General features: G+C 45.5%; 4 protein-coding genes across 4 annotated transcripts; 3 read left to right on the plus strand and 1 right to left on the minus strand.

The window, feature by feature from the left end:
* Window positions 1-8,514: 8,514 nt before the first annotated feature.
* Window positions 8,515-9,031, plus strand: LOC120662418. Its single transcript, XM_039941567.1, has 2 exons — window positions 8,515-8,693; window positions 8,740-9,031. Exons 1-2 carry the CDS (start codon window positions 8,515-8,517, stop codon window positions 9,029-9,031), a joined length of 471 nt encoding a protein of 156 aa, XP_039797501.1.
* Window positions 9,032-14,205: 5,174 nt separating this feature from the next.
* LOC120658731 (senescence-specific cysteine protease SAG39-like) lies at window positions 14,206-15,337 on the plus strand. Its single transcript, XM_039936949.1, has 2 exons — window positions 14,206-14,641; window positions 14,751-15,337. Exons 1-2 carry the CDS (start codon window positions 14,302-14,304, stop codon window positions 15,335-15,337), a joined length of 927 nt encoding a protein of 308 aa, XP_039792883.1. The 5' UTR covers window positions 14,206-14,301.
* A 14,032-nt stretch (window positions 15,338-29,369) lies between these two features.
* Window positions 29,370-33,698, minus strand: LOC120662420 (probable BOI-related E3 ubiquitin-protein ligase 3). Its single transcript, XM_039941568.1, has 3 exons — window positions 33,576-33,698; window positions 29,949-30,098; window positions 29,370-29,840 (listed from the first exon to the last, which is right to left on the minus strand). The coding sequence occupies exons 1-3, from the start codon at window positions 33,696-33,698 to the stop codon at window positions 29,370-29,372; spliced, it is 744 nt and encodes a 247-aa protein (XP_039797502.1).
* Window positions 33,699-55,289: 21,591 nt separating this feature from the next.
* Window positions 55,290-56,420, plus strand: LOC120658732 (senescence-specific cysteine protease SAG39-like). Its single transcript, XM_039936950.1, has 2 exons — window positions 55,290-55,725; window positions 55,834-56,420. Exons 1-2 carry the CDS (start codon window positions 55,386-55,388, stop codon window positions 56,418-56,420), a joined length of 927 nt encoding a protein of 308 aa, XP_039792884.1. The 5' UTR covers window positions 55,290-55,385.
* Window positions 56,421-72,089: the final 15,669 nt, after the last annotated feature.

Raw genomic sequence — 72,089 nt, forward strand, 5'->3', positions numbered from 1 at the left:
TAAAGCCTGCTATGGCCCACTCTGCTGTGGGCTGGGTTACTGGTACGGTCTGGACTGTGGCCTACTCTGCTAACGGGCTGTGTTGTGGCCCACTCTCATGCGGGATGGGCTGCAGCTGCTGCTGTGTGGGCTGTGGCCCACTTACTGCTAGGTGTTGGCTCCTACTACGGGTTGGACTGTGATCCACGCACTATTGGGCTCTGGCTCGTGCTGTGGGCTGTGCTTCTACCATTACGGGGTTAGGGTGAAACGGAAACACACAATAAGCCAACCAGCCAGTAGTACTATTCTCTCATACTAAATCAGCACCAGCCACCAGCTACCAGTCAGTCAACAGTACTATTTTCTCATAACAAATCAGCACCAGCCACCAAGCACAACCAAGCGAACACAGCGAATGGGTTGGAGGGAGAGAAAAATATATCTATAACTAATCAACATTGTTATAATCATATGGCATTTACTGGCTAGCCTTTATGACGAATCAACTTGCGTCACGATATAGCGACTAGTTTTACAAAGATTTCTAATTGGTCTCAACGATGAACATCTTATTAGTTGTTGAAATATTAGACAATTGCATTTTTAAATTCTGGAATAAATAAATTATGAACATAACTAGATCTAGCATGAACAACTGTATCATACTAGTGGCAAGGCACAACAGGATGATTAACTCTGAGAACATGATTAAGAACTAGATGGAAAAACAGATTATGTACTGAGCCTTGGCTTTTGGGAAGATGAATGGAGATGATCGGACGAAGATGGTCCTGTTGACGGAGTGCAGCAGCCGATGTCACAGACGACGGTTTGCCGCGGCGCCTGACTTGGACGGAGGACGAGCCGTGATGAAGATCTTGAAGCAGTCGCGCCGGGCGCTTCCCAAAAAATTGTTCGTCCTCTCCCGGTGCAGGATCTCGAGGATGGAGGTTATGGAGACTTGCTCTCCTGATTGTCGGTGCACGCCGACGCTCGGGATGAAATAGGCTATGATGGCAGCACAGCAGTAAGAAAGAGGCAAAAATCTAGCTTTTATAACCCTAGCTCGGTTTTGTAATCTTAGCTTGAGTTGATATATTCTCTGGTGGCAGCCTATGGGTTAGATATATAGGAGATCCATAGGACCTCCTCAACTTCCCCTAGCATGGTGGGATTAAAGGTTTGCATCACTCCACCACTTCCTCATGTCCACATGGGCCTTTGAGATTTATTTGGAATAGCTGAAATATTTAATGGGCCAAGCCCAAATTCCTACAACCCCCCACCAGATCTCAAATACCCATTTAGAGATTTGCCTGTTTCTCACTACTGTTCAATATACCAATGTTTCGACGAGGACTGTTAAGTCGAACTCTCATCTAGAACTTCAAGCTACACTTATCCACAACTTGAACAATGAACTATGCCTTGAATTGCAAGTTTGGTGCAGACAAGTTTCACTCAAAGTCATAACCGGTACACGGCTGCCAGTAGCTTACTGCGCAGTTGGAGCATATACGTCATACCCCCTGGTCTCTTCATGAGCTTGTTAGAGATTACCCAAATCTCATATACTGCGATGTTTAACAGTCGAACTCATATAGGTGTGCTTCTTTCAAGAATGCTCTGTAGGACAACATCTTTACTTATCAAAGCAAATAGAAACACATTAAGGCGTATAGCCATCCTACCTTACAGCATTTGAGAGTATTGCATCTTTACTTAGAGAGGGTTTAGAAGGAATTACTCTCCTCAGTTCACCAATAGCTTGTTTTTCCCGGGTCCTAATTCACGAGATCTCCGATCACATAGGTTGGGTTACTACTATGACAACTTACACGAGTCTCATACCCATCTCCCTTGATGCACCTTCTATCACATTCTGTGATAGACCTTTTATAAAGGGATCTACTAGGTTCTTCTCTGTTGAAATATAAGTCACACTTATCACTCCGGAGTTTCCCAACTTTCTGACAGACTTCAGTCGTCTCTTGACATGTCTTGATGACTTCGCATTATCCATAGCACTGTTAACTTTGACTATCTCTGTTTGATTGTCGCAGTTTATAAGGATAGCCGGCACTGGTTATTCAACTACAGGCAAGTCCATCAAGAGCTCACGTAGCCACTCTGCCTCAACAGTGGCTGTGTCCAAAGCAGTGAGTTCTGCTTCCATGGTTGACCACGTCAAAATGGTCTGTTTGCAAGAACTCCATGATATCACACCACCTCCAAGGGTAAATACATACCTACTCATGGCATAAAGCTCACATCGGATATCCAATTTGAATCACTATATCCTTCAAGCACAGCGGGGTGCCCAGAATAGTGAATCCCATAACTCATAGTACCAACTAGATAGCGCATAACCCTCTCAAGTGCATGCCAATGATGAGTACCCGGGTTGGACATGAACCTTCTCAATTTGCTAACTGCAAATGATATATCGGGGTATCTTAGCTGATTTTTAGCAATTTTTTTGTTCTTTCGGAGTATCACACTGGGATCATAAGGAGTCAGAGAAAGCTTGCTATTCACATAGCCAAAGCGGCTCAATATCTTCTCCACATAATGAGATTGTGAAAGAGTAATCCCATTCTCATTCTTGATCAGCTTGATGTTCAGAATCACATCAGTTTCACCCAGATCTTTCATATCAAAACTGTTTGATAGAAAAAACTTGACATCATTGATCACTTCAATGTTCATACCAAAAATCAGTATGTCATCCACATACAAATATAATATGACTCCTGCACCCCCACCATAGCGATAGTACACACATTTATCAGCCTCGTTTATGACAAAACCCGCAGAAGTTAAAGTTCTGTCAAACTTCTCATGCCATTGCTTAGGCGCTTGTTTCAGACCATACAAAGACTTTAACAATTTGCACACCTTGCTCTCTGGATCCTTCACTACAAACCCATCAGGCTGATCCATATAGATCTCCTCATCCAACTCTCCATTCAGGAAAGCTGTCTTAACATCCATCTGATGAACGATAAGACCATATGATGCAGCTAGTGTAAGGAGTGCTCGAATAGTAGTCAATCTAGCAACAGGTGCATATGTGTCAAAGAAGTCTTTGCCTTCCTTTTGTGTGTAACCTTTGGCCACAAGCCTAGCCTTGTACTTCTCAATAGTACCATCAGGCCTAAGCTTTTTTTTGAACACCCATTTACAACCCACAGGATTCCAACCATAGGGTCGTTCAGTGAGTTCCCACGTACCATTGGATAGAATCAAGTCCATCTCACTTTAGACAGCTTCTTTCCAATCATCTGCATCTGGAGATGCATATGTCTCAGCAATAGTAGTAGGTGTGTCATCCACAAGATACACAGTGAAGTCATCACCAAAAGATTTTGCAACCCTTTGTCTCTTGCTCCTTCGAGGAGCTTCACTATCATCCATCTCAAGGATTTCCTCACGCTCAACTGGTTGTTCAGAAGTCTCGGTAACAATAGGAGCAACAGATTCAGGAGTTATCTCAGAAGAAAATCTAGACGTGCTATGCATATCTTTCATAGGAAAAATATTCTCAAAAATTATTGCATCACGAGATTCCATAATACTATCAACATGCACATCAGGTATCTCAGATTTAACTACTAAAATCAGTAAGCTATACTCCTCTGAGCATATCCTAAAAAGGCACAATCCACTGTTTTAGGTCCCAACTTGCGCTTCTTGTTGATTGGGACATTGACTTTCGCCAAGCATCCCCATGTACGCAAGTAAGAAAGCGATGATTTTCTCCCTATCCATATTTCATATGGGGTCTGAGCTTTATTTCTTTTTGGAACTCTATTCAAGACATGGCTCGCAGTCAATAAAGCCTCCCCCCACCATGCTTTAGATAAATCAGCAGTGTCTAACATGGCATTAACCAAGTCAGTCAACGTGCGGTTCTTTCTCTCAGCAACCCCGTTTGACTCGGGTGAGTAGAGAGGTGTCGTCTCATGAATAATATTATGTTCTTCACAAAATTCATCAAAGATTTTGGGAAAATATTCACCACCACTATCCGACCTTAAACGTTTGATCTTTCTCTCTAGTTGATTTTCAACTTCGGTCTTATAGATTTTAAAGTAATCAAGCGCTTCATCCTTAGTTTGCAACAAATAAATATAGCAAAATCTAGACGCATCATCAATCAAAGTCATGAAATATCTCTTTCCACCCTTTGTTAACACACCATTCATCTCGCATAGATTAGAATGTATGAGTTCGAGAGGTGCCAAGTTTCTCTCCTCGGCTGCCTTGTGAGGCTTTCGAGGTTGCTTCAATTGCACACAACTATGGCACTTCGAACCTTTGACAATAGTGAAATTCGAAATTAAACTCATGCTGGATAATCGAGACATTAAGCCAAAGTTAATATGACATAAACGAGAGTGCCGAATACCTTCATCATCATTAACAACGCCGCAAATATGGTTCACTGACTTATTACAAAAATCCACAAGGGAAAGGCGGAACAAGCCTCCGCAATTATAGCATTTACCAATGAATTGTCCATATTTTGACACGACTAATTTATTGGACTCTAACACTACCTTAAACCCATCCTTACACAGAAGGGAGCAGCTCACTAGATTCTTGTTGATAGTTGGGACATGCTGCACGTTCTTCAGCTGCACGATCTTTCTCGAAGTAAACTTCAGATCTATCGTACCAACACCACGAACAGAAGCATGTGACCCATTTCCCATCAGCACGCTTGAGCCTTGGACGGCCTGATAAGAAGAGAACAAAGAGATGTCAACGCACACATGAACATTAGCACCCGTATTAAACCACCAACTCATGGATTGAAATACCGAAAGAACAGTAGATAGATTACCGTACCCATCCTCAGTGCTTGCTAGTGTCGTCATGTTGACATCCTTGGTTCCTACCCCAGGATTAGCCTTTGCCTTGGGTCTGCACGATTTGAACAGTCTCTTGCAAAATGACCCCCCATCACCGCACGTGTAGCAACCTCCTTTGGAGTTTGTTTTCTTCTTCTACTTGAAGGTAGTAGTATTGACAGGCTTGTGGGCAGCCTTCTTGTTCTTGCTGTATGGGTGGTGCTTCTGCACCATGTTGGCGCTAGAGTTACCCTCACCTCCATTCTCAGAAACATCCTTAGCCCGAGCTTTCTCCTCAACATCAAGAGATGCTATCAAGTTTTCAACTGATTTTTCATGTCTCTTGTGTTTCAGAGTAGTGGCAAAATTCATCCAAGAGGAAGGCAACTTTGCAATTATGCACCCAGCCATAAATTTGTCCGGTAAAGGACACTTCAGGAGTTCGAGTTCTTTGACAAGAACTTGTACCTCATGAGCCTGTTCTACAACAAAATGGTTGTTCACCATCCTGAAGTCATGAAAGCTCACCATGGTGTATAGTTCACTACTAGCATTGTTGCATCATACTTTGCAACCAATGCATCCCACAACTCTTTTGCATCTATTATGTGCATGTACACATCAACCAGACGATCAGCGAGAACACTTATCACGCATCCCACGAAAATGTTGTTGGCATCCATGAACTTCCTCCTCTCCTCAGGAGAATGTTCACATGCTGGAATACCAAGCCTCGCTTCCCATGCATGCAGCACAGTAAGCCAGAGACGAACCTTGACTTGCCATCTCTTAAAGTGCACACCGGTAAACTTGTCTGGCCTCAGTGCATCAGCAAAACCAGCCATCATAAAATCAACAGATTGCCTATAATAAGGTTTTTGGATTATTGAAATATTAGACAATTGCATGATTAAATTCCGGAATAAATAAATCATGAACATAACTAGATCTAGCATGAACAACTCTATCGTACTAGTGGCAAGGCACAACAGGATGATTAACTCTGAGAACATAATTAAGAACTAGATGGAAAAACAGATTATGAACTGAGCCTTGGCTTTTGAGAAGACGAATAGAGATGACCGGACGAAGACGGTCCTGTTGACGGAGTGCAGCAGCTGACGTCGCAGACGACGGTTTGCCGCGGTGCCTAACTTGGACGATGGACGAGCCGTGATGAAGATATTGGAGCAGTCGCGCCAAGTGGTTCCCAAAAACCTTATTCGTCCTCTCCCAGTGCAGGATCTCGAGGACGGAGGTTCCAGAGGCCTACTCTCCCGATCGTCGGTGCACGCCGACGCTCGGGATGAAATAGGCTACGATGGCGGCACAACAGCAAGAAAGAGGCAAAAATCTAGCTTTTGTAACCCTAGCTCGGTTTTGTAACCTTAGCTTGAGTTGATATATTCTCTGGTGGTAGCCTATGGGTTAGATATATAGGAGATCCATAGGACCTTCTCAACTTCCCTTAGCAATGTGGGATTAAAAGTTTGCACCCCTCCACCACTTTCTCATGCTCACATGGACTTTGAGATTTATTTAGAATAGCTAAAATATTTAATGGGCCAAGCCCAAATTCCAATATTAGTGTCACTAAGCCGTAATGCCTCGTACATCATGTTATAAAATAGAACACAATAGTGATAAATAGCTCTAATATCATAAGATAATAATCACAAAAGGTGATGTATGTCGTATTGTCAGTTCAGTCTCTTCCACACCTTCTGCCCAAGCCCCCTACAAATGGAGCGGAACTACTTTAGCAACTGACATGCCTCTGCAAATAATTTTTAATTTTATTCTAGAAATTTATTTAATTAAAAAAATAGAACAGCGGATGGTCCGGCCTTTGGGGGCGGACAATTCGCTAGTTCGGACGTCCGAACTTCACTGCAGAAGGTTTGGACTTCGCTGCAGAAGGTTTGGATGTCCGAACGTCTTTACACTGCAGAAGGCAGTGAAGTTCGGACGTCCAAACCAACGGAATGTCCGCCACCTAAGGCCGGACCGTCCACTGTTCTATTATTTTAATTAAATAAATTTCAGTGTAAAAAAATTTCAGTGTTGGGGTGCCGTGGCCCCTACTGGCCCCCTGACTCCGCTGTTGGTTGGAGTGGAAACGAACAAGAAGGTTGAAGCTTAACTTTCTAGCATTTTTGCTTTGTTTTCTAGCTTTTTCTCTTGTCCGGTGAAATCCTTCATTTGATGATTAGAGTCTAAGAACTCTTGCAACGTTTGGTTGTACATATCCACTTTGTGGATATAGAGGTTGGCTTAATCCTGTATCTAAAAAACATCAATACCAGAAAAAGAGGCATTCGTCCACCTCTGATTAGTACCGGTTGCTTTAAAACCAGTACTAATGTCAATTTAGTACCGGTTCTACAACACAGTGCCCCAGGAGCCATTTAGTACAAGGTTATAAAACCGTCCGGTACTAAATGCCACCATTTAGTATCGGTTGGTGTTATAGCCCGATACGAAATGGCTCCCGGGGCTCCCCACCCATTTAGTACAGGACCATAACACCACCCGGTACTAAATGCTACAATTTAGTACCGGGTGGTGTTAAAAACCGGTTCTAAATGATCATGACCCAGTACTAAATGGTCCGCTCGGGTTACTTCAAATGGATAGCATGTCCTATGTACTCACATGTGCTGTGCGAGAGGGATGGTAGAGGAGACTACGCGCAAGGCCATATGTCACGAGTTCGAACCACGGCGCACACGCATTTATTCAGGTGCATTTTTTCTAAGTGGCAGTGCATTTAGTACCGGGCATTGTGACCGGTACTAATAGAGGTCCATTTAGTACCGGCCAGCCGGTACTAATGGCTCCAACCTCCCGGTACTAATGCTACTTTTTGTAGGCATGATGGAATGCAACGGCGCGGCCGGTCGGCCTGCTGGCATGGCTGCGCATTGTGTACGCAGCCACCGCTGCTGCCGGTGCCATATCTGGGCTGACCTGCTGAGTCACACTAAGCTCGCGTGGCTGCACCACGACCCAATGACGGCTGCCGCGCCGTCACCGCCCGACGATAAGGGCGACAGAGATGAGATGATAGGATTCACAAGCAAACCAGGTAAGACCAGATCGACGACTCTAATAATGAATCCCAACTGAGCTAGCCCACTCAACATCTCAGCTTAGTTACCACCAAATCAGATCGGCCCAAATGAAAAATCAAACTACAAAGACTGATTTTGGCCCAAACTATTAGCAACTTGACTAAGAGAATAACAGTGTTATCTAATAAATATTCTGAAATCCGAGGTAATATAAGAATTGCTGCAAATTCGATTGGCACATTTTTTCGTTTGGGATTGTTGAAACAAACCTGTGTAACTACCTGCGCTCAGCATGCACCGCGCCACGCCGTCACGCCGCGCTCTCCGCGCTCTGCGCTCCGCACGCGACGCGCCACGCCCGCGCTCTCCGCGTGGCGTCGTGATCGCGTTCCGTGCTCTCCACGCCGCTGCAAGCGCTCGCTTTGGACTCGCGCTTGCATGTAATCTAGCCGTGATTAGTTAGCCTGTGCATGTGATGTACTTGTATATAAACGTTGCTACTGATCAATACAAACTACGGTTCGTCCATTCTTTCTCTACATGGTATCAGTTACCCTTAGATCCTACTCTCTCGCTTCCGCGCTCTCCTGCCCCACGCAGCCATGGCCTCGTCTCCGGCGCATTCCTCTGCTAGCTCCGGCGACACCTCCGATGCATCTCAGCCCGCATCCATTGCCGTGGTGCAGACGGTGAACATCCGTTCACACGTCCCCATCCTTCTCGATCTCCTGGACTCCAACTACAGCCAGTGGAGGTGCTGCTTCGACTCCGTCCTCGGCAAGTTCGGCCTCGATGACATCGTCAAGACTCTGACGCCCATGGCGCAGCGCGACGCAGAAATGGCGCCAGATCAACTGCTGCATCGTCAACTGGCTGTACACCACCGTCAACAAGAACGTCTTCGACATCATCTACAAGCCTCGCGCCTCAGCGTTCACCCTTTGGTCGGACATCGAGGGCCTCTTCCGCGACCATGAACTCCAGCGCGCCGTCTACCTGGAGGTTGAGTTCCGCAGCCTCAACCAGGGCGACCTCAACATCTCGGACTACTGCTCCCGCCTCAAGCTCCTCGCTGATGGCCTGCGCGACGTCGGACAGCCCGTCTCAGAGTCGAGCTAGGTCCTCAACCTCCTCCGTGGGCTGAACCGCAAGTATCGCCACGTCAAGCTGGTGATCACGTCCAAGCACCCTCCTCGTACCTTCATGACTGGCCGTTCCTATCTGCTTCTTGAGGAGATCCAGATGCAGCATGATGACAAGGTTGAGGCGGGTCATGCCTACGTTGCCGGTCATGGTGGTTCCTCCGGCACCGGCGGCTCCTCCAGCCACGGCGGGTCCTCCGACGACAACGCCAACTCCCGCTCCAAGGCGAAGAACAAGCGTCGCGGCCGCGGCTCCAACTCCTCCAAGGCCGCGGGCGCCGGATCCAGCAACCCCGGCGGCGCCAACGTCGGCGGCGGCAGCACTGGCGGCGCTACACCACGCTCGCCTGTCCCATGGGCCGCGGGCTACAATCCCTGGACCGGCCTTGTTCAGGCCTGGCCCATGCCCTTCTGCGTCCCTGGGTCCGGCGTCTTGGGTCCGCGCCCACCAGTTCCGGCCCAACAGACGATGGCGGCCTTCCATCAGCCCGCCCTCCCGACGCTCCCCACGCCGACCGACCTCTCCAACTCCGGCGCGTCACAGAGCTGGGACAACAGCGCCCTCTACTCCGCGCTGAACGGCATCGGCGCCTCCACCTCTCCACCGAGTTCCCCCGACTGGTACCTCGACACCGGTGCATCCACGCACATGGCCGCGAACTCCGGTATCACCTCCTCCCCTTGCCCACTCCCACTCCCACAACAACTCTTCGTCACCGTTGGAAACGGTGCCCGGTTGCCCGTGACTCACACGGCAGCCGCCACCATTCCTACATCTTCTTCTCCTCTTCATCTACGTGATGTTCTTGTCACTCCTTCTCTGGTTAAGAATTTGATTTCCGTCAAGAAACTAACCCGTGACAATGCTGTTTCCATTGAATTTGACCCTGCCGGTTTCTCTATCAAGGACCTACGCACTCGCACGGTGAAGCTCCGATGTGACAGCCAGGGTGATCTCTATCCTCTACGATTGTCACAGCACCAAGCCCTCACTGCATCTTCGCCGGCGTCGGCCGAGTTGTGGCACAATCGTCTAGGACACCCCGGCTCCAACAGCTTTCGTCAGGTCCTTAGCTCCTTTGATTTCCAGTGCAATAAGTCAGCCACCCATACATGTTCTCATTATCAATTGGGCAAATATGTGAGGCTCCCCTTTTATTCCTCTGAAACTTCAGTTTATTTTCCCTTTCAACTTGTTCATTCGGATGTAAGGACGTCACCAGTTTACAGTCATTCGGGTTTCAAATATTATGTTGTTTTGCTTGATGCTTACACCCATTACATTTGGACATTCCCGATTAGACAGAAATCTGACGTTCCGGCCATCATCCGCTCTTTCTTCTCCTACGTACACACACAATTCAGACTCCCTGTTCTTGCGCTCCAAACAGACAACGGGAAGGAATTTGACAACATCACGATGCGTCATTTCCTCTCTGCACAAGGCACTGCCTTCCGTCTCTCTTGCCCTTACTCCTCACAGCAAAATGGCAAGGCCGAGAGGGCTCTACGCACGATAAATGATTGTGTTCGTACTTTGCTCATACATAGTGCAGCTCCGACTTCTTTTAGGGCTGAGGCGCTGAACACGGCGACGTTCCTCCTCAACCGGCGTCCATGCCACGCCACGGGCATCGTCACCCCACATCACCTCCTCCTCGGCACGCCTCCACGCTACGACGAGCTACGCGTCTTTGGCTGCCTCTGCTACCCCAACTTGACTCCGACGACGCCGCACAAACTCAGTCCGCACTCCGAGGCATGTGTCTTCCTCGGCTACCCGACTGGTCACCATGGGTACCGCTGCTACAACATCGCCATGCGACGCGTCTACACGTCTCGCCACGCCGTGTTCGTCGAGCATGTCTTCCCGTTCCGCGACACGCCTCCGCGAGCTGCTCCACCTCCACCACCGCCGGTCTGCAGCGACACCGACACGGTCCCTGCCCCTCCATCACGCCGGGAGCGCGCCGTGCCGCGACATGGCAGCCAGCGCCTGGAGGCTGCCCGCCACGACGACATCGGCAGCCAGCGCCAGGGCGCCTCCCCCCACGACGACGTCGCCACTTATGATGCTAATCGCCACGACGGTGCTGCCCACAACATCGCCGTCGGCTCCTCGTCCCCACCTGCGCACCCGAACGCCACGACATCCCAACAGCCCACCGCACCAGCTCCTCCCCAGCACCAGATGATCACTCGAGCACGAGCCGGCATTGTCAAGCCAAACCTGCGATACGCACTCGCCAGCGACACTGCGTCCATCAGTCCCGTTCCGCGGTCTGTACGTGCGGCGCTCCAGGATGCCCCATGGCGTGACGCCATGCAACAAGAGTTTGATGCTCTCCAGCATAACCGCACGTGGACTCTTGTGCCACGGCCTCCCGGTGCTCAGATCATCTCTGGTAAATGGGTCTTCAAACACAAGCTGCGCTCCGATGGCACCCTCGAGCGTTACAAAGCTCGATGGGTGGTGCGCGGGTTTCATCAGCGGCCGGGGATCGACTTCGGCGAAACCTTCTCCCCGGTCGTCAAACCTGCCACGATCCGTGTCGTCCTCATGCTCATCACGTCCAAGCGCTGGCCAGCGCACCAACTGGATGTATCCAACGCCTTCCTCCACGGCAACATCACAGAACGCGTCCTGTGTCAGCAGCCGACGGGCTTTGAGGATCCTCAACGACCCACCGACGTCTTTCTCCTGTCGCACACACTTTACGGCCTTCGCCAGGCACCTCGCGCATGGTTCACCAGGTTTGCTGAACTTGCCGTCTCCCTCGGCTTCAAGCAATCACGCTCGGACTCCTCCTTGTTCGTGTACAAGAACGGCAACGACATGGCGTACTTGCTGCTTTATGTGGACGACATGATCCTCTCTGCATCCACTACTGCACTTCTTTGCCATTTCATCACCAGCCTCAAGACCGCCTTCGCCGTGAAAGACACGGGGCCAGTCAGCTACTTCCTCGGCATCGACGTTCAGCGGCACGCAGATGGCTTCGTCCTCTCCTAAGCTGCGTACGCCAATGACGTCCTCGAGCGCGTTGGCATGGCGAACTGCAAGGCTGCCCCGACGCCGGCTGATGAGAAGCCCAAATCTTCTAGCACTGATGAAATGCCCCTCAAGGATGCCTCATGGTACCGCAGCATGGCCGGCGCCCTCCAGTACCTCACGTTGACGCGGCCCGACATCGCCTATGTCGTCCAACAAGTTTGCCTCCATATGCACTCACCCAAGGATTGCCACGGTGCACTTCTCAAGCGCATCCTCCGGTACATCAAGGGCACCGCGACACTCGGCTTGCACCTCCACGCCGCTTCCTCACCGACCCTGACAGCTTACACAGACGCCGACTGGGCAGGTTGCCCAGACACTTGTCGGTCTACGTCAGGCTTCGAGGTGTTCCTCGGGGATTCCTTGGTCTCATGGTCCTCGAAGCGGCAAACGACGGTGTCACGTTCCTCGGCCGAAGCGGAGTACCGTCGCGTGGCAAATGCAGTGTCCGAATGCACGTGGATCCGGCAACTTCTTGGAGAGCTCCATTGTGCCGTGCCCAAGGCGACTGTCGCATATTGTAACAACATCTCCAGCGTCTACATGGCTCGCAATCCCGTTCATCACCGACGGACTAAGCACATCGAGCTGGATATCCACTTTGTCCGTGAGAAAGTGGCCGTCGGTGAGCTCCGCGTCCTCCAAATCCCGAGTGCAAAGCAGTTCGCCGATGTCTTCACCAAGGGGTTGCCGACGTCGCTGTTCGAGGATTTCCGCTCCAGTCTCTGCGTCGGAGCGACGAGCTGAGACTGCGGCGGGGTGTTGCAACAAACCTGTGTAACTACCTGGGCTCGGCATGCACCGCGCCACGCCGTCATGCCGCGCTCTGCACGCCGCACGCGACGCGCCACGCCCGCGCTCTCCGCGTGGCATCGTGATTGCGTTCCGCGCTCTCCGCACCGCTGCATGCGCTCGCTTTGGACTCATGCCTGCATGTAATCTAGCCGTGATTAGTTAGCCTGTGCATGTGATGTACTTGTATATAAACGTTGCGACTGATCAATACAAACTACTGTTGGTCCATTCTTTCTCTACAGGGATTATGTCAAATTAAAACTTAGTTTATGTTAGTTCTAGAAGGAAAACAGGGCACGAATTAAATCAATGAAAAGTCCACTGGAGGGATGGGAGGATCATCACACTTTTTCTTTAATTTGCTCGGGACATTTTTGTCCGCTAAACCAAATGTTAAAGTAATTTGAGTGACTAGGTTCAAAAGGTGATTTATGAGATTACAGATTAGTTAAAAAGTTTAGAGATCCAAGCGAGAACTCAATTCAAGGTTATTAGGACATATACCAAGATAATATACAGGAACAAAAAAACATGTTACAAGTCTCAGCCAAAGTAAATCTTTGCATGCCACTAAGCGCCAATGTCTTCTTTGTTGTTTCTTTTCGTGGCGGCGGTATGCGTTGCCACCTAGCGTGTTGATTAATAATATTTTCAGACATTCACACCATGTGAACTCGAAATAAAGTTATAAAAGATACCTATAGGCCGTAGCTTATACGTCTGCAACATATTTGTTCCACCGATTCTGACTGATACGACTGAAATTTGTTAATATTCCGTTTAAGAAAAAACATTCCCACATGAAAAAAGTATATATGCTGCACAACAGAAAAAATGTGTCGTTAGTTGAATTTTGTGAATGTTCAAAAATGTTATTGCTTCACAATAAAAATGTCCAAGAAATGAACAGAAATTTGGTAAGAAAATGTGCACTTTTTATAATGGTATATGCTGAGTGCATGGTAATATGGAGCTTAATTTTTTTATATACGTTTGAGAGAAATACCAGATGACAACTATAACCGCATAACCAATAAAATTGTCATTCTCAGCTGTGCAGCAAAACGCACGTCTCAAGCACAAGTATTTTATAGAAGTGCAGTGGCAACCCTACTTTCACGGCTACGGAGGTGTCCCTTTCCACAAAGCCACATAACACATCGACACATCGTACAAGCACAGTTTCTTCGACTACTTTCACACAGCATAGCGGTAGCTATATATACCCACGCCACCCACAGTTCCAATCACCAAACCAAAGCACAGTGTGCAAAAAACAGCAGCAAACAAGAACAACCATGGCCACCTGTAGCAAGGCTTTGCTCCTCGCCATCCTTGGCTGCGCCTTCGTCTGCAGCGCTGTTCACGCGGCTCGCGATTTGACTGATGACTCGGCCATGGCAGCGAGGCACGAGCTGTGGATGAGCCAGTACGGCCGCGTCTACAAGGACGATGCCGAGAAGGCACAGCGTTTCGAGGTGTTCAAGGCCAACGTCAAATTCATCGAGTCGTTCAATGCCGCTGGGAATCGCAAGTTCTGGCTTGGCATCAACCAGTTCGCCGACCTCACCAATGCTGAGTTCAGGGCGACCAAGACTAACAAGGGCTTCAAACCTAGCCCAGTGAAGGTTCCTACCGGATTTAGGTACGAAAATGTTAGCATTGATGCGCTTCCGGCTAGCATCGACTGGAGGACTAAAGGTGCTGTTACACCCATCAAGGATCAAGGCCAATGTGGTATGAAAAATAACTTTATATAATGCACATGCAAAAACTTTTTTTTCCTTAGATCGGTGCCGCACTACAGTATCTAATGTATCTAATGTAGTACTATGATCATTTGCAGGCTGTTGCTGGGCATTCTCAGCTGTGGCTGCAACGGAGGGCATCGTCAAGATCAGCACCGGCAAGCTCACCTCGCTCTCGGAGCAAGAGTTGGTCGACTGCGACATCCATGGTGAGGACCAGGGCTGCGAGGGTGGTTTGATGGACGATGCCTTCAAGTTCATCATCAAGAACGGCGGCCTAACCACCGAGTCCAGCTACCCGTACACAGCCTCTGACGGCACGTGCAAGAGCGGATCAAACAGTGCCGCAACCATCAAGGGCTACGAGGATGTGCCGGCCAACAATGAGGCTGCCCTCATGAAGGCCGTAGCCAACCAGCCTATTTCGGTGGCTGTGGACGGAGGAGACATGACATTCCAGTTCTACTCCGGTGGTGTCATGACCGGCTCTTGCGGCACTGACTTGGATCATGGGATTGCAGCTATCGGATATGGAAAGACAAGTGATGGCACCAAATATTGGCTGATGAAGAACTCTTGGGGTGCGACATGGGGCGAGAACGGTTACCTGAGAATGGAGAAGGATATTTCGGACAAGAGGGGCATGTGTGGCCTCGCCATGGATCCCTCCTACCCCACCGAGTAGGATTATCTTTTATGCCTCAGACTCATACAACATATCCACATCGATCGAATAAACATGGAGGCTACTTTGTCTTGTCAATTGTCATGTGTATAGCCCATTTTTATTGTCTAATTTGTTGCACAAGGTCATGTTGTTAATGTGTACAGTTGCTGTCAAACCCGGGGCGGGGACTGCTCACAAAACTTAGAATGGTCTAGAATAATGGATGGGGCATGTACCATACCCTACGCCATTGTAACTACGTCACGAGTAGAATTAGTCGGAACAGAAGGAAACTCCTAACCTAGTATTCAGCTACCAAGCTGTTGACAAAAATTCTAGCAGACAGGCTCCAAGCAATAATCATCTAGCTCCTGCATCGAAATTAGTATGGCTTTATAAAGAATAGAACCATTCAAGAATGTATTGCTTAGTGTTTTGAGTACATTCATCAGTGTCATCAAAGAGAGAAACCGTACCATTATTCTGAAACTGATTTTGCTAAGGCTTTTGACACCATTGAACATAGTATCATTATTCAAATCACTAGTAAGGTGCCCGTGCTAACGCCACGGGTAAATTTTAAACGCACACTAAACAACACATGATCCATAGTCCGAACTGAGAAATATTTGCTTCACACAAACAACACATGATCTTAAGAAATGTTAGACAAAGAGCATATAACCATCTAGACAAAGAGCAATCAATATAAATCTCCTTGTACTGTACCAGTGAACTTCCCAGTGTTGTACCCAGAGACCATAATATAACAGAATGTCAACAAGAACACACGGAATTCATATTCATATGGCTTCATCTTTGCATATGTCTTTGTAAAGGTTGTGAAAAAGGCTACCAATACATATCATCGAAGGAAACTGAACTTTTGCTCAGCAGTGCTCACATCTCCATTTGCTTCAGGGATTTTGCCTCTCATCGCAGCGCTCACAGCAGAAGTTTTAATCAGCATCAAGTCTCTCAGCCCTTGTAAACTGCAGGAGCGGTGCCGTCCTCGTTGGAGCAGCAATGCCGCCGCCCCTGTTCGTCGCCTCCTCCGCCGAGTCATCGATGCGGCCACCCTGAATGGTTCTGGGATTCGGCCCGAGTGGACCGAATTCCACCGAAATTCGTCCATTTCGGTCCAGCCCGAGATAAAACCAAACCGGGCAAAAATTTCGGCCCAGTTCAAATTTTCAGCCCACAAACATCCCTCACACTGGATTGCCGCTGCTCTCCCCCACCATCTGTGTGTTCGACGCTGGCCTGCGTGCGTCCTCTGTAAGCCCACTGCAGTGCCTATTGTTTGGAGAATTTTTTTCTCAAATTTTGCTCAAATTTCGTTCAAATTTTGAGTGGGAACCTGTCCGAAATTTCCGAATTTCGTCCAATTCGGCGGGCTCTGAAATTTTCCAGAAAAAGAATCCCCGGCCGAAGCCGACGTGGACACAAGCCCTTCCGCACCAGCCGCATTTCCTCTGCCCCACGGCGACCCGAATTGATTGTTGGAGAAGGCCGCTTGCATGGAGCTCGACAACGCTGCCGCCCTGCAGGAGCAGAACGCCGGCACACCCCTCCGATTTCGTTTTGCGACGTTCCTATGCCGCAAGACCAATCCAGCACTCCCATGGCGACGCCCAGGCACGAGGTGTGTCCACTCGATCGGTCTTCGCCACCTCTCCATCGCCGGAATGCCGCCGCCACATAGCAGCTCCAAAGCTGCCGCCGCCGGCCAGATTCCGGGTGAATCCCTCCCCTCCCGTCGCAAGTGAGCACGCCCTCATGGTCCCCTCAATCTCCTCTCTCTTTTCCCACCTCGCCTTGGCCTCCTGCACACCCAAACTCCAACGAGGCAAATCTCCAGGAGCTCCAGGAACTCAGTCCGCCATGGACAGAAGCTCTTTAAGCTCTTGCAAATAGCCCCCTCAAGAACCTTGCAATCTATTCTTTAATTCTTGTGTCTTGACTATTTCATGGAAAACCCCCTAGATCTATTCAACACCTGCACATAAATCCAAATCAATTCTTTTACAGATCTTACCCTACTCTATGATCAATTCGCGAGCACTGTTTACAGTGTGTTGTATATCTTTTCAGCTAACTCTTGCCATCTATGTTTTATTGCATATAGGTCCTTGCGGCGATGTTTACCCCATAGATCGGCCGTTTTAGTTCCGTTTTAATCTGTTCTTGTTGCGTTAGCTTTGTTTTAGCCTAGGCTATAGATTAGTAGCGCAGTTGTACCGTAGTTTTGTTTTCATAATTAAAATTAAAATTTATTTGACTAATGTCTATTTCAACTAGCTTTTCGAATTAAAAGCTAATTAGAGCTCTACATCGGTTTTCATAATTAATGTTAATTTGATTTATGCCAACATAAATGTGTATTTTATATAACTTGTTTAGTTCAAACCACGGATCACAATGTTTCACGCTTAGATGTTCTCACATGCATGTCTTTTATTTTGCTAGTTAAATAGTTAACTGGTTTAATTTATACCGGAACTCGATAAATAAAATTTGACTAAGTTGATCTGGTCTTTACAAATGTAAAATGAATTAATTTAACTCTAAAATATCTTTTATATGTGTTTTCTTAATTAAAATAAATTAAGCTTATTGTTTTCTTTTCTGTTATAATATAAATCTTTCGATAGCTGTGTCTTTTCAACGATAGCTCTGTTTTCAATGTTTCTTGCACCCTTGTGTTTGTAGGTCCGAGCCCTCTCCTTTATTGCATTCTTATAATGCTTTTCTTCTGTTGTGCTTGTTTTTCTTGCTTGTATGTTTGTACCCGATGCTTGTTGCGAGTAGAAAGAAATGCAGTTCAAGAGCTGTGAAGATGAAGATCGAGAAAATCTGGAAGTGACCGGGTGCTCTAGCCTAAGAGGGGGAGGGGGTGAATTAGGCACTCTTAAAATCTTAACCTATGGCTCCAACTAGTTTGTACAAAATTTAAACTAAAACAAGGTATCTAGATGTGCAACTATGGTTCTTCAAGTATGAAAACATCATCCCAAAAAGAGTTTTGCAACCTATAGCCAATCCTAACAAGATACTACACTAAGAAAGTAAAGGCACACAAGTTGCAATATAAAATGCGGAATCTTAAAGACGAGGGATGAGAGAAAGCAAACTCTCGACACGAGAATTTATCCTGTGGTTCGGATTGCCAAAAAGGCGCCCCTACATCCACGTTGTTGAAGCACTCACGAAGAGTATCGCTTCCCGGCAATCAAGTCTCTTCGGTGAACACAATCACGGTCACCTTGATCCCGATTTCCACTAAGGGAGATTGCCCATGAAGGAGGGGTCTCCATCCCCCGCACAATGTTGTTGACGCTGCTCCACACCAAGTCGGAGGGTCGTTGACGTGCCGGCGAGCCACCAATGCTCCAAGGAGGCCGGCGCACCGAAATACAAGTTTGGTTCACTCTAGAACCAGCCACAAGGATCTCAACCTTGCTTGCTCACTCACTTAGGAGCTAACCTAGCACTAACACTTACAAAGCTTGTGCTAAGGACTAAGGATTTGATCTCTATGCTCTTGGATGGCTTGGAGATGTTCTTGGATATGTGTGTGATGTCTTGGGACTCCAGCAAGCTTCAAATGGCCGGGGGAACTCATATATTTAGGCCTCCAAGTCGAACTAGCCGTTTGTAGCCGTTAGCAGCTTTTCTGCGTGGGCATCGGAACTTCTAGTGCTTCTGCATCGATTCTTCCAGTCACTCACAAGCTGAAACTAGCCGTTGGCTTCTCTGACGCTTCTGCAGCTGAGTTGGCACCCATCGGTTGAACCGATGCAATGGTGTCGGTTCAACCGGTGACTCTTGATCATCTTGTAGTCGTTGCCCTTGCTGACGTCATTGCTCTGACGCACCACCGGTTCAACCGGTGCAGAAAACTTCGCTTCTGCTCGCTTGACATCGTCTTTGGACAATGATACATTGATTGCACCGATGCCTATCTTGACATCGTCGATTCAACCGGTGCTTCACTTGATCTTCTCTTGATCTTCATTTCGCGCTCAGACTTGCACTGATGCTCGGGCGTTGGATCTTCCGACAACTATTGGATGCACCGATGCACCAATGCACTAATGCTCGGTTCACCATGCTCATAAGTGAAGGGTATTCTTCTCCAGCTATGATGATCCTGATCTCATAATTCAATCCTCGGTGAAACCAAAACTGTTTCTTCTCTTTGGTGTCTGTCTCGTCGGGGACATACCTCATCATCCTGGTGAAATGTCATGCATACTCGTGCACTTTCATGGCTCCCTGTGTCATATTGAGGAACTCTTCTGCTTTGTTGACGATCAACTGTCGGGGGATGTGGTACTTACGAAAGGCTTCAGTGAACTCCTTCCAAGAGATGTGTGTAGGATTCTCGGGGCATAACAGTAGCTATCCCACCAATCTCTAGCTGTACCCTTCAACTAGTGTGTAGCTAGGGCAACACACTACTCATCGGTGCAGGTAGTTAGGTCAAGTTTCTTCTCGATTTCTCTCAACCAATCCTCAGCTTCAAGTGGGTCATCTGAGTGATCAAAGGTAGGTGGCTTTAGCTTGAGGAAGCTCTCAATCCTCTTTCGTAGGCCTTCCTTGGGTGTTTCTTGATTCTGGGCAACAATTTGCACCAATTACTGAAGTAACTGTGTCTGAGATGCCATTGCTTCTGCTACGGTTGGCTCTTGAAGTAGCGGTGCTCCTTGCTGGCGATTGTTCTCATCTGTGTCCATCGGTGATGGGGTAGGGTTAGCATTGACCTCCTCATCGGCCTCTTCTTCATTTTCTCCTTCAACCACCTGTCCCGCAGGAGTTTGGGGAGCTCTGGCAGTCAGGGCTACGCCTCTGCCTTGCTCGCAGGTGGAACAGATGCCTGTGCATGTCCGAGGGTTGCTGCTGCAGTTTCCCCTTGAGCGGCTTCTGCTGAACGTGCCATCAGGCGGCTGGATCTTCGAACTGGCATCTTCTGCGAAGGATAGACGAGGTACTAACTCGACACTCACTAAGAAAAGGCACAAAACTATATCCTACACTCAAGGTTAAGAATCATAAGGGGCAAGCAAGATGCAATTAAGATGCAAGCACTCAATCAATCAAACATTCCTGATCTATCACACTCTTCTAACTAATTACTTCGTAACTGCTTCGAATGGGTAGTCTCTACTTCATGGTGTTCAGGGTCTCTCGGGAGTAAACCGAGTTCACTTCCTTCTAATCCAAAAAGGCTTCGTAAGAGACTTCATCGGCGCAGGTAAGAGAATGATTCAAGGAATAGGGGAAATTGAGTCAAAAGGTAGTAGTTAATAGTTCAAAGAGGTATAGTAAGCAGAGATAGTCGTTCAGAGTATCCTAAATCTATCGACCAGTCCTAAGACTCATGCGACGCTCTCCCTCCTCTTGGCGCTGGACTCCGGACACGGCAGCGCCGGCTCCTCCTTGGCGTGGCGACGGTATGCTCCGGCGCGCAGAACTGGCGGCGACGGCGTGCACTGGAGGCGGCGGCGGTGCTGGTCCTCACTGCGGCGCCCTCCTCCTCTGCGTGTTCCCCAGTGGCAGCTTGTCATCGGCGTCGACGTCGTCCTCCTGCACCCTGGGCTCGGTGGCATGGCCGGCTTCTCCTTCCTTTCCCTAATTTCCTCCCTCTCTCTGTTCTTGGTGTGGAGGCGGCGGACAAGGAGGAACTGGGCTAGGGTTTGGTGCGGCAGCACTGGGTTTTATAGGCGGTGGCCAGGGCTCGATTTGGGGCACGGACGCCGAGGATTTGGCCGGCGGGCCTGGGGGCGCGCGCAGGGACACGCGACGGCCATCGTGCGGCTGCAAGGGCAGTCTAGGGCTTGGGGAGCGCGGCAACCGGTCAAGGGTGAGGTGGAAAGGGGTTGCGGCGGTGTCTGCGTCTTGTCGCAAAGCTGGGCGGACGACGTTGGCGCGTCAGGCGGAGCGGAGCGAGCCGGGGCGCACGACATCGGCGAAAAAGCGACGGAGATGGGGATGAGGCGTGGCGTGGAAGAGGAATAGAGGTTCCTGACCGGCAGGGTCTACCTGTAAGCGGCACAAGAAGAAAAAGGTGGCGTGGGGGTATGCTGGGCTAGCTCTGGGCCGACTCGTGCATGGGGGAACATGCCAAATCGGCCTGCTGGGTTGCTGGGTTAGCTAGGGATTGGGCTGGACCGTTTGCACTTTGCTGGGTTAGATCTTGACTTGTTAGCACTTAGTTAGCATTAGCATTTGAATTCGAATTCGATTGGCCAAATTGAATTTGAATTCCACATAATTTTCAAACAAGAAATATAACTCCAAATTGAATTCGAATAAACAAGGTAGATGCAAATAAATCCAAACAACTCCAAATGTTCACACTAGCAATAATGTCCTTATGTTAATTTGTTTTTAAATTCTAGGAATTTGAGAGAGAATTAGAAGGCATCCTTAAATTATTCTAGCTAATAACACTATCACCCAAAAAGTTTTTGAAAACTCGCATTTTCGCAATATATAACATTTCGCAAAAATTACGGGATGTTACATGTGTGTTCTTTATTAAAAAAACATTTCCCTTTTCTCTCTCCCTCTCCTTCTCCATTGCAGCCCACCATCACTTTCTTTTGGCCCAGCCCATTCTTTTCCTCTCCCTTTCCCTTCTCTCTTTTCGTTTTCGCCCAGCCCAAACTCTCCCCGCGCAGCCCAACACAGCCGGCCTGTTTCCCTTCTTTCGGCCCAACCCGTAGCCTCCTCTCCCTCTCCCTTCTCTCATCCTCACCGCCAGGTGGGCCCTGCCCATTAGGGCCGTCCCCTTCCCTGTTCCAGAGCCAAACTCGAACCCGAGTCCAACCCGGTCGCGCGTGCCACCGCTCCGCGCCTTGGGCCCGCACGCCGAGACTCCGACCCCCTCATAAATAGCGCTGCCGCCTCGCACTGACCCTAGCCCTAGCGCCGCCACCTTTGAAGCTCGGAGCCGCTGCCGTCGTCTCGTCATTTCGCCGCCTGCCCTCGACATCCGAGTAGCCTCGAAGCTTCGTATCGTGGTAGGGACCCTCGCCGACCCTCTTCCCCCCTCTCTCATCTCTCCTAGCCGCCCAATTAGCTCGCCTTAGCTAGCCACCTGCGTGCCGCCGCAGAGTGCCCTACCCTGCTAGCCAAAGCCCCGTGCAGAACCTGCCTTCGCGTTCCCCGTCGCCTCTGCTCTCTTCTCGGCCATTTCCCGTGCAAAACCGCCCCCGAACGTCAATTTTCAGCCAAGTCCGGCGAGCCCCAGCGCAGACCTCACTGCCGGCGACAGGGCGCGCCAACCGTGCCGCCTCTCCCGCCGGTCACTGCTGGATCGAGAACCAATAGTCCGTCAACCCTCACCAGTTTTTAAAAAGCCCCTTCCATTTCTACAAATCAATCACAGTCCTCTCCAGTTCAAAAGTAATTAGATTTTAGTCCTATTTTTTTATGTTCTAGCCCCTGCTTTTTTCTAAAATCTAACTCGAAGCCTAGGACCTCCAGTTTTGCCTTCTAGCCCTTGAAGTTTAAGGTTTATTTACATTTTAGTCCTCTTTTTGTTTCAGTTAGGCCCTTTATCTTTCAAATCTTTTACAGATAAGCCCCTGGAACCCTAGTTTAGCCATAACTTCTTCGTTTTAACTCTATTTTCAACGATTCTTGTGCTCACGTGATCCTTGCAACGTGTGCAGTAGCTTTATAACCTTGTTATCCTCTGTGAGCACAATTTTTTGTATCTTGCAAATCTTTTTTGGTAGCCCTCGCAATCTATAGTTAATCGTGACTAGGTCCTTGAATCACCGTTTAGCTCGTTGAATCGTCGTTAGAAATCTGTTTCAACCCATTTCTGTTGCGTTAGTCTCATCTCCAACAGATTACTCATCCCTCTCCCCAATACCAAAAAATTGATGTTTTGGTGATGGAGGTGCTCCAACAGATTACCAATCCGATCCCCATTACTTATAAGTTTTTGGTAATCACCAAAACACACCTCTCTCTCACCTAAATGGAGGGGATTTACCCTCTAACCTATTATTGGTGATTGAATTTTGGTAATCTGCTGTAGCAACCATTACCTAAAAAACAAAAGTAGCTATTGGTAATGGAGAAAGAGAATATTTAAGGTATGAGTAATCTGTTGGAGATGCTCTAATAGACTAAGCTATCGTTCAGTAGTGTCATTGTGCCATAGTTCCTGTTTTAAAATTAAATATAGATTTAATTTGATTAAATTTCATCAACTAGTAGTTTTCTAATTAAAATCTATTTAAGTATACTCCTCGAGTTTTCATAAATAATGAGCTATAATCTGTTAAGCTCAACACCAATCATAAATTTATTTGTTTAGATGCTATCGCATATCTGTTCTCTAATTAATTGTTTAAGTAGTGTAATTTCTACATAGACAATTATATATAAAATCTGACTAAGTTTTACTTCAATTTTATAAATGCAAATATAATGTGACTTAGTTATAATCAATCATATTTCTTTTAAATATCTTTACATGTGATTTCTAATTAATACAAATGAAGCTCATAGTTTCTTTGTTAACACAAATCTTCTGATAGTTGTCTCTTTTCAACCGTAACTCCATTTTCCCCCATTTCTTGCTTTCCCAGTAACCGTAGCAACGAGCCCTATCCTTCGGTATGCTTTTTAAAGCTTTTTTTTGTTTTGGTGTATTGTTCTTAGTTGTACTTGTTGTTTTCTTTGTATGTTTTTGAGAAGTATTGTTATTCAAAGCTTGAAAAGTCAAGACGCTTTGTATGAGCAAGAGCTGATGAGCAGTAAAGTAGTTTTTCGTTGGAGAAAGTCAAGTGACCCTAACCATCCTTCTATCTATACTTATATATAAGAATAATTTATTTAATTAGAGCATGGAGAACCACCCAAGAAAACACTACAACCACAATATCACCCAAGAAAACACTACAACCACAATACTATATGGCTCTGGTCTTAGCTAATTAATTAGAAACTTTAGCTTGTGACTGTCTTACCGAAAGGGCAAGAGTGGATGCATTGATGGGGTATAGCCCGGTCCTCTTGGGGTAGCAGTCTTGGCTAAGGTGCTGACCATTAGGGAGGTTTATGCTCTGCTTTGGCTTGAAATCTTAGCAGATTGTCACTTGCTGGCGCACTTTGTAAAGGCCTAGTAGCGTCCATATGCAATCACACATCGGAAGTGTGGTATTGTGCCTAGCTAGCATAGCGTGGTTGGGTCCAAAGTTCTTCGAAACTTTTACGCAAATTGTGGTGAAAGTGTACAACCTCTGTAGAGTGAAAACTGATATATCAGCCATGCTCACGCAAGAGAGGTTTGGACCCTCACATGATTAATTTAACTTAAAGATGGACTTAAATCATACTCTGGTCATTTTTTGTGGTCTTACTGAGTACCAACTATAAGTGTTCTCACTCTTTCTTACTGCTGCTCAGAAGTATTTTGAAGATGATGCTGAGTTCTAAGCATACGCAACCCCAGTCGAATGCTTGTGAAGTTTTGAAGCCTTCATTTCTAGAATAAGTTGTATAACTATGATTGTCTTTTAATTGTTGTAATTCTCTTTTTTGTGATACTATTACTGATTATTCACTCATAATGTCTCTATATATATGGAACTTGATCCTGGCATATATATATAGTTATGCATTCGGTTTTGTTCCTAAAACCGGGTGTGACAGTAAGATTCAAATGCATAGCACTGAGTCAGAATCCCTGTCTCAGAAGGTAAGAAAAAGAGGCTAAACCTAAAGACCTACATGTCAGCGTCTGACTTCCTAGACAAGATATGCTAGGCTAGTATCTTCAACTTCCCTTCCATCTTTCCACCTGGCTCCACCTACTATCAAAGCCCACCATACTAGGATATCTATGTGCAAGCTCATGCCTTGTGTCGTGTGGATGAACCAGGCCACCACCTGGCCATTGGCAGCTAGCGCCTGAGCCATGGAATGCTGTCTATGGAAAGGAATACCCCACCTTTAGGCTAGGCACCATTTTGGAGTTGGACCATGATCTTGTGATCGTGTCTGCCATCTGCAGCACCGTAGCCAAGCCTACCACCACATCTCACCATGAGCGGTGGGCTGACTGGATTGTGCCATACACATCCTTGATTCCTTGGGGAACTGCATACCCGATACACAGTACGGTAGGCTGATGTAACATAACAACATCCTCGCTCTCCTCTCTCCAGCCATAGCAGACCTCCTAGAATTTTCTCTCTCTCATCGGTCAACCCCGCTTCGATAACGCCTATGGCTGTAGTGATGTAATACAACGGTAGGTTGTAGGTTGTCATCAAATTGTCATGTACATCTTTTGTCTTAGCTGTGTAGCCCCTGTAAGTTAATGTAAGTTAACAGCTATTTAGGCACCGCATAAACTTGCTTCTTAACGAAGTGTGCTCAATTGTGTTTTAAGGGGAAAAAATGCTGATGCTTATGGTTTTGATTTGGAATCAATGTTAACATGCCCAAAAAAGTTCAGGATGTCCAGGCCTGATTCCAAGAACCTTCTTGGAGGAACCAGCAGTGTATCTTTGGTCCGCGGTGGTGTGACCGGAGCCTCCACCAAACTGTCATGCACATCTCCTTGAGGGAACCATCGTGTACCGATCTGTGGGGCTAACGGAGCGTGACACCATCAATCACCTCCTTACTCAAGCCATAGCAGGCCTCCTAGAATTGTCATGCTCTGTTCAGTCAGAACCTCTTCCAAACACATGCTTGTACTGATGTTTTATTGCACTTTAATTAGGGTGCTTGGCTGCCTGTGCCTGCTTCCTCAATACTTCCTCAATAACCCAACACCGCATCTTGTGCACCATAAGCATTTCTTGACAACTGTAAGCCTCAGCTGCTGTGTACCACTTTTTGTCTTAGCTGTTTAGCCATTGTAAGGTAACACTAATTTAGTAGCCACTCTGTAAATTGCCTTTTACTGAACCTATTAAATTTATTATGTTCCACATTATTTCATTTCATAGTTATGGGGCTGTCGAACAACTTTTACTATTTTGATCTCAAATTAATTCAAACATTTGTCATGAATGCACTAGCCTAAATAAGTAAGAAACATATACAATCCACAAGTTAGGACCAACACTACACCCAAATCACTAAAAGAAGAAATAAGAGTATTTAGGTACCCCTATGATGTCCTTTTGAGTGATCGGAAATTTTATTTAAATTTATTAAAACTTGAATCAATTTGTTTGGTTCATTTAGAATATTTAAATATTTTTACTTAAGGAAGTAAACCTAAAACAGTTACTGCACATGATTGGGTGTAGATAAAATGCGAAATTTTATAGTAAGATCTAAACATATGGTAGTGTTTGAAGGATTGTTTCAGCATTAAATGAAAGAACAATTGAAAACTCATTAGCATTCAAGTTGAATAGAAATTAGATAAAAATAAAAAATGAGATCATTAATTAGAAAACAACTAATCATTCAGCAATCAGCTATTTTTATAAATAGAAGTCTTGTGTTCAATGATAAATACAAGCACGCCTCATCAATTTCTAAGATGTTTCCTCACTTTGGAAATCTGTCATAGTTGACTATATGCAATTCAAAAAAACTATTTGGGTACTGTAAGTGAACCAAAATCTCATTAGTGTTGTCGGCATATATTTTTAATGTACCAGATACATAAAAAATTGGTGTTTATAATATCAAAATACTAGGGTGGAGGGAGATAGTGGGATTATAAAAAAAATGATGTTGGATTCTATAATCATATAATAGTCTGCTGTCTGAACCTCATACAAAATTTTAAGCTCTGGTTTCTATAAATTGTAGGAGATCCAAATGGGGCCTTAGTAACCAAGACATCTAGAAACAACCATGGGTCATCCCTACTACAAGTTGAGTACAAAAACATTATATAATTCTTAAGCAACAGTATGAAGTTATTTCTACTTTTCTATTTCCATGTTAAGATGAGGACTCCGTTGAACTTTCCACAATAATACGTAAAGTTTGAGATGTTAATATATCCAGGGAAAATTATTTAAAGTTTTATTTTTAGAAATTCTTCTATATCAATTTAGATATTATTTTCTCTTGAATAATGAACTATATAGTTATTGCAGATAACAGGCAAGTAACAAAAAGACCCCATGAAATTCTAACTTTCTCAGGTTGTTCCTCATTAATTCATTAGTTTTGAACTGCAGGTAAATTCAAAGATTTTTATTAACCAATTCAAATCGATTAGGAATTTCAATCCACTTATGTAGGATTGATACCTACCTAAATCAATGTACTAAAAAGATGGGCAGAAATCTTTCCATGTACCTCTTTGCAAATTTCCTAATGATTTGATATTTCTTTGAATTTTAAACTGCGTTTCATTCTTCTTAAAAACGAAAAAATATTTGTGTTAAAGGAACAAGCATAGAGTAATTATATATTGCACCAAAGTAGTTATAGAAAATTGAAATTTTGGAGTATGTTTTAAATACATCCTTAATTTGTGAATGACGTTTGAAGGAGAAGTAAATAGAATTAATAATTAGTCTTTAAATAGAATTGGAAAGTATATAAAAAATTTATATAGCACATCATGGGCTCAAAATTTCTCTCCCAAATTTGTTACTCACCACTAGCCCAGTTCCTCTCGGAAGGGGATCGGAAAATGCAAGTCCTTTGCCCCAAATGTCACCCTTACCTCTACTCTTCCTTGCCATCTTTTCACTATGGACTTACATGCCAAGTGAAAACAGCAATTGGGCCTATCCGGGATGGACCATGGACTTACATGCCATCTTTCCATAGGGCACAAAATGAGGGCATGTAAGTTAGGCATGTAAGTGAGGCCCCAAATGTCACCCTTACCTCCATCGTTGGCGCTCACTAGTCCCTAAGACTTACATGCCCTCATTTTGTGCCCTATGGAGGATCCATACTGGCCAGACATTTCCAGTTAATTAGCCCTGACCATGGGATGCACTCAACAGCAATGCAGATATACCATCTCTATGCTAAGCACCACCACCATACACCCAGATCATGTGATTGGGTCCACCCACAACAAACAGTGTAGCAAAACTTTGGAGCAATATGCATGGCTCATGGGCTCAATGTTGTGTAACCTCCTGGTTACAAAACCATGCTTCATTTGGCATGTTGACCCACAAACCTCATAAAACCAGCATGTCTCCAGTCTGCGATGGTCTAACCAGAGACCGCACCTGCTGTCCTGCACACCTCATTTATAGACTAACGGCATCCTTTCCCCAGTCCAGCAATAGCAGACCTCCTAAATTGTCCCGCTCTAGTTAATCAAACCCTCCATAAAATACCTACGGTAGTGACGTTTCCCTAAGATTTTAATTGTGGTGCCTGCACCTACTTCTTCGATATCCTACTTTAATTGCAGCAACACGGCGTATCCGCTACTTCTTGACAATTGTAGACTATTTGTTAATAGATATTTAGTAGATACCATGTAAATTTTTTAATGCAATACTTTGTCACATGTGTTTTTTCTGAAGAAAAAATACGGTCATTAATTTTGATTCGGAACTAATGCTGGTTAGCTGGCAAAGCATGAAGGATGTGCATGCCAGAAAGACGTTGACTCAGAGGATAGCATAGCTATAGTGAGATCACCAAATTTATCAGCCTCCTTATGTGCAGGCGTTTCTCTCGGAAATGGGGAAGGAAGAACAACCGACCGCCGGCTAGACAAACCAGGTGTTCAGCAGCACCCTATACTCTATTCATGATCAGGTGCTAGGTGCTCCATGGTCTATGTGAGACCATGGTTCAATGGAACCTAATTCCATCTAATGGAGACCAGGAACTTCAAAATAAGAAATGATGGAACAAAACATGGCAAATGCCTAAAAATATTGGAAAACAGAAATATGATATTGATATGAAGACTACCATAGATCAGAACAACATACAAGAAAGGATAACAAACCAAGGCTCCAACACACTTGCACTGGAAAAAAAAGAAAACACACATACTCTTATTAGGCACATCAGAAACAACAGGTTCCCATCGCTGCTATTGTTTCTACACTTCTCATATGAACTAGATCTCGATCGCATCATCCTTCACAGCACCGCAGATAGGGCAGGCCCTGAGATGGACTGCACATGGCTTGCAGGTGCAGAGGTGTTTGCACGGCAGCAACATCATACAAGCACCACCAGAGTTGCAAACCATACAAGTACGATCAGTATTGGTTGTCTCTGCTGCAGTTCTCGCCACACTTGATGCTTCATCTTCAGGGCCTGAAACATGTGAGTTTGTTTCCTGTTGCATCGTAGCAATCATTCTAATACGTTCCTCATTCATTTCATATATACTAACAACATGATGCAGCAATTGACCCCAAGCATTCCGTGAAGTTTCTTGAACCTCTCGGATCCTTTGCAACTCTAAGCGCATGCTGGCTATCTCTTCAACATTCTGGAGCAACGCATCGGTTGTCAGACGGTTTGATAGAATTGCATTCTGTATAGAAATTTCCTGCTGCTGTGACACCTGAACCTGCTCATTCTATTTTTGAGGAAAAAAATAATACAAAAAGAAGAAGTAAGACAACGCCTATCCAAGACTCAAAACCAAATCGGTGCACAAAAAGTCACTTACGCAGAGTTGTAGAACCTGACTCAACTGCAGCCTGTGCTGCTCAAGGGAGAGCGATTGCGGCGTCTGATTTGTGCTCTGTTGTTCAATCATATGACTATCTAAAACCTGACTTGTTGGTATATCCAAAGGAAGGCCATTTTCTTGTTGTCCTTGAGGTTGATTGGCCTGTTCAGAATGGGTATTGAGGTTGTCCATTGTAGACACCAAAGACCAGACTGAAGGTTGTCTCTGCTCCGGTGCGAAGGAGGCTCCTTTTATAGGGCGGAGTGGAGGTGCCAAATTAATACCAGCGAATCCAAAAAGATTTGTCTTAAATCTACTCAATAACTCTACTCATTTATTTAGTATAGAAGAGTTCATGAATGTCATCTGTCTATGTACTCTGGTTCTTATCTGTCTAATTGACTGCCAAATATACATCTCCACTAGAGCTTTTTTCAACACAAGATCGGTCAAACTTACCATTGATAACCTCATGACGTATGCTCCATATATTCTTGTCGTATCTCCTATATATTTAGTAAAATATACAAGGCTTGGTGCTGAACAAAGTAGAAGATTCGTTAACCCAAAGACCGGCACTAGCTTATACACAATGGTGCTGAACAAACTATAGTGAAGAACATGATTGATGTGTAAACAATTACGACACAATCTGCTTATCACAAAATCTAACCTAGCACTTCTCGGAGCCCTTTTTCTTCATCTGAAGCCTCCTATGATGTTCTATAAATGAACTCTCATTGTAATCACTGTTTTTAACATCAATTCTTATTACCCCTATCTCTATTGCATTCATTCTAAAGAATGAATCAAAGTTGACTTGCACTCTAATGCCCGAATACGCATGCCCAATACTACAGCCTTGATATGGATGTCATAGTTTCGGATAAAATTCTTGTGTTTGCGACTTCACAAACTCTGAAAGACTGGTTGACATTACTTGAAACAAACAATTATACATGAAAGAAAAACTCAGCCATTGTGGTATGAGGATTCACGTAAAAGTAAGTCAACTTAAACTATGGCGCTGAACAAACTATAGTTAAGATCTGTGACCTGTATGCACAACTTCTCAAAACACGGAAAGCATTTGATCAAGCCACATAACCATATCCAGCTCAGTAACCCACAAATTGACAGCCAAAATCTTTTACGCGTCGCAATACCGTCATCATGCTGGCACCATTCAATTCCTTGATCAAGCACTGAACAAATTATCATCAATCTATCTGCAAGTGCAAATGATACAACATCTCTGTAAATAAATTTATATTAGCAGGCTAGACAAGAAGCTAGACAACAAGTCTGCAGACATTGGACTGACCATCAGAATAGCCTAAGGTCTCCAGTTTATGTGCAGTGATTACTGGCACACCGAGACATCCTTGATGATGAGTTCTGAAAACCGAAGATCAGGATCTTTGATAAACATTCTGCTTGAACTCCAATGACTATGAGAATGTGGCATTTGCTCAATGCAGTGAAGCTAGGGGTGGCCTAGAAGCAGAAGGTAGATGCCGGGGGTTGGCTAAAGAAATGAGTTGATTTTAGAGGAGCTAACAACGCCGCTCTAATTCTATTTTGTTGAGGAGGTGGACAGAAAAAAGTTCCATTTGCGTCGTCTGTACATTTTTCTTATTTATACCATATTTAGAAAATATGGAAATGGGATGGAAAAATATGAAAACGGGATGGAGGGAGCCGGAAAGGGAACAGGAAACTGAAGAGGGTGTATCCTGCCCATATTTGAGAATCTCATTTTCATTCGGGATGGACCCGTATTCATCCCTTTTTAATGAATCCGGGATAGGCCCAATTACTAAATACTAATCCCTCATCCCAAGAAAGAGAATAAGGCCCAAAGACTGCTAGCTTGATATGCTGTAGATTTGATCTCCAAAGACTGCTAGCTTGATATGCTGTAGATTTGATCTTAAACAAAAACAATGAAACAAGGGCTCCATTTGACGCTGTCCACTGCTCTCTCAAAGCCTCTTCTTTCGCTCACTACCATAGGAGCGGTGAGAGATCCAGGTGCTCCCGCCAGGCAGGAACGCTGTTCCCCTGCACCTCCAATGACCTTGTTGGCCTTGGATTGGGGGGGGGGGCATGCGATTCTCCCTCCGGTGGTGTAGATTAGGTTCTTAGTGGTAGGGTCTATTTCCTTGGCTGTGTTTGCAAGGTGGAGGTGACGCGGTCGTGGAATAAGGTTCTCTGCCCCTCTCTCCACCTTGTTGTCACTTGCTCCGGTGCCGGCAGCAGGCTCGTGGGGTTGGGGTTCCTCGTATTTGAAGACCTAGTTGGAGCTTTAGATCTCGATGGCTCATGTTACATGAGTTTTGAGCTGCTTGGTTGCGGCTGTCTCCCTGTGTGTCTTCTCCAGCAGGCAACAAGGTGGGTGCGAGGAGGGAAGGTCCAGATCTAGTTTTGGTGACTCCTCCTTCGATATCTCCGGCATCTCCGCTGGTAGTGGCTACAGCAGGTTCATCTACCAATTCTTTATGAAATCGATTGGGTTCTTCAGTTCCACCTTTCTTGGTGGTTTGCCTTCCCTCCTGGGTGTGCCGTTCGGTCAGAATGGGGTCCTGTGGCATCGGGTCTATATATCCTTTTGGTGAGATGATGGCCGGTGGCCATCTTCGGCGATTGGATCCTCTGATGGATGGTGACCTGGTGGCCATCTTCGGCAGCTAGCGGGAAGATCCTGTACCAACCAGCACCAAATGATGTATATGTGACACCCTATGTGTTTAAAATGAAAAGTTAGGAAATACAACAAAAGTAAATAATTTAATGTGAGAGCAAGTTGAATAAAAAGATACAAAAAAGCTAAATTAATTTTGAACCCAAAAATATGGAGATATAATTGGGGTAATGGAAAAATTATTGCACTTCTTAATCATGTCACAAACATCTCTCAAAATATTATAGGTTGAAACCTTGTGACATTAGTAGCACATGTCTAATAGAAAGTTAGATTAAATTCAGCTGAAATTTGCATAAAATATAGAGCCCTTTTATGAAATGTTTGAAATTTCAAAATAGTTCATAAACCATAGCTCAAATGAAAAAGTGCCTTAAACAAAAGTTGTAGGTCTTGAAAAAGTGAACAACATTGATATTCAAAAGTTTTTCATTTGAAGCCAGGAGGAAGGAGAAAAGCTTAGTTTACAGACCGGTCCCTGCACTTTTCATAAATTACAAACATGTCCTCAATCTCTCTCCTTTCACCCCCTCTCTCTCCCTCACGGCGTCCATACGTCACTGGCTTTAGGGGACAGCAAACCATTGGCAAAGTGGGCCAGCTCGCCCCCGGTTTCGCCGAAACCGGCCCCTCTAGCCACGCACGCACGGGACACGCACCCCAGGCCACCTGGTCGAGCGCCACGTTACATCGATGGTTGCCAACACTGCCGACGGCCATCGGCGTCACCGTCGAACCCTCCCCCAACTCAGTGAAGCCTTTGCCAAGCGTTGATTACTTGGCCCAGTCCCTCCTCGACCTCGTCGCCTATAAAACTGACCCCTTCCCCCTTTGCCTCGTGCCCAAATTGCTGCCGTTCACCTCCGCCATCACTGGCGAGCTCTGCTCTGCCGCCGATAGCCCCTTTCCGCCCCTACATTGCTGAAGCTCGATACCCTGCCACCTTCCTGGAGCCCCAGTGAAGCTTTTGGACCGGACCATGCCACCTCGACCTCGCCGGAGTCAAGCTTCTCTCCCCACCGGCGTACTGCCTCCGCCGAGATGCCGTCTCCGGCCATGTCAGATCCACCCCGAGCCACCAAAGGTTCGCAGTGACCTCCTCAGTCTTTTCCACCCACTTGCCCTCACCGCTGGCGACGAGCCTCACCGGAATCCGGCCGGAACACGCCGAGCCCCTGCGGCTAGGGACTCCATTGCAAGAACCAAAATCTTTCTAGGGTCCTCTGTGAAAGATTCTAGGGGCCTCACTGCAAAATGACATGAACTCTTGGATTTAAATCAGTGATTTTGAAAATGCATATCAATTCGAAGAAAATCCTAAAAATGCAAATCTAACTGTTCTGGAATCTTTGAACTAAAATCTACAACTTTCTCAACATGGACATGAGCTGATTCTAAATATTTTAAGCTCGATTTATAAATCTAGATTAAATGGGATGATTTATAAATCTACTCGTCAACTATAGCTGATTTTTGGCTGGTAGACTTTGTGCTATGTTTTGTTTTGTGTAAAAGTTAGAGAACCAGAGGACAACTATATCTAGGTGAAATCATACTTCTTGCTAGATCTAGGGTGGAACTTTACATTTTATTTCTGGATGCTTTACTATAGCACTTTGGATGAAACTTTTCCTATGTTCTAAGAGTATTAAAAGAACCTTAATGCACAAATTTGATTATTTTTGGAACTGTCTATATATATATATGATTTAATCCATGAGATAAGGCAATATATCATGTTAAATAGTCGTAGCACCTAGAAAAATCTGAAATTTTTACCAGCACCTATTCTAGAGTACATGCAAATGTTGGGAGCTAAATACTAGATAGAAACATAGATACACTTAGCTCATGTTGTTCCTATATCTAGCATGTTTATTTTTCACTGGTCGTTATACTGCATAATTGCTTATGAAACTTGCGCAGAATCATGTTCTAGGTATTTAGATGTTACACAAAAAGTTGGGAATTTATTTCTTAAATAAACTAGCTTGAATATTTATACATGTGCTAAATTAAGTAAATGCAATAAAAAAGTTTGTGTTGGCGAAAAATGCTGATATTTTTACTTATGCATTTTCATAGTTACGAAAGGCTCTGGTAAAATTTTGAGACTCAGAAACCTACTGGAATCTCTGTAGATTTTAATATTTTTATGTATGACTTAAATTTGTAGAAATTATTATCCAAATACTTGCTTAGAAAAATTCTGATAAATTTATAGTAAGATATGCATTATGTTTAGAACACTCTGTAAAAATTTGAGCCCCAGAGATGTTGTATATTGCTTTGAATAAATCAATCTTGTTATTAGAGTAATCTGGTTAAGTTATTTTTCATGTCTATATTCCTCACTGTTTTTAGCTGTTATTTTTACTACAAGTTCATATTTAAGTTTGATGCACTGTATAAAATTTCCAGCACTAGAAACTTATCCTAGCTTTTGTAATGAATTTCTCAAGTATCCTCATGGTTATTGACTTAGAATAAAAACAACCACCCAATTCACTTTATGAACTTAAGTTAATGTAAGAACTACTCTGTAAACGACTGCCTAGTAAAATGAGTTAAACAAGTTCGTCACTGAAAGAGCACATTCATTGGATTACAAGTTTATAGTGAAGGAAAGAAATGAATGTGTACCACTTTGTAATAAAGAACATCTTTGCATTCATATAGAAGCTATCCATCTGATTGACGGAACATACAAGTTGGTACCAACGCACGAGAATGAGTCCCATGACGCGCATGCTAATCTAACTAAAGTGATCCAAGTCCTGGACCAAAGTTCGGAAGATCCCAAGGCCAAGTGCATTTAAATACCCATTATTTTCTAGTATCTACAATCTATGTTGTATCTAATGTATTGTACATTTAAGTTTCCAGGAGTTGACTGCAACTATAGTTGCATGATCCTAGGTACCCATGTACTGATTCCCTGTAGATAACCTCGACTAGATGCTCTACTAATTAGGATCGATAAAAGTTGAGTGGTTTTATGCCGCTCGCGAGATGATAGGTTCTGACTTTCTACTACAAACTGCAAAATATAAGGTTGACGCGCGGTCATGGGACATGGTAAAAAGATGCTATAGGTCACAGTGTGTGGTAGTAGTGGTTAACCTTTTAATCGTACTAATCACATGTCGAGAAATATGGTTCGGAAAGCTTAAGTACCTGATTGAATTTGGTTTAGGATGAGCGCAGCATGTGGGTTCAGAGTAGTTGAACTTTGTAGGGGGGGGGGGAGGGAGGGACCCTGATCCACAGACTAGAAAGAAAGGGGAAAAGTCGTGTGGGTGACTGGGTCCCTATGCATGTGTGTTAGGTTTGTTTTGCAAGGATAAGAAACTCGATTCAAATCATCCGCTTCTCACGGTTTCGGACTACTTAACACTTTTGCCACATAGAGTAACAAGTGTAACATGATGATGATGATGATGATGATGATGATGATGATGATGAATATTGATGTATGATAAATGTTTTACAACCATGCTTGTGTAGAGGTAGTTGCTTATCTAGACTGGTTAAATCCACATAGAATCTTGAAGATAAAATTTCAATATAAGGACCTACTCTTTATTGCTTTTCAGCAATAGAAACCCCAGAGCTTTTCAAAGCCTTGCATGTCTAGTTAAGTGGACTAAGACTAAATATATCAGATAACAGGTAAGCCTTGCGGAGTATTAGTATACTCAGTCTTGCTTGTGGCATTGTTTTTAGGTGATTCATTTGAGGATATAATTGCTGGGTTGACTTGGCCTTGTACTTTACCTCCGGTTTGGTTTGTGGAGTGGGATAGTTCCCCGGCCAACACTAACATTATTTCTACAGATTGATGTCTCGTACGGATCGTGACATCATGTTTATCGTTAGCTATCGTGTTTTATCCCTCCGCTGCAATAATGAACTCTGATGAATTGTTGTAGATAAGACTTCTGTAGTTCTTGTAATAATTAATTTTCGCTGCAATCTCTGTGTTGTATGAGATGAAAGTTGTTGTAATCTCTGGGCTCACCTTTATGTGAGTTCTTGTTGGATCCAGATCATCGTGGCTTTTATCGAGAGTTTACTCGAGGAATTGTCTAGGTTTGTGCGAGTTGGATCTGAGTTGCTTTGCAACTATAATTAGCGCATTTGAGTCGTTTTATTGCGAGCTGTTCCACCACAGTATATACCAACCATATCATATTTTCAGAATCAGAAAAACCCAAAAGTCAAAGAAAACCGGTAAAATTTTGGCAAATACAGGAAATTTTCTATACCCATCTCTTGTACCAACGTATTACTTTCCTTTAGCTTACACATACTTTCCTTTGCACATATATTGACCCCATAATTCACGTCATTTTTTCTTTTGGAAGGACAATAATTGACATCATTATTTATGGAAGGAAAAGAAAGACATGTATTATTTAGAAGAAAAATAAATGACATTGTTGCTTGATGGTTTTCGAATGATATTAATTCACATCATTGTTTTATGGAAGAAAAAGAAAGATGTGTATTATTTTTGGAACAAAAATAAATAACATCATTGCTTGATGGAAGAAAAATTAAATACGTGACTGTGGCACGTACATCTTCCCTAGTAAAAGATGAAAGAGTTGAATACAATTGTCACCAAGCTTAACCTACCCATACCTCTCACAAAACTCCACTTAAAGGCCCACATGTAAGACCATTTGGTTGACAACTGAGGTCCCTTGCAGCTTCCATGCTTGGTCCAAAGAGTATAATTATCCATAAAACCCTTTTCAGAAAGGTGGACGTATAGAGTGTTTCTTTTAGAGAATTTCTTTTTATTTCTGGAAATGAGGCAGGGACGGTACATGAAACCTTTCGATAACTTGTGAGCGTGCATCGAGAAAAGACCTTAGACCATTAATCCATGCCATGGTGCACTTGACGCCGAACATCATTAATTGTCGGTCCATCTATAATAATATTTTTTTGTTGGATGAGCAATCTAATTCAACGGAATAGAGCTTCACAATTTTGTATCAAGGAACAACATTATTTTATTTATATTTATATTATTTTTCAAAATTCACACTAAAAAATTTACATAATGAAGGATGCATCATGTTGCAAAGTCATTTCTACAAATTAAACATTTAAATGTAAAAGGTTCGAATATCCATCACACAACATGATCAATTATACATTGTCAATTACACAACGTGATAAATTAGAAGATCCGAACTAAAATACCGAATAAGCTAATTTTACTACAGTTATCAAATAAATGTAAAGTACCTGAATAAATTCTTAGAATTACAATGAAAACAAAAATTCTAAACCCTAATTATTTTGACACTCTTCAATTTGAATCGAACACGTCATTCCATGCCATACGAAATGCAATCAAGGTTCGCACTTTTGTTTCACGCTCGCTTTCTCTCAAACCATCGAGAAGAAAAAATGTTTGTTTCAAACATATCTATGCCGTTAACCATAACATTGTGGTGATGACACTGCCATTCGAGGCTAGCATTGATATCCATGACACGGTGCGGTACAAGAACGTGATGAAGGAGTACGGTCTTGGTTCGTATGGTGCCATCTTCCCCTTGCTCAAAGGTGTGGATTTCTTCATTGGGACCAAGGCCGTACTCCTTCATCACGTCCTTATACCGCCCCGCGTCGTGGATATCAATGCTAGCCTCGAATGGCAGTGTCATCACCGCAGGTTAAAGGTTAATGACATATACATGTTCCGAAACAAAGATTTTTTAAACTTATCGGTGCTTTTATTGTGAGCCTAAATAAATAAATCATTATAGTGTCAAAATAATCCATTAATGATTATTCAATTATCAAGTGTAAATCTTAGTTTCACTTTTCAATAATTATTCAATTTGACATTTCACATACACATAAACACTCAAATTGCAATTTATCTATAGAATACATGTATAAAACCAAAATGTACCTAAAAGCATACCAACTACACTAACCATGTCACTTGAAAATAATTGAAAAAAATCACTATAAATTACCCACATTCAACCTATCCAATAAATCTTCTCTCAAAATCAAGTCATCAGTTCTATACTTCTCAAATCAATGCATAAATCAAAGAAATCATGTTCATTCTCACTATTTCTAAAGATCACAAATTTCTCTAACTATGGAGCATGAAACAAAGCATGAAGAAATATATAGAAGAGAGGACGAACTTTCAAATCTTTGGCGCACTAGGATGACCAAAATCCCCACAAAACTTGAAAAATTGCAAGCACCTCCTCTCTAAAATGCCATGGGGAAGAAGAAGCTAGCCCGAGCTCGAATAAATGTTTGGCTTGGGCTCAGGGAGTGTTGGCGGTCGATAACGATGGTTTTCACCGCCAACGCTCCGCCTGATTTCATGAAATGTAGGCCCTAACCATGCCATAACCATGATTACTAATGAGTTCCACAAGTTTTGGTGTTTATTTGACTTCTGGAACAACATATCTAAATTTGACCCAAAATGGATGCTGTTTGGACCGAAAGGCTCGAATTCGGCCGACCGAAATACTTTCGGTGGAATCTTGGCATGAGACTTTACCAAAGTCACATAGAGGGAGAATCCAAGCCATTCTAATGTGCTAAATCAAGAAATGCATAACTTGGACCCGGAAGGCTTGGACCAATATCCAAAAGGGAAGCCAACCTAGGCCATGGTCAAGTATTCAACAGACACCCTAACCAACATTGATCCATGGCCAGCGAGGAGTGTGTCAGTGCAACGGAGGACCGAGAGGCTGCTAGAGGCAGGCTGCCCAGCCCCAAGGAGGCTGCCTGGGCCAAGACAAGGTCGGTTAATCAAACCGCTTGAAGAACCGACGCCTGGAGGAGATCAGGACCGTCCCATGGAAAGGCGGTGCCACGTGAAGGCAGGGCCAGGCCAGCCCGCCTAGACCAGGCCGCTCGGCCCCACTCTACAGCCTCTAGCGTCCATCTTTCGCGTGAAGATCAAGTACCACCTCCTCTGCTGCATACAACTGGCGCTACCTGAAATAACCGCCAAGAACCGACCTTGGCACACTATAAATAGGACCCCCTCACCTCACTTGTAACACACACCTTGGGAGCTTGAGTGCCTCACAATTTCAGTGTCATCCTTAGTAGAATAGGGAGAGTGTGAGGTGAGAGCTTTGGCAGAAGCTGGGCTAAAGGGGCGGAGTCGAGTTCTCTCGATCTTACCCCATCTTGTACCCACCTCGGGGAATCTTATAATCGAGTAAGTTTTCCTCGCTTATCTTTAGTTCCTCGCTAGTTTACTTTTTACTTAAGTTACTTGCTTAGTTACTGTCTTTGATCTGTGGGATCCCTTGTCTGCGTGGGCAGCAAGTTCTATCCATTTGGGGTTTCTTCTTGCCATAGCGTGAGGCGGAAGTCAGTGACTCGATAGTTTAGGCATGGTGCTTAGGCTTGGTAGTCACCTTGGGTTGTGTTCCACCCCACGGTATCGCAGTGGTAGGCGGCTAGTGGTGACAGCCTTGTCCGTCCCTAGTAGTCCACCACGTTTGGGTGTTTTCATAGCAGTAGGATTGCTGAAAGTATGTTGGGCCCCTTCTCATCCCTTTCTGTGCCCTTCACTTAGGCTGCTGAAACAGATCAAGTCAGTAGCTTTTCAAGTTATCTTAGTAATTAGGATTCTATCTAAAGATAAGCCCTCTACCCTTGTACCTCTGCTCCTTAGCGGGTCCGGCTGAATCGCTCCAGACCGCTAGTCGACGCTTACCGTTCCTTAGATTCGATATCCCAGGCTTACTCACCTGGTGAAAGCTACAATTGGTCTCTGTGTGCTTGCGGAGTAATTCATTAGGCTAAGGAATGCCAACAGGGAGGAAGAAAGTATGCTGATTTATAGCAGGCGTATTAGTACCGGCTGGTGGCTATAGCCAGTATTAAACGTCTTCGTTTTGTATCGGTTGGAGCCTCCAGCCGATACTAAAATGAACTCGGCGCTATTTAGTACGGATGGTGCCACCAGCTGGTACTAAATGGCCACTAGCCGTCGCTTGCTTGCATCGGTGGTGCTCTTTAGTGCCTGCTGGTGGCTCCAGCCGGTACTAAACGGTTCCCACGGGTATTGTTGCTTACGCCCGATACTAAATGTTCGCATTAGTTCCAGTTGAAATCGTGCTCTGTACTAAGGGTCTTGGACGAATGTGAAGTCACACGTGTGACTAACAGTTAAAGCATCACACAAGGTGGAACAATTTTATTTTGTTGCAAAAAAATTATTTTGGTTGTGGAATATTTTTTTATTGCTAGAACCATTAAAAAATTGTTACAAACAAAAAGATTATTTCAGCAATAAATTCGATTGGCTTAAATATATAGATCGGTTTGTTGGCCACTTTTTGACCGAAAACACAAGTCCACTCGGAGTCACGCGCGTGGCCCCAAGAGCACCTATTCGAGTTCTGCTAGTCGGCGTTGGCTGGTGCGGCCTAGGTTGTGGCTCACTCTGCTAAAGCCTGCTATGGCCCACTCTGCTGTGGGCTGGGTTACTGGTACGGTCTGGACTGTGGCCTACTCTGCTATGGGCTGTGTTGTGGCCCACTCTCATGCGGGATGGGCTGCAGCTGCTGCTGTGTGGGCTGTGGCCCACTTACTGCTAGGTGTTGGCTCCTACTACGGGTTGGACTGTGATCCACGCACTATTGGGCTCTGGCTCGTGCTGTGGGCTGTGCTTCTACCATTACGGGGTTAGGGTGAAACGGAAACACACAATAAGCCAACCAGCCTGTAGTACTGTTCTCTCATACTAAATCAGCACCAGCCACCAGCTACCAGCCAGTCAACAGTACTATTTTCTCATAACAAATCATCACCAGCCACCAACCACAACCAAGTGAACACAGCGAATGGGCTGGAGGGAGAGAAAAATATATCTATAACTAATCAACATTGTTATAATCATATGGCATTTACTGGCTAGCCTTTATGACGAATCAACTTGCGTCACGATATAGCGACTAGTTTTACAAAGATTTCTAATTGGTCTCAACGATGAACATCTTATTAGTTGTTGAAATATTAGACAATTGCATTTTTAAATTCCGGAATAAATAAATTATGAATATAACTAGATCTAGCATGAACAACTGTATCATACTAGTGGCAAGGCACAACAGGATGATTAACTCTGAGAACATGATTAAGAACTGGATGGAAAAACAGATTATGTACTGAGCCTTGGCTTTTGGGAAGATGAACGGAGATGATCGGACGAAGATGGTCCTGTTGACGGAGTGCAGCAGCCGATGTCACAGACGACGGTTTGCCGCGGCACCTGACTTGGACGGAGGACGAGCCGTGATGAAGATCTTGAAGCAGTCGCGTCGGGCGCTTCCCAAAAATTTATTCGTCCTCTCCCGATGCAGGATCTCGAGGATGGAGGTTATGGAGACTTGCTCTCCCGATCGTCGGTGCACGCCGATGCTCGGGATGAAATAGGCTATGATGGCGGCACAGCAGTAAGAAAGAGGCAAAAATCTAGCTTTTATAACCCTAGCTCGGTTTTGTAATCTTAGCTTGAGTTGATATATTCTCTGGTGGCAGCCTATGGGTTAGATATATAGGAGATCCATAGGACCTCCTCAACTTCCCCTAGCATGGTGGGATTAAAGGTTTGCACCACTCCACCACTTCCTCATGTCCACATGGGCCTTTGAGATTTATTTGGAATAGCTGAAATATTTAATGGGCCAAGCCCAAATTCCTACAACCCCCCACCAGATCTCAAATACCCATTTAGAGATTTGCATGTTTCTCACTATTGTTCAATATACCAATGTTTCGACGAGGACTGTTAAGTCGAACTCTCATCTAGAACTTCAAGCTACACTTATGCACAACTTGAACAATGAACTATGCCTTGAATTGCAAGTTTGGTGCAGACAAGTTTCACTCAAAGTCATAACCGGTACACGGCTGCCAGTAGCTTACTCCGCAGTTGGAGCATATACGTCATACCCCCTGGTCTCTTCATGAGCTTGTTAGAGATTACCCGAATCTCATATACTGCGATGTTTAACAGTCGAACTCATATAGGTGTGCTTCTTTCAAGAATGCTCTGTAGGACAACATCTTTACTTATCAAAACAAATAGAAACACATTAAGGCGTATAGCCATCCTACCTTACAGCATTTGAGAGTATTGCATCTTTACTTAGAGAGGGTTTAGAAGGAATTACTCTCCTCAGTTCACCAATAGCTTGTTTTTCCCAGGTCCTAATTCACGAGATCTCCGATCACATAGGTTGGGTTACTACTATGACAACTTACACGAGTCTCATACCCATCTCCCTCGATGCACCTTCTATCACATTCTGTGATAGACCTTTTATAAAGGGATCTACCAGGTTCTTCTCTGTTGAAATATAAGTCACACTTATCACTCCGGAGTTTCCCAACTTTCTGACAGACTTCAGTCGTCTCTTGACATGTCTTGATGACTTCGCATTATCCATAGCACTGTTAACTTTGACTATCTCTGTTTGATTGTCGCAGTTTATAAGGATTGCTGGCACTGGTTATTCAACTACAGGCAAGTCCATCAAGAGCTCATGTAGCCACTCTGCCTCAACAGTGGCTGTGTCCAAAGCAGTGAGTTCTGCTTCCATGGTTGACCGCGTCAAAATGGTCTGTTTGCAAGAACTCCATGATATCACACCACCTCCAAGGGTAAATACATACCTACTCATGGCATAAAGCTCGCATCGGATATCCAATTCGAATCACTATATCCTTCAAGCACAGCGGGGTGCCCAGAATAGTGAATCCCATAACTCATAGTACCAACTAGATAGAGCATAACCCTCTCAAGTGCATGCCAATGATGAGTACCCAGGTTGGCCATGAACCTTCTCAATTTGCTAACTGCAAATGATATATCGGGGTATCTTAGCTGATTTTTAGCAATTTTCTTGTTCTTTCGGAGTATCACACTGGGATCATAAGGAGTCGGAGAAAGCTTGCTATTCACATAGCCAAAGCGGCTCAATATCTTCTCCACATAATGAGATTGCGAAAGAGTAATCCCATTCTCATTCTTGATCAGCTTGATGTTCAGAATCACATCAGTTTCACCCACATCTTTCATATCAAAACTGTTTGATAGAAAAAACTTGACATCATTGATCACTTCAATGTTCATACCAAAAATCAGTATGTCATCCACATACAAATATAATATGACTCCTGCACCCCCACCATAGCGATAGTACACACATTTATCAGCCTCGTTTATGACAAAACCCGCAGAAGTTAAAGTTCTGTCAATCTTCTCATGCCATTGCTTAGGTGCTTGTTTCAGACCATACAAAGACTTTAACAATTTGCACACCTTGCTCTCTGGATCCTTCACTACAAACCCATCAGGCTGATCCATATAGATCTCCTCATCCAACTCTCCATTCAGGAAAGCTATCTTAATGTCCATCTGATGAACGATAAGACCATATGATGCAGCTAGTGTAAGGAGTGCTCGAATAGTAGTCAATCTAGCAACAGGTGCATATGTGTCAAAGAAGTCTTTGCCTTCCTTTTGTGTGTAACCTTTGGCCACAAGCCTAGCCTTGTACTTCTCAATAGTACCATCAGGCCTAAGCTTTTTTTTGAACACCCATTTACAACCCACAGGATTGCAACCATAGGGTCGTTCAGTGAGTTCCCACGTACCATTGGATAGAATCAAGTCCATCTCACTTTAGACAGCTTCTTTCCAATCATCTGCATCTGGAGATGCATATGTCTCAGCAATAGTAGTAGGTGTGTCATCCACAAGATACACAGTGAAGTCATCACCAAAAGATTTTGCAACCCTTTGTCTCTTGCTCCTTCGAGGAGCTTCACTATCATCCATCTCAAGGATTTCCTCACGCTCAACTGGTTGTTCAGAAGTCTCGGTAACAATAGGAGCAACAGATTCAGGAGTTATCTCAGAAGAAAATCTAGACGTGCTATGCATATCTTTCATAGGAAAAATATTCTCAAAAATTATTGCATCACGAGATTCCATAATACTATCAACATGCACATAAGGTATCTCAGATTTAACTACTAAAAATCAGTAAGCTATACTCCTCTGAGCATATCCTAAAAAGGCACAATCCACTGTTTTAGGTCCCAACTTGCGCTTCTTGTTAATTGGGACATTGACTTTCGCCAAGCATCCCCATGTACGCAAGTAAGAAAGCGATGATTTTCTCCCTATCCATATCTCATATGGGGTCTGATCTTTATTTCTTTTTGGAACTCTATTCAAGACATGGCTCGCAGTCAATAAAGCCTCCCCCCACCATGCTTTAGATAAATCAGCAGTGTCTAACATGGCATTAACCAAGTCAGTCAACGTGCGGTTCTTTCTCTCAGCAACCCCGTTTGACTCGGGTGAGTAGGGAGGTGTCGTCTCATGAATAATATTATGTTCTTCAAAAAATTCATCAAAGATTTTGGGAAAATATTCACCACCACTATCCGACCTTAAACGTTTGATCTTTCTCTCTAGTTGATTTTCAACTTCGGTCTTATAGATTTTAAAGTAATCAAGCACTTCATCCTTAGTTTGCAACAAATAAATATAGCAAAATCTAGACGCATCATCAATCAAAGTCATGAAATATCTCTTTCCACCCTTTGTTAACACACCATTCATCTCGCATAGATTAGAATGTATGAGTTTGAGAGGTGCCAAGTTTCTCTCCTCGGTTGCCTTGTGAGGCTTTCGAGGTTCCTTCAATTGCACACAACTATGGCACTTCGAACCTTTGACAATAGTGAAATTCGAAATTAAACTCATGCTGGATAATCGAGACATTAAGCCAAAGTTAACATGACATAAACGAGAGTGCCGAATACCTTCATCATCATTAACAACACCGCAAATATGGTTCACTGACTTATTACAAAAATCCATAAGGGAAAGGCGGAACAAGCCTCCGCAATTATAGCATTTACCAATGAATTGTCCATATTTTGACACGACTAATTTATTGGACTCTAACACTACCTTAAACCCATCCTTACACAGAAGGGAGCCGCTCACTAGATTCTTGTTGATAGTTGGGACATGCTGCACGTTCTTCAGCTGCACGATTTTTCTCGAAGTAAACTTTAGATCTATCGTACCAACACCACGAACAGAAGCATGTGACCCATTTCCCATCAGCACGCTTGAGCCTTGGACGGCCTGATAAGAAGAGAACAAAGAGATGTCAACGCACACATGAACATTAGCACCCGTATCAAACCACCAACTCATGGATTGAAATACCGAAAGAACAGTAGATAGATTACCGTACCCATCCTCAGTGCTTGCTAGTGTCGTCATGTTGACATCCTTGGTTCCTGCCCCAGGATTAGCCTTTGCCTTGTGGTCTGCACGATTTGAACAGTCTCTTGCAAAATGACCCCCATCACCGCACGTGTAGCAACCTCCTTTGGAGTTTGTTGTCTTCTTCTACTTGAAGGTAGTAGTATTGACAGGCTTGTGGGCAGCCTTCTTGTTCTGGCTGTGTGGGTGGTGTTTCTGCACCATGTTGGCGCTAGAGTGACCCTCACCTCCATTCTCAGAAACATCCTTAGCCCGAGCTTTCTCCTCAACATCAAGAGATGCTATCAGGTTTTCAACTCATATTTCATGTCTCTTGTGTTTCAGAGTAGTGGCAAAATTCGTCCAAGAGGAAGGCAACTTTGCAATTATGCACCCTGCCACAAATTTGTCAGGTAAAGGACACTTCAGGAGTTCGAGTTCTTTGACAAGAACTTGTACCTCATGAGCCTGTTCTACAACAGAATGGTTGTTCACCATCCTGAAGTCATGAAAGCTCACCATGGTGTATAGTTCACTACTAGCATCTGTTGCATCATACTTTGCAACCAATGCATCCCACAACTCTTTTGCATCTATTATGTGCATGTACACATCAACCAGACGATCAGCGAGAACACTTATCACGCATCCCACGAAAATGTTGTTGGCATCCATGAACTTCCTCCTCTCCTCAGGAGAATGTTCACATGCTGGAATACCAAGCCTCGCTTCCCATGCATGCAGCACAGAAAGCCAGAGACGAACCTTGACTTGCCATCTCTTAAAGTGCACACCGGTAAACTTGTCTGGCCTCAGTGCATCAGCAAAACCAGCCATCATAAAATCAACAGATTGCCTATAATAAGGTTTTTGGATTATTGAAATATTAGACAATTGCATGATTAAATTCCGGAATAAATAAATCATGAACATAACTAGATCTAGCATGAACAACTTTATCGTACTAGTGGCAAGACACAACAGGATGATTAACTCTGAGAACATGATTAAGAACTAGATGGAAAAATAGATTATGTACTGAGCCTTGGCTTTTGGGAAGACGAATAGAGATGACCGGACGAAGACGGTCCTGTTGACGGAGTGCAGCAGCTGATGTCGCAGACGACGGTTTGCCGCGGTGCCTAACTTGGACGAAGGACGAGCCGTGATGAAGATATTGGAGCAGTCGCGCCAGGTGGTTCCCAAAAACCTTATTCGTCCTCTCCCAGTGCAGGATCTCGAGGACGGAGGTTTCAGAGGCCTACTCTCCCGATCGTCGGTGCACGCCGACGCTCGGGATGAAATAGGCTACGATGGCGGCACAACAGCAAGAAAGAGGCAAAAATCTAGCTTTTGTAACCCTAGCTCGGTTTTGTAACCTTAGCTTGAGTTGATATATTCTTTGGTGGTAGCCTATGGGTTAGATATATAGGAGATCCATAGGACCTTCTCAACTTCCCTTAGCAATGTGGGATTAAAAGTTTGCACCCCTCCACCACTTTCTCATACCCACATGGACCTTTGAGATTTATTTAGAATAGCTAAAATATTTAATGGGCCAAGCCCAAATTCCAATATTAGTGTCACTAAGCCGTAATGCCTCGTACATCATGTTATAAAATAGAGCGCAATAGTGATAAATAGCTCTAATATCATAAGATAATAATCACAAAAGGTGATGTATGTCGTATTGTCAGTTCAGTCTCTTCCACACCTTCTCCCCAAGCCCCCTACAAATGGAGCGGAACTACTGTAGCAACTGACCTGCCTCTACAAATAATTTTTAATTTTATTCTAGAAATTTATTTAATTAAAAAAATAGAACAGCGGATGGTCCGGCCTTTGGGGGCGGACAATTCGCTAGTTCGGACGTCCGAACTTCACTGCAGAAGGTTTGGACTTCGCTGCAGAAGGTTTGGATGTCCGAACGTCTTTACACTGCAGAAGGCAGTGAAGTTCGGACGTCCAAACCAACGGAATGTCCGCCACCTAAGGCCGGACCGTCCACTGTTCTATTATTTTAATTAAATAAATTTCAGTGTAAAAAAATTTCAGTGTTGGGGTGCCGTGGCCCCTACTGGCCCCCTGACTCCGCTGTTGGTTGGAGTGGAAACGAACAAGAAGGTTGAAGCTTAACTTTCTAGCATTTTTGCTTTGTTTTCTAGCTTTTTCTCTTGTCCGGTGAAATCCTTCATTTGATGATGAGAGTCTAAGAACTCTTGTAACGTTTGGTTGTATATATCCACTTTGTGGATATAGAGGTTGGCTTAATCCTGTATCTAAAAAACATCAATACCAGAAAAAGAGGCATTCGTCCACCTCTGATTAGTACCGGTTGCTTTAAAACCGGTACTAATGTCAATTTAGTACCGGTTCTACAACACAGTGCCCCAGGAGCCATTTAGTACAAGGTTATAAAACCGTCCGGTACTAAATGCCACCATTTAGTATTGGTTGGTGTTATAGCCCGATACGAAATGGCTCCCGGGGCTCCCCACCCATTTAGTACAGGACCATAACACCACCTGGTACTAAATGCTACCATTTAGTACCGGGTGGTGTTAAAAACTGGTTCTAAATGATCATGGCCCACTACTAAATGGTCCGCTCGGGTTACTTCAAATGGATAGCATGTCCTATGTACTCACATGTGCTGTGCGAGAGGGATGGTAGAGGAGACTACGCACAAGGCCATAGGTCACGAGTTCGAACCACAGCGCACACGCATTTATTCAGATGCATTTAGTACCAGGCATTGCGACCGGTACTAATAGAGGTCCATTTAGTACCGGCCAGCCGGTACTAATGGCTCCAACCTCCCGGTACGAATGCTACTTTTTGTAGCAGTGCATGATGGAATGCAACGGCGCGGCCGGTCGGCCTGCTGGCATGGCTGCGCATTGTGTACGCAGCCACCGCTGCTGCCGGTGCCATATCTGGGCTGACCTGCTGAGTCACACTAAGCTCGCGTGGCTGCACCACGACCCAAGGACGGCTGCCGCGCCGTCACCGCCCGACGATAAGGGCGACAGAGATGAGACGATAGGATTCACAAGCAAACCAGGTAAGACCAGATCGACGACTCTAATAATGAATCCCAACTGAGCTAGCCCACTCAACATCTCAGCTTAGTTACCACCAAATCAGATCGGCCCAAATGAAAAATCAAACTACAAAGACTGATTTTGGCCCAAACTATTAGCAACTTGACTAGGAGAATAACAATGTTATCTAATAAATATTCTGAAATCCGAGGTAATATAAGAATTGCTGCAAATTCGATTGGCACATTTTTTCGTTTGGGATGGTTGAAACAAACCTGTGTAACTACCTGCGCTCAGCATGCACCGCGCCACGCCGTCACACCGCGCTCTCCGCACTCTGCGCTCCGCACGCAACGCGCTCTCCGCGTGGCGTCGTGATCGCGTTCCGTGCTCTCCACGCCGCTGCATGCGCTCGCTTTGGACTTGCGCCTGCATGTAATCTAGCCGTGATTAGTTAGCCTGTGCATGTGATGTACTTGTATATAAATGTTGCTACTGATCAATAAAACTACGGTTGGTCCATTCTTTCTCTACATGGTATCAGTTACCCTTAGATCCTACTCTCTTGCTTCCGCGCTCTCCTGCCCCACGCAGCCATGCCCTCATCTCCGGCGCATTCCTCTGCTAGCTCCGGCAACACCTCCGATGCATCTCAGCCTGCATCCATTGCCGTGGTGCAGACGGTGAACATCCGTTCACACGTCCCCATCCTTCTCGATCTCCTGGACTCCAACTACAGCCAGTGGAGGTGCTGCTTCGACTCCGTCCTCGGTAAGTTCGGCCTCGATGACATCGTCAAGACTCTGACGCCCATGGCGCAGCGCGACGCAGAAATGGCGCCAGATCAATTGCTGCATCGTCAACTGGCTGTACACCACCGTCAACAAGAACGTCTTCGACATCATCTACAAGCCTCGCGCCTCAGCGTTCACCCTTTGGTCGGACATCGAGGGCCTCTTCCGCGACCATGAACTCCAGCACGCCGTCTACCTGGAGGCTGAGTTCCGCAACCTCAACCAGGGCGACCTCAACATCTCGGACTACTGCTCCCGCCTCAAGCTCCTCGCTGATGGCCTGCGCGACGTCGGACAGCCCGTCTCAGAGTCGAGCCAGGTCCTCAACCTCCTCCGTGGGCTGAACAGCAAGTATCGCCACGTCAAGCCGGTGATCACGTCCAAGCACCCTCCTCATACCTTCATGACTGCCCGTTCCTATATGCTTCTTGAGGAGATCCAGATGCAGCATGATGACAAGGTTGAGGCGGGTCATGCCTACGTTGCCGGTCATGGTGGTTCCTCCGGCACCGGCGGCTCCTCCAGCCACGGTGGGTCCTCCGACGACAACGCCAACTCCCGCTCCAAGGCGAAGAACAAACGTCGCGGCCGCGGCTCCAACTCCTCCAAGGCCGCGGGCGCCGGATCCAGCAACCCCGGCGGCGCCAACGTCGGCGGCGGCAGCACTGGCGGCGCTACACCACGCCCGCCTGTCCCATGGGCCGCGGGCTACAATCCCTGGACCGGCCTTGTTCAGGCCTGGCCCATGCCCTTCCGCGTCCCTGGGTCCGGCGTCTTGGGTCCGCGCCCACCAGTTCCGGCCCAACAGGCGATGGCGGCCTTCCATCAGCCCGCCCTCCCGACGCTCCCCACGCCGACCGACCTCTCCAACTCCGGCGCGTCGCAGAGCTGGGACAACAGCGCCCTCTACTCCGCGCTGAACGGCATCGGCGCCTCCACCTCTCCACCGAGTTCCGCCGACTGGTACCTCGACACCGGTGCATCCACGCACATGGCCGCGAACTCCGGTATCACCTCCTCCCCTTGCCCACTCCCACTCCCACAACAACTCTTCGTCACCGTTGGAAACGGTGCCCGGTTGCCCGTGACTCACACGGCAGCCGCCACCATTCCTACATCTTCTTCTCCTCTTCATTTACGTGATGTTCTTGTCACTCCTTCTCTGGTTAAGAATTTGATTTCCGTCAAGAAACTAACCTGTGACAATGCTGTTTCCATTGAATTTGACCCTGCCGGTTTCTCTATCAAGGACCTCCGCACTCGCACGGTGAAGCTCCGATGTGACAGCCAGGGTGATCTCTATCCTCTACGATTGTCACAGCACCAAGCCCTCACTGCATCTTCGCCGGCATCGGCCGAGTTGTGGCACAATCGTCTAGGACACCCCGGCTCCAACAGCTTTCGTCAGGTCCTTAGCTCCTTTGATTTCCAGTGCAATAAGTCAGCCACCCATACATGTTCTCATTGTCAATTGGGCAAACATGTGAGGCTCCCCTTTTATTCCTCTGAAACTTCAGTTTATTTTCCCTTTCAACTTGTTCATTCGGATGTAAGGACGTCACCAATTTACAGTCATTCGGGTTTCAAATATTATGTTGTTTTGCTTGATGCTTACACCCATTACATTTGGACGTTCCCGATTAGACAGAAATCTGACGTTCCGGCCATCATCCGCTCTTTCTTCTCCTACGTACACACACAATTCAGACTCCCTGTTCTTGCGCTCCAAACAGACAACGGGAAGGAATTTGACAACATCACGATGCGTCATTTCCTCTCTGCACAAGGCACTGCCTTCCGTCTCTCTTGCCCTTACTCCTCACAGCAAAATGGCAAGGCCGAGAGGGCTCTACGCACGATAAATGATTGTGTTCATACTTTGCTCATACATAGTGCAGCTCCGACTTCTTTTAGGGCTGAGGCGCTGAACACGGCGACGTTCCTCCTCAACCGGCGTCCATGCCACGCCATGGGCATCGTCACCCCACATCACCTCCTCCTCGGCACGCCTCCACGCTACGACGAGCTACGCGTCTTCGGCTGCCTCTGCTACCCCAACTTGACTCCGACGACGCCGCACAAACTCAGTCCGCACTCCGAGGCATGTGTCTTCCTCGGCTACCTGACTGGTCACCGTGGGTACCGCTGCAACAACATCGCCATGCGACGCGTCTACACGTCTCGCCACGCCGTGTTCGTCGAGCATGTCTTCCCGTTCCGCGACACGCCTCCGCGAGCTGCTCCACCTCCACCACCGCCGGTCTGCAGCAACACCGACACGATCCCTGCCCCTCCATCACGCCGGGAGCGCGCCGTGCCGCGACATGGCAGCCAGCGCCTGGAGGCCGCCCGCCACGACGACATCGGCAGCCAGCGCCAGGACGCCACCCCCCACGACGACGTCGCCACTTATGATGCTGATCGCCACGACGGTGCTGCCCACAACATCGCCGTCGGCTCCTCGTCCCCACCTGCGCACCCGAACGCCATGACATCCCAACAGCCCACCGCACCAGCTCCTCCCCAGCACCAGATGATCACTCGAGCACGAGCCGGCATTGTCAAGCCAAACCTGCGATACGCCCTCGCCAGCGACACTGCGTCCATCAGTCCCGTTCCGCGGTCTGTACGTGCGGCGCTCCAGGATGCCCCATGGTGTGACGCCATGCAACAAGAGTTTGATGCTCTCCAGCATAACCGCACGTGGACTCTTGTGCCACGGCCTCCCGGTGCTCAGATCATCTCTGGTAAATGGGTCTTCAAACACAAGCTGAGCTCCGATGGCACCCTCGAGCGTTACAAAGCTCGATGGGTGGTGCGCGGGTTTCATCAGCGGCCGGGGATCGACTTCGGCGAAACCTTCTCCCCGGTCATCAAACCTGCCACGATCCGTGTCGTCCTCATGCTCATCGCGTCCAAGCGCTGGCCAGCGCACCAACTGGATGTATCCAACGCCTTCCTCCACGGCAACATCACAGAACGCATCCTGTGTCAGCAGCCGACGGGCTTTGAGGATCCTCAACGACCCACCGACGTCTGCCTCCTGTCGCGCTCACTCTACGGCCTTCGCCAGGCACCTCGCGCATGGTTCACCAGGTTTGCTGAACATGCCGTCTCCCTCGGCTTCAAGCAATCACGCTCGGACTCCTCCTTGTTCGTGTACAAGAACGGCAACGACATGGCGTACTTGCTGCTTTATGTGGACGACATGATCCTCTCTGCATCCACTACTGCACTTCTTCGCCATTTCATCACCAGCCTCAAGACCGCCTTCACCGTGAAAGACATGGGGCCAGTCAGCTACTTCCTCGGCATCGACGTTCAGCGGCACGTAGATGGCTTCGTCCTCTCCTAAGCTGCGTACGCCAATGACGTCCTCGAGCGCGTTGGCATGGCGAACTGCAAGGCTGCCCCGACGCCGGCTGATGCGAAGCCCAAATCTTCTAGCACTGATGAAACGCCCCTCAAGGATGCCTCATGGTACCGCAGCATGGCCGGTGCCCTCCAGTACCTCACGTTGATGCGGCCCGACATCGCCTATGTCGTCCAACAAGTTTGCCTCCATATGCACTCACCCAAGGATTGCCACGGTGCACTTCTCAAGCGCATCCTCCGGTACATCAAGGGCACCGCGACACTCGGCTTGCACCTCCACGCCGCTTCCTCACCGACCCTGACAGCTTACACAGACGCCGACTGGGCAGGTTGCCCAGACACTCGTCGGTCTACGTCAGGCTTCGCGGTGTTCCTCGGGGATTCCTTGGTCTCATGGTCCTCGAAGCGGCAAACGACGGTGTCACGTTCCTCGGCCGAAGCGGAGTACCGTGGCGTGGCAAATGCAGTGTCCGAATGCACCTGGATCCAGCAACTTCTTGGAGAGCTCCATTGTGCCGTGCCCAAGGCGACTGTCGCATATTGTGACAACATCTCCAGCGTCTACATGGCTCGCAATCCCGTTCATCACCGACGGACTAAGCACATTGAGCTGGATATCCACTTTGTCCGTGAGAAAGTGGCCGTCAGTAAGCTCCGCGTCCTCCAAATCCCGAGTGCAAAGCAGTTCGCCGATGTCTTCACCAAGGGGTTGCCGACGTCGCTGTTCGAGGATTTCCGCTCCAGTCTCTGCGTCGGAGCGACGAGCTGAGACTGCGGCGGGGTGTTGCAACAAACCTGTGTAACTACCTGCGCTCGGCATGCACCGCGCCACGCCGTCATGCCGCGCTCTGCGCGCCGCACGCGACGCGCCACGCCCGCGCTCTCTGCGTGGCATCGTGATTGCGTTCCGCGCTCTCCGCACCGCTGCATGCGCTCGCTTTGGACTCATGCCTGCATGTAATCTAGCCGTGATTAGTTAGCCTGTGCATGTGTGCATGTGATGTACTTGTATATAAACGTTGCTACTGATCAATACAAACTACTGTTGGTCCATTCTTTCTCTACAGGGATTATGTCAAATTAAAACTTAGTTTATGTTAGTTCTAGAAGGAAAACAGGGCACGAATTAAATCAATGAAAAGTCCACTGGAGGGATGGGAGGATCATCACACTTTTTCTTTAATTTGCTCGGGACATTTTTGTCCGCTAAACCAAATGTTAAAGTAATTTGAGTGACTAGGTTCAAAAGGTGATTTATGAGATTACAGATTAGTTAAAAAGTTTAGAGATCCAAGCGAGAACTCAATTCAAGGTTATTAGGACATATACCAAGATAATATACAGGAACAAAAAAACACGTTACAAGTCTCAGCCAAAGTAAATCTTTGCATGCCACTAAGCGCCAATGTCTTCTTTGTTTTTTCTTTTCGTGGCGGCGGTATGCGTTGCCACCTAGCGTGTTGATTAATAATATTTTCAGACATTCACGCCATGTGAACTCGAAATAAAGTTATAAAAGATACCTATTGGCCGTAGCTTATACGTCTGCAACATATTTGTACCACCGATTCTGACTGATACGACTGAAATTTGTTAATATTCCGTTTAAGAAAAAACATTCCCACATGAAAAAAGTATATATGCTGCACAACAGAAAAAATGTGTCGTTAGTTGAATTTTGTGAATGTTCAAAAATGTTATTGCTTCACAATAAAAATGTCCAAGAAATGAACAGAAATTTGGTAAGAAAATGTGCACTTTTTATAATGGTATATGCTGAGTGCATGGTAATATGGAGCTTAATTTTTTTATATACGTTTGAGAGAAATACCAGATGACAACTATAACCGCATAACCAATAAAATTGTCATTCTCAGCTGTGCAGCAAAACGCACGTCTCAAGCACAAGTATTTTATAGAAGTGCAGTGGCAACCCTACTTTCACGGCTACGGAGGTGTCCCTTTCCACAAAGCCACATAACACATCGTACAAGCACAGTTTCTTCGACTACTTTCACACAGCATAGCGGTAGCTATATATACCCACGCCACCCACAGTTCCAATCACCAAACCAAAGCACAGTGTGCAAAAAGCAGCAGCAAACAAGAACAACCATGGCCACCTGTAGCAAGGCTTTGCTCCTCGCCATCCTTGGCTGCGCCTTCGTCTGCAGCGCCGTTCACGCGGCTCGCGATTTGACTGATGACTCGGCCATGGCAGCGAGGCACGAGCTGTGGATGAGCCAGTACGGCCGCGTCTACAAGGACGATGCCGAGAAGGCACAGCGTTTCGAGGTGTTCAAGGCCAACATCAAATTCATCGAGTCGTTCAATGCCGCTGGGAATCGCAAGTTCTGGCTTGGCATCAACCAGTTCGCCGACCTCACCAATGCTGAGTTCAGGGCGACCAAGACTAACAAGGGCTTCAAACCTAGCCCAGTGAAGGTTCCTACCGGATTTAGGTACGAAAATGTTAGCATTGATGCGCTTCCGGCTAGCATCGACTGGAGGACTAAAGGTGCTGTTACACCCATCAAGGATCAAGGCCAATGTGGTATGAAAAATAACTTTATATAATGCACATGCAAAAACTTTTTTTCCTTAGATCGGTGCCGCACTACAGTATCTAATGTATCTAATGTAGTACTATGATCATTTGCAGGCTGTTGCTGGGCATTCTCAGCTGTGGCTGCAACGGAGGGCATCGTCAAGATCAGCACCGGCAAGCTCACCTCGCTCTCGGAGCAAGAGTTGGTCGACTGCGACGTCCATGGTGAGGACCAGGGCTGCGAGGGTGGTTTGATGGACGATGCCTTCAAGTTCATCATCAAGAACGGCGGCCTGACCACCGAGTCCAGCTACCCGTACACAGCCTCTGACGGCACGTGCAAGAGCGGATCAAACAGTGCCGCAACCATCAAGGGCTACGAGGATGTGCCGGCCAACAATGAGGCTGCCCTCATGAAGGCCGTAGCCAACCAGCCTATTTCGGTGGCTGTGGACGGAGGAGACATGACATTCCAGTTCTACTCCGGTGGTGTCATGACCGGCTCTTGCGGCACTGACTTGGATCATGGGATTGCAGCTATCGGATATGGAAAGACAAGTGATGGCACCAAATATTGGCTGATGAAGAACTCTTGGGGCGCGACATGGGGCGAGAATGGTTACCTGAGAATGGAGAAGGATATTTCGGACAAGAGGGGCATGTGTGGCCTCGCCATGGATCCCTCCTACCCCACCGAGTAGGATTATCTTTTATGCCTCAGACTCGTACAACATATCCACATCTATCGAATAAACATGGAGGCTACTTTGTCTTGTCAATTGTCATGTGTATAGCCCATTTTTATTTTCTAATTTGTTGCACAAGGTCATGTTGTTAATGTGTACAGTACAGTATGTTTGATATGTAATGATAAATTAAGTCTACGCCCTGGCTATTTTCTTAATTAATTGGTCACTTGTGCTAATGGGCAAATGCAACCTAATAGTATGTGTGCTTTATTAGAAATAAAAGCTAACATGAAGATTGATGTAGCATATTAGAGCAATGCCAATTATTGGTTCTCTTTCCCATTTCCCTTCTATATGAATATACAATTTAAGGATAACATGTTGCTGTCAAACCCGGGGCGGGGACTGCTCACAAAACTTAGAATGGTCTAGAATAATGGATGGGGCATGTACCATACCCTACGCCATTGTAACTACATCACGACTAGAATTAGTCGGAACAGAAGGAAACTCCTAACCTAGTATTCAGCTACCAAGCTGTTGACAAAAATTCTAGTAGACAGGCTCCAAGCAATAATCATCTAGCTCCTGCATCGAAATTAGTATGGCTTTATAAAGAACAGAACCATTCAAGAATGTATTGCTTAGTACGTACCATTATTCTGAAACTGATTTTGCTAAGGCTTTTGACACCATTGAACATAGTGTCATTATTCAAATCACTAGTATGGTGCCTGTGCTAACGCCATGGGTAAATTTTAAACACACACTAAACAACACATGATCCATAGTCCAAACTGAGAAATATTTGCTTCACACAAACAACACATGATCTTAAGAAATGCTAGACAAAGAGCATATAACCATCTAGACAAAGAGCAATCAATATAAATCTCCTTGTAGCTGTACCAGTGAACTTCCCAGTGTTGTACCCAGTGAACTTTCAAGTATTTTATGGTGACTACAATGTTTTGTATGGGCCAAATGGAGTAGACCTTTCTGCCTTTAAGTGCACATCTAGCGCCATAAATAAACCTCTAGAAAGGAGTTTTGGTTCCATATGTAAGTGGCTGCAGCGTGGGTTCCGTGTTGATCCATTGACACATGTGATGACCTTCCAGTCTCTTGTTAATTGGGAGGTAGAAAGTGATTTATGAGAATTGATGATGATACACAACACTGATGACTGGCAGAAGTACATGCAAGCAGCTTTAGAGCATGGGTGGCCTCTGGCCATTCTTGTTCAAATCCGGGAGAAGACACAAAATGAAATCCAACATGGTGCAGATCAAGCAACTCCGAGTATTCGAAGAGAGACCAACTATGTTTAGCAAGATGAGTCAGAAGAGATAGAGAACCAAAACATGGGACCACAGGGCCTTGCTGATGAGGGAGAGAGGATACATAGCATTTGTGGACGAGATGGAGGCAGAAGACCAAACCGCAATAGAGATGGAAGAATATGAGGGCTCATCTGATGACGAGCAGTACTCATTGCCAAAAGAGTGGAAGGAGCAAGGTTTTGGCAGTCATGTTGCAGAAGACGTACGAAATCAGGAGTGGGAGTACAGAGGCAATGAGGAAGTGCAAGGTGCAACATATCCAAACATTGAAGCCGTAAAAGATGCTGTGAGACTATGGGCAATATCATTGAAACGAGAATTTAGAGTCATAAAGTCTGGCAGTAAAGAATATGAGGTGAAGTGTGTGAATGATGGATGTCCATGGCGAGTACATGCATTCAAGGGAAAATGGAAGTCGAACTGGAAATGTTCTATTGTGACAGAGCACACTTGTTTGCTGTCAGAAGTTCTTCCCTCGCATCGCAATATATCGTGCGACTTTGTTGCAAAGCAAATATATGGGTTGATTATGGACAACCTAAATTATGAGTCAAAAATGATTGTTCGACACATTGAGCAGACTTACCAGTACACCATTAGTTATTTGAAGGCATGGCGGGCTAAACAAAGGGTGTTCGAGATGCGGTTCGGCACATACGAGGCATCATATGATAACCTACCTCGTATGTTATCCCAGGTTGCTGCTATAAATCCTGAAAGCTTTTATGACACATACCTCGTACAAGCCGTGACTAGGGGGCAAAGCATTCTGCAACGAGCCTTCTTTTGCATAGGTGCTTGTGTTAGAGCATTTCAGTGTTGTCTTCCGGTGATCTGCATTGATGGCACATTTCTGACTAGAAGGTATAAATGTCAGATACTCACCGCAATCGGGGTAGATTGCAACCACCAAATAGTTCCGCTCGCATTTGCATTTGTTGAGAATGAGAACTTAGACAGTTGGTATTGGTTCCTTGAGCGAGTGAAGGTTCATGTTGTTGCTGCACGTCCAGATGTGTGCCTTATTAGTGATAGGCATGCAGGTCTGCTGCAATCAATACTGAAATTGCAATGTGGAACTGCGACAACGCCTCCATTGTGGCCCGATGTCCAAAACAGGTGGTGCATTAGCCATATGGGTGCAAACTTCTATGACCACTTCAAGAACAAGGATCTTAAGAACATGTTTAAGAGGTTGTGCACCCAAAATCAATAGAGAAAATTCAATGCATTATGGCAGATGATTGATCAGTTGACTGCAGAGCTAGTGAAGGTAAGGGCATCAGGAACAAGCACGAGTCAGGCTGCAGAGACTAGGGATTCAATTGAGAAGCCATTTTCACACTGGATTCGAGGTGCATCTAAGGAGAAATGGTCATTCCTTTATGATACCAATGGAATACGGTATGGTATTCAGACAACGAACCATGCAGAGTGTTTCAATATGGTTATGCGTTCTTGTCGTGCATTTCCTCTTGTGGGAATTGTTGAGTTCGTCATGTATGGGTGCATGAAGTATTTCAGAGAGCGTTACATGGCTGCAAGCATAAACATCAGCAACCCCTAAATTCAGTTTTGCACAAGAGTGACAATATATGCAAGAGAAGATTGAAAAGGCAAAACTGCACCGCGTCATATCGACAGGTACAATGGAGTATAGATTTGAGGTTCTATGCAAGGATAGAATTGGTCGTGGTATCCGTAGAGATAGGGTGGTACAGGAGAGTTTGATTGCAGTAGATGGTAAAGCCTTCTGCTCCTGCATGAAGCCTAAGTTATTGCATTTGCCATGCTCGCATCTCATTGCGGCATGTGCAGTGTCTGGGTTGCAGCCAGGAGTATTTGTTTCACCTTACTTCAGCAAGGAAGCAGCTGTATCGACTTGGGGACATGAGGTATACAGGATTGGAATAGTGGGGCCTTTCATTCAGAATAATGAGAATAAGATGTTTATTCCTGATCCAGCCACTAAGAAAGGTAAAGGCTGCCGTCAGACATGTCGTATTCAGAATGGTATGGACGAGTCCGAAGCAAGCACGGCACAAAAGCGTTGCAGCCAATGTGGAGCATTGGGTCACAACTACAAGAAGTGTCCTCAGAATGCACTTCACGATGCTGCTGACATCGGTCCTTCCGGAAATCCCAGAGATGGAGCACCTCCTACGTTCAGACGACCATCGACGAGAATTGCTCGTGGAAGGCATTCAGTGTCATGATCCACAATTGTATCGAACATATCTGTAATATGTAGTAATCGTGCATCCAGTTTATATGGAACATATCTGTAATGTATAAATATCGTGCGTGGAGTTTGTATCGAACCTATCAGTAATATGTAGTAATCATGCATGGAGTTTGTATGAAACATATATGTACCTATGTGTTCTCATATATTTTTGAATGCATGTATGGAGATGGACTCCTTGCTAGACCCAGTTATCAACTCGAGCCACAGGTCTTACTTTGCAGCAGTTGAGCACTGAGCCCTAGAGGTGCTACGTCCTCGTCCACCTGGAGAGGCGATCTCTATACACCACGATTGGTGTGATAGGTATGTAATGAAATATTATTGTTTATCACTTATGTATTCATCGGTATTCCTTTGTTTCGACAATTTTGTTTATTGCAGGTTACGTGAGGCCGGTCTACTGACTCTGGGCCGTCTTGTCGAGGGTGGGCCTATTCAGCTCGACCGATCCCTCCTGACGACGCTCGTTGACAGATGGAGGCCGGAGACACACACGTTCCACCTCCCGTGTGGGGATATGACTCCTACGCTGCAGGACGTGGCCTACCTCCTCGGCCTCCCTATCGTCGGGGAGGCTATAAGTCCGCGTGTGGTGGCGGCCTCGTGGAAGGATGACCTGGAGGCCCATTTTGCCCTAGTTGACCGCGTGGAAGAAGCATGTCCGATCAACCCGCACCCGCGAGCAGCAGGTCCTTCGAAGACCTGGTTCCTACAGTTTACAGTATGTATTCATTGCATATTTAAATTTAATTGTTACAATTCACATGTTGCATTGTCAGTTGAAACCATTAATCTTAATTGTTTATGCAGCCTGCCCTGTTGGCTGTGGATGCCGACGAGTACAGTGTGACCAAATCGCTGGAGGCGTACCTACTTTGGTTGTTTGGTTACATCATGTTCAACAACACTCATGGCAACTCGGTCGATAGGATTCTCCTTCCGTATGCACGGGAGATTGCGGATGGAGACGAGGACGTACCGGCCTACAGCTGGGGTGAGGCGGTACTTGCAGCCACTTACCATGGACTCTGCGACGGCTGCATGAAGACACTTGGGAATGCTATCCTGGCAGGGTGCCCACTACTGCTACAACTTTGGTCGTACGAGAGGCTAGACGTTGGTCGGCCCATCATCAGCCACGAGCCTTACCACGGGGCCATGTACGGCGACGAGGAGGACGGCAGGCCCACTATGGGAACTGTCTAGATCTGGCGTCAGGTACGTTCGCAACAAATCTAATTTTGTTATTCATTGTTACATGATGCATTAGCGCACTTTTAATTTTACTTATTCGGACTGTAGAGGTCCTGGGCGCATGCACAGGTTAGACGCACATATCCTGAGTTTGTTTCGGAGCTCGACATGCTGACGCCCGAGGACGTTGTCTGGGAGCCTTACAACCTAGAGGCTGTGGCTACCCGTGCACCAGCAGGCCTGTCTTCGCACTACTCTGCGAATGCGAGCCTGTGGCTTACTACAGCCGTCCTGGTTTATGACATCGCGGTTGAGGCATATTGCCCCTGGAGAGTCAGGAGACAATTTGGGCAGTGCCAGGAGTTTCCGGTGCCCACCGCGTTGGAGCGTGTCAGTCGCCAGGACCATAGGTAATTATGAATGAACTTGGCTCATACATTCGTGTCGAATCTAACGATTCTTCGTGGTCCACTTTTGTAGGTTGTCAAGGAGTGGCTTGCCGTGCTCTGATGGTTGGCTCACCAAGATGTAGCTGTGGGTGGACCAATGGGAATAGGCTGACGAGCACTTGGTCCATCCAACAGGACCACACACAGACAACTCCTTTAGGGCTTACCTCACCTGGTACTTACCCCGGACTCGGGTTCGTCTGGTTTATGTTGACACTCACCCACAGCCACACCAGGCGAGGCCTCAGGATGGCTATGCCCGGCACCACGTGGAGGCACTAGCTGGCACGGTGAGTCTCTTGATCATATTTGCATATATATATATATATTAATATTCATAAGATAATTCATGTGTTTCTAACTGTTCCTTTACTGAATGGATGTAGTTTCGCCTTTGCAACATGATGGAGATGGACTACTCGACTTACCTGACGAGGGTACGTGTCAGATCCCCAATGACCCAGTTTGAGCAGACAGAGGCATGGTCGAGGCAGCGTGATCAGTTGCGTCAGGTAGTGCACAACTTGGGAAGCCGTGTGCAGTACGAAGACAGCCACGGGTCGTCCCAGGCCTCGTCGTCGTTCCCGTGTCCGTCGACCGTGCACGGGCCGACGTCGCAGTTCTTCACAACTGCAGGTAACGTAGAGATCTCTTTAAAATTAGATCAAGTGTTCCTATATATTTACTACTATCACAAACAGGATACGATCCAGCTACTGCGTTCGGCCATACTGGAATGTTTAGAGGGACAACACCAGTTGGCGGACCGTATCCAGGGATGGTACCGGGGCCACAGATACCGGCCTACACAGGTTAGTTTATGTTTCGTATTTCGGTTTCTACATGTCATGACGAAAGACACGAGCGTACGCTAACATCCGCATTTTATGCGTAGGATTCTACCCCGATGCGGGTGCCGGACCTTCTTCTTCCTCCTTTCGACCTGGTACATAACACTCTCTCAATGCACTCACTAATTTACCACGCAACATATGTTGGTTTACGTTTATATGTTACGCAGGGTTTGTTTCGAGTACGTTCGTTCCAGATAACGAGGGTTTCATCTTAGATGAACTCGACAACCTGACTCCAGACTCACCTGGCGCGCACGGTGACCCCGATGTCTTGGGGTATTCACAGCTAGGAGGAGCACCACTTGGGATCTCTCAGCAGCAGACACCGCAGCCCCTTTTGCGTCCTGAGCGACAGGTGAGGTCTTCGGATCGTCACACCTACTCCGAGGGCCATGTCCGTGCCTAGCAGAGGGCTAAGAGGGTCCGATGCCCTAGGGGTGGTTAGATATATCCGATGTTTGTATATCTGATGTTTATTTGTAATGAGATATGGTTTCGACCGCTTATTTGTATCCGATGTTTATGATTGTGGTAGTTTACTTGTCATTTGTTTCTATAGATACTATTGATGTGAACTTGTTATGTTTGTGGGTTCCATAATGCTCGTGAAATAAGGGAAGTTCTTGCGAATTTTTTCCGTGATATAATGAAGGACAAGTTAGGTGCGGTAGGAGTTAGCGGCCGAGATCCCGCCGACGATGATGATGACTATCGCATACAGTGTAAACTTCGTGACACGCTCGAATAGCTCAAAATAGGGACCATAGTGTATCTAGCTGTGAGTACGAGATCACAGGTTGCCACTGCTCAGCATGGCGATCACGGGTTTCCCAAATGTCGCATTATTTGCCCAGACATACGTGACACAAGACGACAACCCAATAGCAGTGCCCTTCCACCATTTCAAAAAGATGTGACAACACGACAACCACACCAGCTCACCTTCAAAGCAGTCTCTCTGGTGAGGACGACGGACCTGTCATTCTACAGCGAAGGTCTGTGGCGTGTAGTGGGGAAGGCGGCATCTAGGCACGATCGACCGAGCGGCAGCAATGCAATGCTGTGAGTCTGCATGCACTTAGATGCTTTACATACACAGAGAGGCATCGAGTAGTCATTTCGAGAATCGAATCTAGCTTTTTCAGTGTTAGGTCAGCTAGACTCTTCACTGTGTTGTCATGTAGGCTTTTTAGGTGCATTTACACTCCACACTCCGGGTATCAGACCTTTGTGCACCTATAAATACTCCGAAGTTTGTGAACTCCCAGCAGCACTCAAACACCAAAGCTCATTGTATACCCAATGTCTGGAGGTGGGTCTAGCGGAAAGAATTACTACGGTTTTGGGAAAGGAAAAGGGGGAAGAAAGGGAGACCCCATAATATGGGAGGGGCCTCTTGGACCTGATTCCTTTCCAAAACCAGTGTTTGAGTTTCCGCCACAGCACAAGAGTGAATTTGCCAATGAAACTCCTCTTCGACAATACGATAACCGTAGAGAACCGTGGCCAAAATGCAGACATGGTGAGGACTGCTTAGTGCAGATGTGCACCGACGGGATGGATGGCGGTCGGCGTTTCTTTAAATGTCCACATGCATGGGTAATACTTGGTTGTTTCATTTTTTTTATCTTCAATGAGACACCTTATATGAAATTTATTTTGTAGTCTTCCGATGCTCTAGAAAACTGTGGTTCTACTAGATGGGTCGATCCTGCACTAATTGATTCTGTTCAGGAGTTCATCGAGTACCTCCAGATAAAGATCTTTGATCTGGAATGCAAGGTGAACCATTATGAGGAAGTGAACGAGGGTAACAAAGACAAAGAAGATGATGATACCAGTAATACTGCCGGTTCACAAGATGAACCATGCGCTATTCCTTACTGCAACTGTCCTTGTCACAAGAAGAAGGGCCCTGCGCCTCCGGCACCACCGCCTGCACCACCTGCAATGGGTGGATACTGCGGAGAAGGCTCAACGCAGTTTGCTATGTGGGGGTACGGCTACTAGGACTACCCTAGTGCTAGTGACATGATGCATCATTGTGTTTGTTGTGTTTTTTTTAAATTACCTAAGGCATGTTAGGTTAGTCCAGAATCTGTTTACCGTAGTTTGCAACGGGTTCTGCCATGCCACTGCATGTGTGACGTGTGTTTCATTACCGTTGTATTATGATGTAAACTTGATGGTTCACATTATGTAATACATTTCTTAGTTTTTATTTCTTCTCGTTATATTAATTAAATGTGTGCTTTTTAGTATTCTAGTGACATGAAAAGCTCCGAAAATATTAAGGACAAGTTCAAAGATTTCATAGATTCCCGGCTACAACTGCAAATTAATGGTAAAAGTTACAACACACAGAGTCAAGCTCTCAATTGAAAACATAAACAACTAATTGTAGTGGCACGTGCACGCGACAAGGTAATTTCATATTGCATCTAAACCTACCATGCCTTATGGAATGTAAAATGCCGGGATTACATGGTACTACTCTACTGAGTGCACCGAGGATATTTGCCCTTCCTAATTGCTTTGGGCCCGGCTTCCTTCGCGCGGCGTGCCCTCTCTCGCTTTCTCTCCCTGTCAGCTTCACGTTCCGCCGCCGCCTTACGATCCACCTCCTCCATCCTCTTGCGGATCTCTTCTTGCTCTTTCTTGCGCTTCTCCTCTTGCTGTTCCTCGTGCTTCATTCGGCGCCAACGTTCTGCAGACCACCTTGCTTGTTGTTCCACAAAGTCCTTTGCCTGCTGTGACTGCACGGTGTCGAACCACTGCATAAAATCACAAAGTGGCGGAGGAGACTTTGTCCAACAAAAGTTAGAATCATAACTCAATGTTAGGTCACAAAGAAAAATAGCGTCTGTTGTCCTGCTACCTTGGCCCGGTCTTTGCCGCATCACTTAGGTGGATCATATTCGTAGTTCTCACACATAAAGAACCTCATGCCGTAGTCATCTCCTAAAACCTCAGATTGCATGAACTTGCATAACGAACCGCAGAAGCACATTGGCACATCAATTCCTTCAGGTACGGTGGCTTCACACTTGCTCCACGGAATGTAGGTTGATCCTGACGAAGACATTGGCGCTATAGTGTGGTGCGCCGAATGACGAACAATGATTTCAATAATGCACATATCATATACCAAATCGATGCATGAAAATATAGGTACTGTCATAATTCTATTGTCTTATGCTGCAATATCAATAAGGTACTGTCATAATTCTATTCTAATTCATAATTAATTTAAAAACAAGTCTGTAATAGTACTCAAATTGTAATACTAAACGAGTGTTCCAAAGCACCAAATCTAATTCAGCTAATCCGCTAATTAAATTAAATTGTTATACAATATCAACGGATTCATACGGAAATTACCGGTAGATCACAAGTGCGGAATTCGGAAGAGCTTCGCCGCTTTTCTTCTCCTCACCCCCTCTCTTTTTTCTGAATTTTTAGGCTCAAATGAGAAGGGAATGACAGTCAGGGCTTATATAGGGTGGGAGAACCCTGTCGCCCATTGGGTGGGCGACAGACCCCTGTCACCCGTTGGGGGGGCGATAGGCCCCCTGCCCCTGGCCAGGGACCTCTTTGCAAATTTAAAAAAAAATTACATTAGGGTCCTGTCACCCGTGGCTTGGGCGACAGGACCCCTGTGGCCCCCCCATAGGGTGACAGGGGGTATTTTTGAAATATTTCAAAACGGACATATATTTTTGAAATTTTGATTTTTTTTAAATATAAAAAAGAAAAAAGTCCGCCGCTGCTCTCCCCTGCCATCTGTGTGTTCGACGCTGGCTTGCGTGCGTCCTCTGTAAGCCCACTACAGTGCCTATTGTTTGGAGAATTTTTTCTCAAATTTTGCTCAAATTTCGTTCAAATTTTGAGTGGAACCCGTCCGAAATTTTCGAATTTCGTCCAATTCGACGGGCTTCGAAATTTTCCAGAAAAAGAATCCCCCGCCGAAGCCGACGTGGACACAAGCCCTTCCGCACCAGCCGCATTTCCTCTGCCCCACGGCGACCCGAATCGATTGTTGGAGAAGGCCGCTTGCATGGAGCTCGACAACGCTGCCGCCCTGCAGGAGCAGAACGCCGGCACACCCCTCCGATTTCGTTTCGCGACGTTCCTAGGCCGCAAGACTAATCCAGCACTCCCATGGCGACGCCCAGGCACGAGGCGTGTCCACTCGATCGGTCTTCGCCACCTCTCCATCGCCGGAACGCCGCCGCCACATAGCAGCTCCAAAGCTGCCGCCGCCGGCCAGATTCCGGGTGAATCCCTCCCCTCCCGTCGCAAGTGAGCACGCCCTCATGGTCCCCTCAATCTCCTCTCTCTTTTCCCACCTCGCCTTGGCCTCCTGCACACCCAAACTCCAACGAGAAAAATCTCCAGGAGCTCCAGGAACTCAGTCCGCCATGGACAGAAGCTCTTTAAGCTCTTGCAAATAGCCCCCTCAAGAACCTTGCAATCTATTCTTTAATTCTTGTGTCTTGACTATTTCATGGAAAACCCCCTAGATCTATTCAATACCTGCACATAAATCCAAATCAATTCTTTTACAGATCTTACCCTACTCTATGATCAATTCGCGAGCACTGTTTACAGTGTGTTGTATATCTTTTCAGCTAACCCTTGCCATCTATGTTTTATCGCACATAGGTCCTTGCGGCGATGTTTACCCCATAGATCGGCCGTTTTAGTTCCGTTTTAATCCTTTCTTGTTGCGTTAGCTTTGTTTTAGCCTGGGCTATAGATTAGTAGCGCTGTTGTACCGTAGTTATGTTTTCATAATTAAAATTAAAATTTATTTGACTAATGTCTATTTCAACTAGCTTTTCGAATTAAAAGCTAATTAGAGCTCTACATCGGTTTTCATAATTAATGTTAATTTGATTAATGCCAACATAAATGTGTCTTTTATATAACTTGTTTAGTTCAAACCACGGATCACAATGTTTCACGTTTAGATGTTCTCACATGCATGTCTTTTATTTTGCTAGTTAAATAGTTAACTGGTTTAATTTATACTGGAACTTGATAAATAAAATTTGACTAAGTTGATCTCGTATTTACAAATGTAAAATGAATTAATTTAACTCTAAAATATCTTTTACATGTGTTTTCTTAATTAAAATAAATTAAGCTTATAGTTTTCTTTTTTGTTATAATATAAATCTTTCGATAGCTGTGTCTTTTCAACGATAGCTCTGTTTTCAATGTTTCTTGCGCCCTTGTGTTTGTAGATCCGAGCCCTCTCCTTTATTGCGTTCTTAAAATGCTTTTCTTCTATTGTGCTTGTTTTTTTTGCTTGTATGTTTGTACCAGATGCTTGTTGCGAGTAGAAAGAAATGCAGTTCGAGAACTGTGAAGATGAAGATCGAGATGCAAGAGCAAGTTAATGCAGTTCGAGAGCTGTGAAGATGAAGATCGAGATGCAAGAGCAAGTTTTGAAGACTCTGAGCAGTTATTATATAGATTTAACATGGAAAATATATTTCTTGATTATATTTGGTCCTAATAACATTTACTTTACACTTGCATGTATAAAATTGATGGGTACCTATTATCCGTATTGATTATCCATGTCCTTGAATAGCCAGGTTACTTTTATAAAAGCTTTTGGGTAGTTTGCATAGCTGCTGAACAATGGTTATGGGTGGTTTACAACAATGTTACTTGAGATATGAAGCTTTACTTTATACTCTTTTCTGTAACAATATGATGATCTTGGTAAACTGAAAGTGATCGGGTACTCTAGCCTAAGAGGGGGAGGGGGTGAATTAGGCACTCTTAAAATCTTAACATATGGCTCCAACTAGTTTGCACAAAATTAAAACTAAAACAAGCTAACTAGATATGCAACTATGGTTCTTCTAGTATGAAAACCTCATCCCAAAAAGAGTTTTGCAACCTATAGCCAATCCTAGCAAGATACTACACTAAGAAAGTAAAGGCACACAAGTTGCAATATAAAATATGGAAGCTTAAAGAGGAGGGATGAAAGAAAGCAAACTCTTGACATGAGAATTTATCCTGTGGTTCGGATTGCCACAAAGGCGCCCCTACATCCATGTTGTTAAAACACTCACGAAGAGTATCGCTTCCCGGCAATCAAGTCTCTTCTGTGAACACAATCACAGTCACCTTGATCCCGATTTCCACTAAGGGAGATTGCCCACAAAGGAGAGGTCTCCGTCCCCCGCACAATATTGTCGATGCCGCTTCACACCAAACCGGAGGGTCATTGACATGCCGGCGAGCCACCAATGCTCCAAGAAGGCTGGCGCACCGAAATAAAAGTTTGGTTCACTCTAGAACCAGCCACAAGGATCTCAACCTTGCTTGCTCAATCACTTAGGAGCAAACCTAGCACTAACACTTACAAAACTTGTGCTAAGGACTAAGGATTTGATCTCTATGCTCTTGAATGGCTTGGAGATGTTCTTGGATATGTGTGTGATGTCTTGGGACTCCAGCAAGCTTCAAATGGCCGGGGGAACTCATATATATAGGCCTCCAAGTAGAACTAGTCGTTTGTAGCCGTTAGCAGCTTTTCTGCGTGGGCATCGAAACTTCTGGTGCTTCTGCATCGGTTCTTCTGGTCACTCACAAGCTGAAACTAGCGGTTGGCTTCTCTGACGCTTCTGTAGCTGAGTTGGCACCCATCGGTTGAACCGATGCAATGGTGTCGGTTCAACCGGTGACTCTTGATCATCTTGTAGCTGTTGCACTTGCTGACGTTATGCTCCGACGCACCACCGGTTCAACCAGTTCTGAAAACTTCACTTCTGCTCGCTTGACATCGTCTCTAGACAATGTTACATTGATTGCACCGATACCTATCTTGACATCGTCGGTTCAACCGGTGCTTCACTTGATCTTCTCTTGATCTTCATTTGGCGCTCAGACTTGCACTGATGCTCGGGCGTCGGATCTTCCGACAACCATCGGATGCACCGATGCTTAGGCATCGGTTCTTCCGGTACTACTAGTTTATGCAAAACTCGTCCAATTCAGTGTTTTTTGAGTTCTTTATTCGTGTTTTGCTTTGTATGGCCTTTTAACTTCATCTCTGGGATCTAGAAATGTTCACTCAACAAAATCATTAGTCCCATTGATTGCGTTGTCATTCGATCACCAAAATCACTTGAAATGACATAAATGGTGCCATGTTCGTTACACTCTCCCCCTTTTTGGTGATTGATGACAACACAATCAAAGCAAGCATAAAATTTGTAAAAATTGACAATCTAAACTACTTACACTTGCTTGGATGCTTACCATCATCCAATGATGGTTTGGCCTCCCCCTAAAACATGATTCCCCCTTTGATCCTCCCCCTATCTTGCTACTCCTTCCTCATAAGTTGACTTGATTCACTTAGGTATTTCTCTCCCTTTGGGATATACTTCTCCTCCTTGAGAAAATACCTTGCTTTGATCCATATTTCTCCCCCTTTGGAATCAAGTCGCCTAAAAAGTCTTGCACCTAAAAGGTCTTGCAAAACAATATAGCTCAACAGAAGATTAGTAGCCTAGGGAGTTAGTTCTATGTATGATATCAATGAAGATACCAATTGAAAATTTCACTACGATGGATCATAAAATCACGAAGCTAGCATGACATGAGCTAAGCTTTCCATAAGTATGTGCACAAAATGATAATGTGAAAATCAAGTGCACAACTAGATGTTGTAACTAGAAAGCTTAGGCCATATCATGCACGGAGGTAGCTCTAAAATAATAAGGAATTGACAATGATACCAATTGAATGAGTTTAGAACCTTGCATACCTCCGGGGGGCTTTTGTTTACCTTGCATGTACCAATTTGAACATGACTTGCAACCATTGAAGTCTTTAGAAGATAAGCACCTGGTACACCAAAGTTAAGCAAATGTATGAGCACATAGCCTATGAACTTAGATATGAGCATTTAAGTTCAATAGAGCATGACTCAATATGAATGAAGCACAATTTATCTAATCAATCTTATAGAGTTGTTTGTTCACATTGAGCGTGAATAACATTCTCTTAGAGTGTTAACTCCATCGTGAGACTACAAAAGATAAACTGGCAAACATGTTAGTCTCAAAATCACAAACCATAGGATGAACTCCCCCTAAATATGTGCATTTAGTGTTTGAATCACCAAGTATATGTATGCACATCGTTTTGATAACAATGGGAAGTTTACCCGATAGCTTGTGTTCATGGTACAAATGAAATACATACCTTATGAAGTCCATGTACCATGAAGGGTAACCTTGTGTAGCTTTCTACACACTTATCAAACCATGTAGGTTGCTCATGGGTTAGAATCATGACACAAGCAACCTACCATATGTAACACTAGGAGATGCAAAACATGCAAACATCCTAGCAAGAGCAATGGAGCTACATGATGCTTGAATTGAAATATAGCTACCATTACCTTATGGGGGACTTGGGCAACAAATATCCAAGTTGTGAGCTTAGCTTATTTTGGCTTGAACCTTCACTTCAACTTGTAAGCTAAGCCTCCAAATCCACCGAAGCCGTTCTTGGCTTTAAGTCTCTTTTGGAATACACACCATTTGAGGCCCATTAAAGTTGGTGATGATGTACTTGGGCACCCAAATGGAATAGTTCCAACTCCTTTCCTTCTTCCCAACCTTGTGAGCAACCACCTTACCATTGGTCATCTTTTTGATCACATAGAAGGTGCTATTACTTTTGTTCCTCCGGTTGGGCTTGGTGTAGATGAGAGAACTCTTGATTGTGAGCTTCTTCTTGTTCTTCTTATCCGGAAGCTTCTTCCTTGGTTGAGGACACTTGTTGGACTTGTGGCCTTCTTTGTGGCACTTTGAGCAAGTCACGGTGGACCCCTTCTCAAGCTTCTTCACCATGTCTTCACGGTCATCTTGAGAAGATTGGACATTGCTCTCTATGCCTTTGCCCTTCAATCTATACAAATTCTTCATGAGCCTTTCCACTTCTTGCTTGAGCTCATCATTCTCCTTGGCAATGAGATCATCACATGATTCTACAACAACATTCTCATAGCTTTTCTCATTGCAAGGGTTAGAGCAAGATTCATCAATTAAATCAATGTATGAAGTTGAAGCATCTACCCTAGAGATTGGAATTGCACAAGGTATAGTTTGCTTCATTTCCAAAGAGTCATTAGTATCATTAATGCTCTCAAATTTTAATTTGAGCTCTTCATGCTCCTTGCTAAGCAATTTGAATTTGCACAACAAATTTTCATAATTTGTAGCAAGAGAAGCATTTAGATCGTTGAGAGCATTAAGGTTTTTGATTTCCTTTGATTGTTTCTTAATGACTTTTTGATGCTCATGAACTAAGTCAAGAAGTTCATCAATTGAAGGAGAGTCAGAGTCATCAACACTTACATCGCTATCCATACCTTTGGCCATAAAGCAAGTGTTGGATGATGATCCCATGCGGGTGGTGAATTTCTTGTTTGATTCATCACTTGAACTTGCACTTGATTCTTCACCACCGCTTACCCATTCACCAAATATGGCATATGATTCATGATTGGGCTTCTTCTCCTTCTTTTGCTTGTTCTTCTTAAACTTCTTCTC

This window comes from Panicum virgatum, chromosome 2N (assembly GCF_016808335.1).
Source record: "Panicum virgatum strain AP13 chromosome 2N, P.virgatum_v5, whole genome shotgun sequence".
In the NCBI taxonomy this organism is placed as follows: domain Eukaryota; kingdom Viridiplantae; phylum Streptophyta; class Magnoliopsida; order Poales; family Poaceae; genus Panicum; species Panicum virgatum.

What these genes read in the sequence shown, in the direction of transcription:
- LOC120662418 (XM_039941567.1), top strand. Translation starts at nt 8,515, where the DNA reads ATGGCCTCGTCTCCGGCGCATTCCTCTGCTAGCTCCGGCGACACCTCC. An exon ending in TTCGACTCCGTCCTCGGCAA is followed by an intron (nt 8,694 to 8,739) that starts GTTCGGCCTCGA and finishes CCCATGGCGCAG; the next exon opens with CGCGACGCAGAAATGGCGCC.
- LOC120658731 (XM_039936949.1), top strand. Translation starts at nt 14,302, where the DNA reads ATGGCAGCGAGGCACGAGCTGTGGATGAGCCAGTACGGCCGCGTCTAC. An exon ending in CAAGGATCAAGGCCAATGTG is followed by an intron (nt 14,642 to 14,750) that starts GTATGAAAAATA and finishes GATCATTTGCAG; the next exon opens with GCTGTTGCTGGGCATTCTCA.
- LOC120662420 (XM_039941568.1), bottom strand. Translation starts at nt 33,698, where the DNA reads ATGGCCGGAGACGGCATCTCGGCGGAGGCAGTACGCCGGTGGGGAGAG. An exon ending in GGCTCCAGGAAGGTGGCAGG is followed by an intron (nt 30,099 to 33,575) that starts GTATCGAGCTTC and finishes CATTCTGAACAG; the next exon opens with GCCAATCAACCTCAAGGACA. An exon ending in ACAGGCTGCAGTTGAGTCAG is followed by an intron (nt 29,841 to 29,948) that starts GTTCTACAACTC and finishes CCTCAAAAATAG; the next exon opens with AATGAGCAGGTTCAGGTGTC.
- LOC120658732 (XM_039936950.1), top strand. Translation starts at nt 55,386, where the DNA reads ATGGCAGCGAGGCACGAGCTGTGGATGAGCCAGTACGGCCGCGTCTAC. An exon ending in CAAGGATCAAGGCCAATGTG is followed by an intron (nt 55,726 to 55,833) that starts GTATGAAAAATA and finishes GATCATTTGCAG; the next exon opens with GCTGTTGCTGGGCATTCTCA.